Genomic DNA, 60,948 nt, shown 5'->3' on the forward strand with positions numbered 1-60,948 from the left:
CCATGTCTTTAGTAAGCCGGCTGCGCCCTCCATACGTGGTGAGGACTCTCACGAGAAAGACTGTACTGATGCCGTGCTGTAGTCTGTGCACACCACAGGGAAAGAACAGGATTCCCTCTCCTGTGAGTGCTGAGGGAGACTCCATGTCACAGGAAAGTGTTGGTGAAGATAACGCAGTACAGAGACTACAGCATCCCTCACCTGTGTTAATCATTGATCATCCATAAAGAAAATGTCAGGGGATTCTCCAGTTTCACATCCTGGACTGGCACGTCAGTCCTGAGAAAGGGTCTATAGAGGAGGTTTGGTCACCTTTGGTGTCTTTAGGGAGCCAGATGCTCTCGATTGATTTTTTGGATCTAGAGCTAGAGACTATTTTTAGCTTAATTGGAGCAAGGGTTCTGGTTTGGGTTTGGTTTTCATTTGTTTGGATATTTTTTTCTGTGCTTTGGTTTAAATTTTGTTGTTTGTTTTAAAATAATTTATTCTTGTTGTTTTAATAGTTGGCTAAGGCTCTACCCTGTATATACTGACTACCCTCTCTAAAGTTCCTATTTAGTATAATGAGTATTTTTATGAATAAAATCAATTTTCGACTACTCGGTTTTACAGCCTTTCTTGAGTCAGATGTGGGGTTGCTCTCCTGTGACTACAGAACTCCTGGGCAGAGATGGATTTCTGCACATTCCAGGAGCCTTGGTTACACAGCGGTTTCGCATCCAGGCAGGTCTGCACACGTCCACACAGGAGGGTAGTACCTTGGATGTGGATGGCCTGACCTACTCCTGTCTTTACTACCAAGACTTTCTGTTACAGTCATATTTAAGAGAATGTCATGAAGAAGGGATCTGGAAAGAAAGGAACTCCTCGTTCTGCACTACATTAGTTCTATCCTGGTGTCCAATCACAATTGCACATTGTGATCCCGGGATAGCAAACCACTGAAAGTTGCCTTTGAAATGCATGAGCAAAGGGTGCCCACAGCAGAGGGGAACTGCTGAGCTGCAAGTTTGTATTCTGGAGATGCCTTCCAACCTCTCACTCCTAAACCATGTATGTCACATGGGGAAGCTGTAGAGTAAGGGCCTGCTCCAACACTGTCATCTACTTACAGTAGGAATATTGGGAACAGAGTCAGAAGGATTCATTCAAAGCTCTGAAATGGTCCCACCCATTGGTTTATGTCACAAAACAGTTGATAAAATTCCATAAGGCTGTTTCATATAGGTTACTCAAAACATCATTTCATCTGCTAAATTTAAGAAGTGTGAGTTTATGGTTTAGAGAGATTGTTCGGTAGTTAAGGGCAGTTGGGTTTGGTTCACAGCTTCATAAGGGGGCTCACATCCTTTTGAATCTAAAATTCCAGGGGACCCAATACCTTCTGACCTCAGCACCAAGCATGCATGTAGAGCATATACATGTGTGAAAACATTCACACACAGGCATACATGTAAAAATAAATCTGAGTGTTACAAACTAACTTAATGCTACAAGGCAGATGAGAAACCTTGTCTACTTCTACTATTAAATAATATCTCCAGCTTTTTCTCAGGCTATCTCAGAATTTAGCATACTACATTTACATCAAATACCAAGGTTGCTGTTTTTTTTCTAATAAGACCCTAGAGTAAAAGCTTGATTATAAATATCCAACAGTATAAAAAGTATATAAAAAAAGTACAAGAAAAGGGACGGGAAGGGAGAAAAATGTATTGCTCAATAAAAACAATAAAAAGAAAAAAGGTACAGTTATCGTAAATGCTTCGTCTTTTTATTTAACGTTAGTTTGTAGAGTAGTTTCAATGCTATTTTTCAGTGTGAATTATGATAAAGAGTAGTACAGATCTGAGTCATCAGAACTTCGGTAATGCTGTAGCATTTGAAAATATTTTGCTATCTCTAGGGGAAGGACATGCTACTGAATTATGACAAATTGTCATGAGAAGAAATAGTTTACCCAGACATTTTAAAATGCGTAACCATTTCCTCTCCACAGAAAGACTAGATAACATGTGGTTTATCATACAACAGTCCCAACTCTGTCCCCGGAAATCCTCCTAATTTCATTTATTTGGTGGTGTTAAACAATTAAAAAGACTCTTTACAGCACCGTCCAGCTTTCCTATGAAATACTCAGCATCTTAAATATTCTGTACACTTTTTTCTTGCAATAAACTAAGCACTCTCTTAGAGTTGGTGGGTGGACAGATGGGTATCCAATTTAAAACTGCATTAGAAACTGTCTTTTGGTAGGATGGTAGGTATCCAAGTTAAAAATAGAAAGGTCAGTGTGTTATTTTGTAGTCTTTTCAAAGTTTAAATTGTTCTTTGTCCCCTTCTACATGATGCTCAGTCACCACTCCTGAGTGGAGATAGGAGAGGCTTCTCATGAGCTGCTTTCTACTGCTGCAGCAAGACTTGAAGACATATGTATCATTGAGAACTTCCCTAATTTGGCCCTTATACAGAATCCCACAACATATTTTCTGTCTTTTTGGGTAGGTAATATACAAAATGTAAAACCTTGAGTATTATTAGAGCTAGAAGTCATCTCTGTATCTGAAATGTCATCTCACTGGTTACTGTAGCAGGGAAACTGAATTGCAGAGCACTTGAACTGTGTTGGGATTTTGATGGGGATTGCATTGAATCTCTAGATGGCGTTTGGTAGGATTTCCATTTTTATTATGTTGATCATAACTATCCAAGAGCATGGGAAATCTTCCCATTTTCTGGTATCTTCTTCAATTTCTTCAAAGACTTACTCAAATAGGTCTTTCACTTCTTTGTTTAGTGATACCCCCAAGATATTTTATGTTATTTGTGGCTATTATGATGGGTAATGTTTCTCTGGTTTCTTTCTCAGCTTCTTTATCATTTGTATATAGGAGGGCTACTGATTTTTCTGAGTTGATCTTATATCCTGCAACATTACTGAAGGTTACCCACTGTAACAGCAGCAGAGATGGCTCAGTGGGTAGAGCACTGGCTGCTCTTGTAGAGGACCTGGGTTCAGTTCCCAAGCACTCCCATGGCAGTTCACACCCATCTGTAACCCTAGTGGCAGGGGATCTGAGGTCCTCTTCTGACCTTTAAGTGCACCAAGAACACAGTTCACAGATGCATGTAGGCAAAAGCTCTTTGGTATAAAAAAAAAGAGAGAGAGAAAACCAACTCTACAAATAAAGATAAATTTCTGTGGCATAAATTTGAATGAATTTATAAATGAATGGATGAATGAAATGGAGGAAACTCCCTAAGCACTAAGACTGGATGCTCAGACTGTCATTGATGTGTCTTTAATTCCATCGAATGTTTTCTAAAATGTAACAGAGGGTGAGAATAAAGGCACGAGGATTGCACCATGAATTTCCCGTGCTGGGGTGGAGAGGCTGCTGCAAGCTTTGTCGGTGACTATTTCAGGCTCCATTCGGGTACCATAGTCTCTAATCCGGAAGTCGTCCGCTGCCGGAAGTGACCCGCGGTTTGGAGCTCGCGGGGAAACTCGTCTAGCTGGCTGGCGCACTGGTGGGACTCCAGCTGCCATGAGCCTCTGGGTGGACAAATACCGGCCGTGCTCCCTCGGCCGGCTGGACTATCACGAGGAACAGGCGGCGCAGCTGAGCAACCTGGTGAGCAGACCAGGACGGCGGAGGCCGGCACGTTCTGCCGCTTCCTGAAAAGCCCGAGGATAAGGGAGTGAGAAGGCAGGCGCTGCAGGGCTAGCGGGGACCCAAAGTGACAAGTTCCCCGGAGTGCTGCTTCTGCTGCCCGGGGTCCCGTGAGCTTGGGGTGCGGACCTGGCGGAGGCTGCAAACCCCGGTTGTAGGAAGGGCTGGGGCCCATAGGCTCTCCTGCTGCAGGTAGCTAAATGGCGGGCTGATGGAGGGGACATTGCACTGCACCCTGTTCGTAGTTACTAGCCTCTTCGGAATCACAGCTAAGTCCTTTCTGAAAACGAGGACTTATTTTACCTAGTGCCTCTGACCTCCATATGAGAGTTTTTGGAAGAATCGGGAGGGAAGTGGAAGATATGTTTTAGTTGTCTTTTTTGTTGTTGTTCTTATAATGCGTGCAATAATATAAAAATCGAGCATTATACTTCATGTGTATGCACAGCGGTTTTTACAGTAGCTTCAACGTTAAGTTTCCTAGCCATAGTATGGGCACATTTTATCGATTCCTGTGGCTGCTTTTTATATTCTTAGGACAGGGGTTAGTATAGTATTCCTACGCCTTAATGAATTTACTTTTAAAGTCTACATCTTCTCATCGGATCAAGCCCTCATGCCCATAGTGCCCTTTAGTTTGATGTCATTCTCTTATTGCTGTCCCCTGAGCTGGATACGGCTGTCACCATCCAGGGGGGCGACATGGGACATGAAGCAAAGATTTCTATGTATGCCCTGGACAGGATACTAACAGAAATTGTGGGGGGCCAGCAGAGGGATACTGCGCTCATTGGGGTTGTTAAACAACGGGGGATGCTTACTGGAAACCATCCTCAACTTGGGACCTGATCACCCTTAGACAAGGAACCACTCCGGGTTACTTAGGTGGGGGGCCATGGACATGTGGAGGAAAAGCATGTGGCCCCTGTTACGACTCCACCTCCGCTACTAATGTCCAGGGGGCCACCCCGGGAGGCAGATGTAACCCCTTGGTCCTTGACTTTACCACACGAGGGAGAAAGGCATCCTGGGACGGACCCAAGTCCTGGGGATTACGCCTCTATCGACGACAGGGGCATGACCCGGTCACCATGTTCTCCCTAACTAGACAGGTAATGAGCGCTGGCCCTCAGCTATCTATTGGACCAAATCCAGTCTTACCCAATCAGAATCCTCCTTCCCGCTCAGTGCCAACATTTCCCCCAGCCTTACCCCGACATATCACGGAAAAACAGTCAGCTTATACCAGCACTCCTGATACTGATAGCCTGCCCCCCACGACTAGGGAAACCGAACAGCAGTCTCCACAGTACCAGCAGTCTTCCCAGCACCTCGGGACTGGGGACAGACTGCTCAATCTGATACAGGGAGCATATTTAATTCTCAATGCCACTGACCCCAATAAGACCCGAGAATGTTGGTTATGCTTAATTTCCAGACCCCCCTATTATGAAGGGATAGCGGTGGCAGGTACCTATGCTGTATACACCTCGCCACCCACACAGTGTACTGGTCTTCCCCAACACAAACTAACCCTGTCGGAGGTATCAGGAAAAGGACTCTGCATGGGAACAGTCCCAAGCTCTCATCAAACTTTATGCAATACTCTTCAGCCCGTTCCACCCGGTTATTACTTAACCGCACCAAGCGGTACCTACTGGGCTTGTAGCACTGGGCTCACTTCTTGTCTATCAACAACTGTACTAAACCTGACCTCTGATTATTGTGTTTTAGTTGAATTATGGCCTAAAGTTACATATCATGATCCTGACTATGTTTATAGTCATTTTGAAGGAAGACCTCGTTTTAAACGAGAACCAGTGTCCCTGACTTTAGCACTGCTACTGGGGGGGCTAACTGTGGGAGGCATAGCAGCAGGGGTAGGAACTGGGACTTCTGCCCTTATAGCCACCAGCCAATTCAAACAACTTCAAGCCGCAATACATACAGACATCAAGGCCCTAGAGGAATCAGTCAGTGCTCTTGAAAAGTCCCTGACCTCCTTATCAGAAGTTGTGCTGCAAAACCGTAGGGGGCTTGATATACTGTTTCTACAAGAGGGAGGCCTATGCGCTGCCCTAAAAGAGGAATGTTGCTTTTATGCAGACCATACTGGCTTAGTCAGAGACAATATGGCAAAACTGAGAGAAAGACTTAAGCAGAGACAGCAGCTATTTGAGTCAGAACAGGGATGGTTTGAAGGCTGGTTCAACAAGTCTCCTTGGTTTACTACTCTGGTCTCCTCCATCATGGGTCCCCTAATCATTATACTCTTAATCCTACTTTTCGGACCTTGTATCCTAAATCGTTTGGTCCAATTCATGAAGGACAGACTCTCGGTCATACAAGCCTTGGTTCTCACTCAGCAGTATCATCAGCTTAGACAATATGATCCAGAACATGTCAAGAGTGTTCGCTAGTTGAATAAATGATTTTATTCAAATTTACAAAAGGAAATGGGGGAATGTAAGACCCCTACTTAACAGCATTAATTTAACAGCAGCAATAACGCTATTTTACAAGGCTTAAAGTTTGAGCTAAGACAGGGGAGTTTAATTTAGAGATAAGGGCTTTGGTCAGCTTAGGGGCAGGGGCGCTGAGAAAGGCAAGATATCTCTGGTCAACCATCTGGACTTCCAGCAGGGGTGCTGAGCAAGGCAAGATATCTCTGGTCAACCATCTGGACTGCCAGCAGGGGCGCTGAGCAAGGCAAGATATCTCTGGTCAACCATCTGGACTGCCAGCAGGGGACTTGGGGTCCAAAAGAAGAATTGCACCCTAGATAGGCCAGGGCAGCATGTATATCTAATTTCTTGGAAACCGCAAATTGTACTCAGTTTGAACCCGAGCCTTATTTGAATTGCCCAATCAGAACCCTGTAACTATGCATCTTGCTTCTGTTCCTGCGCTTTTGCTTCCCTACCCTATAAAAAAATCCACTGTCACAACTGGAAGGTGCACTAGTCCCCCGAGCGACTACGCCCCAGGTACCTGTGTACCCGAATAAACCCTCTTGCTGATTGCATCCGCACGTGTGGCCTCGCTGATTCTTGGGGAGGGTCTCCCCAGACTGAAAGCAGCCCACCTTGGGGGTCTTTCAAGCCTATGGGCCCCAGCCCTTCCTACAACCGGGGTTTGCAGCCTCCGCCAGGTCCGCACCCCAAACTCACGGGACCCCGGGCAGCAGAAGCAGCACTCCGGGGAACTTGTCACTTTGGGTCCCCGCTAGCCCTGCAGCGCCCACCTTCTCACTCCCTTATCCTCGGGCTTTTCAGGAAGCGGCGGAACGTGCCGGCCTCCGCTGTCCCGGTCTGCTCACCAGGTTGCTCAGCTGCGCCGCATGTTCCTCATGATAGTCCAGCCGGCCGAGGGAGCACGGCCGGTATTTGTCCACCCAGAGGCTCATGGCAGCTGGAGTCCCACCGGTGCTCCAGCCAGCTAGAAGAGTTTCCCGCAAGCTCCAAACTGCGCGTCACTTCCGGCAGTGGACGACTTCCAGATTAGAGACTATGGTACCTGAATGGAGCCTGAAATAGTCACGGGCAAAGCTTGCAGCAGTAAAGGGGTTAAATCAGCTCCCTTTAGAGGGCGGGGTTTGCCTCAGGCTAATCCCTGCCAATAAAGAGTGCGCGAGAGGCGGCTTGGCCCTTTTTTCCTTGCTACCTGTGCTACGCTGGAACTTTGGTTCAGTAAGTTTAACAATAAACTGGTAAATATTCTTTGATATCTGCATTGCCTTTATTTTGTGCCGGTACATCTGGCGCCTCCCCCGTGGGGCCTTGCCGAGAACCGGCCCCGAATTGGAGTCTCTTGCACCCCGAGCCGCTGCAGCGGTCTCTCTGGGCGCGTGCTGAAACAGCTGAGATTCTCAGCGACTCGATTTTCCCTGCTGCTTGTTAGAGTATCAAGCAGTTAGTTTGATTCGACAGAGCCTTTTTAACAGCGCCTAAGACTCTGTTCCGAGCCGCCCCGGCCAGATTTCCCCTGCACAACCGCCCGCCGGCGCGCGCGCTGCCTGTGTCTGCTCCCCCTCCCACCCCCACCGCCGCCAGCGCTCAGGTCACGTGACAGCGGCCTGAGAGCCCCGGCAAAAAATACTTATCAGTTTGGTGTCTGTTTCAATTTTGTTTTTGAGTCCTTTTATTTCAGATTTAGGACACGTGGATTCAACTGGGCTCTTTCGCCACCACTGGCAGGAACCAGTTATTACAGGTAAGAGAACTTTTTCTTTTCTAAATAATGTCTGACAACGTGACCTCAGCCTATTTCAATAGTTCTTTTGAATGCACCATTTGGGAGATCTTACAAGAGGTGTCTACCACACCACATATATGGATATTCCTGGGATTCTTAATTTTCCTTAGCACTATTTGGTTTGATAATAGGAAAATGATCAAATCTCTTAAGGCAGAGGTTGAACGTTTAAAAACTATTGAGAATGACAACAATCTTCTCAAGAATCAGTTTGAAGTTCTCCAGGAAGAAAACAAATCTTTGTTTAACATGACTCGGTTAACTGAGCAAAATCTAAAAAAAGTACAGGTTGATGTTAAGGAGAAATTCATTACTATGGAAGAAGGAACAGCTGAATTGGATCGTAAGTTTCAGCAGTCCCTTTCTGATGTTAAGGAGAAATTCATTACTATGGAAGAAGGAACAGCTGAATTAGATCGTAAGTTTCAGCAGTCCCTTTCTGTAGGAACTGAAACGTTAACTGAGAGAATCAAAACTGCTAAATGTGACAATCAAATTTTGTCTAAAGCGTATGACAGATTGGCGGAAAGATTGTCAATACAAAAAGGCACGGTTTATGCCATAAAAATTATGTCCAAAGATGACAAGTTATCTCTACTGGACAAATTCCATACTCTAGAATCCTCAATGAAGGCTTTAGAACATAATTCTGGGCAGGAGATTCAGACATTACAAAAAGCAATGGTAAATAGAATTAAAAAGATTGAGGAATTTCTAAATTCTGAAGAAGAAGAGCAAAGGGTAGAAAGGCAAATTTTAACTACATCTGTGGATAAATCCCTCCGGGACAATTTTCACAAAGCTCTACCTACAGCTCTACATGCCTTTCCTGTAATAACAACAGAAAAGGTGGTTGGTTCCAGAAACCCTAGGGTCATCAAGGAAGATACATGGGAGCCTGTCCGTATGAATGATCTCAAAGAAATTAAACAGGCCATCATGTCTTTTGGGATGCACTCCCCTTTTGTTAAAGAGATGCTAAAATCTTGGGCCACAACAAGCAAAGCAACCCCCTTGGACTGGCTCCAGCTGAGCTCCGCGGTCCTTGAGAGTGGACCGCACTTAAAATGGAAATGCTTATTCAGGCAAGAAGCTAGACTTTTAGAACAGCAGAAAAAGGCGAAGGGAATTGACGTTTCCCTAGATAAAATTCTAGGTGAAGGGCTCTTTTCAGACCCTCAGGAACAAGCTAATTTGGATAAAAACATACTTTCTATGTGTACTACAGCAGCCTTAAGGGCTTGGGACAGAGTACAAGACCCAGGACAGAGAATGGAATCATTTGTCACAGTTAAACAGGGTCAGAGAGAACCCTTTAGTGACTTTTTACAAAGATTAACTAAAGCTGTACAAATGGGGATACCTGACCCAGAAGCAAGACGTATAATAATTGAGTCTTTGGCCTATGAAAATGCTAATGTGGAATGCAAAAGGATCTTGAGGCCTTTAATGTTCAGATCAGCGTCCTTGAAAGAATGGGTCTTGCATACACTAGATGTTGACACATTTGACTATGGCACTGAAGCATGGGTAGAAGAAGCAATTTCCAATGGTAAAAGGAGACACCAGAATACCAAATGTTTTAATTGTGGCAAAATGGGTCATATGAAAAGGAATTGTAAACAATGGGTTTTCAGAAATAATAATAATGCGTCTTCTAGAAATAACAGGAATAGAAGGAATCAGCCTTCAGGTTTATGTAGAAGATATGGAAAGGGCAGACATTGGACGAATGAATGCAGGTCTACAAGAGATAGACAAGGCAACCTGATACAGACGGGAAACGTGAGAGGGGGGGCCTCTCAGGCCCCCATGGCAAACATGGTTCAGACATTCCCAGTTTCTGCAGAGAACATGCCTCGTCAGGACAATTAGAAAGCCACATGCCTACTGTTACAAGCAATAGTAATCAGAAAGATGAGTTACGTGTGTTTTGGCAAACTTCTATAAATGATCAAAGACCTAAGCTGAGAGTGTGTGTAAATGGCATTTTTATTACTGGCCTACTGGACACAGGTGCTGATGTAAGTATCATTACCCCAGAATCTTGGCATCCATATTGGCCTCTTCAGAATGTAAATGTTCAGCTCCTGGGAATTGGAACCCTATCTCGAGTAAGGCAGAGCACGAGATGGGTTGAATGTATAGGGCCTGAGGGACAAATAGGAAAATTAAGGCCTTATGTAGCCAATATTGCAATGAATTTATGGGGTCGTGACCTATTACAACAATGGAATACTCAAATTAACATTCCTGCTACTTCTAGAGCCCATATTTCTGAAAGGAATATTAAAAATTATTACAAAAGGACAAAACCGGCCATTAGGGCTGTACAGGAACAAGCAATTGATGTCCCTTCAGAAATACCAACAGCCTTGCCTCTAAAATGGTTGACTGAGAAACCAATATGGACAAAGCAATGGCCTTTAGCTGAGGAAAAGCTACAGGCTTTAGAACAGCTGGTACAAGAGCAACTAGATGCTGGACATATAGAAGAATCTACCAGCCCTTGGAATTCTCCTGTATTTGTGGTTAAGAAAAAATCAGGTAAATGGAGAATGGTGACAGATCTCAGGGCCATCAACAAGGTTATTCAACCTATGGGCCCTCTACAATCTGGAATTCCGTTGCCCTCTTTATTACCAAAAGGATGGCCTCTCATAGTTATTGATTTGAAGGATTGTTTTTTCACTATACCTTTGCAAAAAGAAGATAGAGAAAAATTTGCCTTCACAGTGCCTACTTATAACAATTCTCAACCTTCGAGGAGGTACCACTGGACCGTCCTCCCCCAGGGTATGTTAAATAGCCCCTCCCTGTGCCAATATTTTGTGAACCAACCATTGCAAATAATACGCAAGAAATTTCCCAAATCTATTGTATACCATTACATGGACGACATATTGTTATCTGATTCAAACATAGATACCTTGAACAGGCTGTTTAAAGAAATACAGATACTGTTACCTAAATGGGGATTGCAAATTGCTCCTAAAAAGATTCAGAAGGGAGATTCTGTTAATTATTTAGGTTATAGAATAGGTTTGCAAAAAATTAAGACACAGAAGGCACAAATTCGGAGAGATCGCTTACGGACTCTTAATGACTTTCAAAGACTGTTAGGAGACATTTCCAGTTTACGACCAACTATTGGGATAACACCTGATCTAATAATTCATTTGAACAAGACCTTGGATGGTGATAAAGATTTAAACAGTCCCAGAGAATTAACAGCTGAAGCAGAAAAGGAACTGACAATGATTGAGGAGAAATTACAACAGGCACATGTGGACAGAGTGAATCCAGAGCTCGATTGTATTCTCGTCATATTACCATCGAAAATTTCTCCTACAGGAATTTTAATGCAGAGAGATGATATTATCTTGGAATGGATCTTTTTACCACATAAACCAAGTAAGAAACTGAAAACTTATGTGGAAAAAGTCTCTGAGTTAATTATAAAAGGCAAGCTGAGACTTCGTCAACTAGCAAGCATAGACCCAGCAGAAATTATAGTGCCTTTCACTGCTGATGAACTAAAGAAATTATGGGAAGATAATGAACCATGGCAAAGAGCTTGTGCTAATTTTTTGGGAGACATTAATAACAACTATCCAAAAAGCAAGCGGCTCAACTTCATAAAGAGAACTTCTTGGATCCTTCCTCGAATAGTCCGTGATGCTCCAATAACTGGAGCCCGTACATTCTATACTGATGCCAATAAATCAGGGAAGGCAGGTTACAAATCAGAAGACTTGGGTAAGGTGGAACAAAGTCCTTATGATTCTGTCCAGAAGGCAAAATTATATGCCATTCTTATGGTACTAAGAGATTTTAAAGAACCTATTAATATAGTTACTGATTCACAATATGCAGAAAGAGTTATTTTACATATTGAAACTGCTGAATTTATACCTGATGATACAGAACTAACCTCATTGTTTATCCAGGTTCAAGATTTGATCAGGAACAGGCTTTGCCCTATGTACATAACACACATCCAATCCCATACGGGTCTGCCAAGTCCTCTAGCACAAGGTAATGCATAAATTGATCAATTATTGATTGGTAGTGTGCTTCAAGCCTCTGAATTTCATAAAAAACATCATGTTAATAGCAAAGGTTTGAAGAAAGAGTTTTCTATTACATGGCAACAAGCTAAGGAGATTGTGAAGAAATGCCCTACCTGCTCTTTCTATAACCAAACGCCACTGCCAGCAGGAGTTAATCCAAAGGGCACTCATAGAAATTAAATCTGGCAGATGGATGTGTTCCACTTTGCAGAATTTGGCAAATTGAAATATGTTCATCACACCATCGACACTTATTCAGGCTTTCAGTGGGCAACTGCTTTAAGTTCAAAAAAGCTGATTCAGTAATCACTCATTTATTAGAAGTCATGGCTATCATGGGTATACCTACACAAATAAAGACAGATAATGGTCCTGCTTATGTCTCTAGGAAGATGAAACGGTTTTTTGATCATTACAATATCAAGCATGTTACAGGTATACCATACAATCCTACAGGTCAAGCAGTCATAGAAAGATCAAATCGAACTATAAAGGATATGTTGAACAAACAGAAAGGGGTGGAAAACACCCCTAGAAATAGGTTACATAATGCTTTGTTAACCTTGAATTTTCTCAACGCTAACGAGAAGGGAACGACGGCTGCAGAAAGACATTGGATAATGGAAAAGTCTGCTGAACTAAATCAACCAGTTTATTTTAAGGATGTACTGACCTCACAATGGAAGCCAGGAGATGTGCTGCGTTGGGGAAGGGGTTTTGCTCTTATCTCCACAGGTGAGGAAAAATTATGGATACCGTCAAAATTAATAAAGGTTCGGTTTGAGGAAGAGAAGTCACTTGGAAAAGATAAATAACAATTCATTCACAAGGATGACCGACATACAGATGGTAAGGTTTACTAATAGGATGGGGGCAGGGTTCTTTTCTTATCTCCACAGGAAAATATTCACCTCCAAAGAATTTGAGGGACCCTGAATATTTAATTACTGATGGATGGAAAATAGATACGACCCATTAAACATCAACAATAAAATTCTATACGTATCGTAAGTATTGGTTTTATATATATTTATCTATATTTATATGTTTTATTGAACACTTCTTTATAAATGTGTAGAGCTGGTTTTGGAATTGGACTATGGCTCAGTCCTTCTTCAATTCCAAACCTGTTGATAAGAGATATTTCAAAGTTTCTGTCTCAGGTCAGGAGCCATGAAATGGGACAGAATAAGAATAATTTTATACTTGATAAACTTTCTTTGCCTTCCCTCACATCTGTGTCTTTCTTTATATGTCAGTATAAGTCCTTGTTGTTAATGTTTAAATTTCCCATAACAAGCAACATATTTTCCTACAGTAATTTTTGAAGTTTCCAGGATGAAGATGGGGCCCCACAACATCAACTCAATCTGGTTTTTATGACGTCATGAATTTTTTTTAAGCACTAATTTTGGATCTGTTTTTTGGTACCAATTTGCAAGAGACAATTTCATATGATGCACATTTTTGACGACGCTCTGGCCGGACCTTCTCGAAACACACAGAGACTAGTTATAGTCTTCTTAAGTCAAAGGTTAATTTGGGAATTTTACCATCGTTTGCTTTCACAGGGGCCCCTAAGAAGAACGTCGCCCCCATGTCAGCTAAAAGCAATCTAAGAGGACGACGTCCCCTCTCCCAACAGAGTTTGCCCACAGGGTTAGGGACATCTTTTAGTGGTTGGTTTAGGGGTGAGGGGACGGGGAGATATTGTATGGAATTAGGGATATATATAAAAAAAAAAAAAAAGAGGGGGATTAACTGGGTTGATGGGATGATTGGTATTTGTGACTTACTGTTTTTAGAAAATTATGTTGGTACTGTTTTTTGTATATTGATATATTGAATATTGAATGTGAATGTTCCTACCTCTATTTTGGTATAAGAGTATGCTTATATTGTATGGATACATCTATCATATCACATTGTACATTTCTACCTCTGGTCCTATTTATGTAATAACATTGTTTACATTTGATAAGTAATGACATTGTTTACAAGTGAAGATCATTGTCTTCATACATTGCACAATTGTTTATTCCCTTAGTTTTCAAATTAGATAGGTATTGAGAATTACATGTTTGTCATATTATTTTTAGGTTAATCAGGTCTTTTAGATACATAGAGATTATTTTCAGTATAGATAGTATAATCTTCAGCTTCTTTGAAGAGCTGTAGAAAATGGCCTTTAATCTAACCTAGAATTCTGTGCCATCGAGACACAATTTACTCCTGGCAACACCACTCTACTCCCGAGAGAACGTTGAGCACCAAAGACACTCCACTGGGAGCTTGTCTTCCTGGCAGAACTGGCCTTTGGGTTAAGAAAAACCCATACCTCAACTACTGACTAAGATATAAACAGGATTGTCTTATCTTGCCAAGACAGGGTAGGATAATCCTAAGAAAGTTCCTTGCATTTGAGAATGGTATGTCAGTTATGTTAGGCCTTAGCCAAAGTTGGTTGACTCAACATTGCAAACGAGATTTTGGGTGATTGCCCAGGCAGTCAGTTGTCTCTGTCATTTGTTGCACATTTTGGATATCTCTTTTTTGTTAAGTAATATTTACTCCCTTCTCAGATCTTTGATGGAGTTGAAGATTATTTAATTGTAGTTACTCTTTAGCAAAACTTTTGCTCTCAATATTGTTTGTTATATTTATCATTTGTTATTATTGTTATAGTTATATTTGGTTTAGTTGTGTCTTATTTAGACAAAAGGGGGAGATAAAGGGGTTAAATCAGCTCCCTTTAGAGGGCGGGGTTTGCCTCAGGCTAATCCCTGCCAATAAAGAGTGCGCGAGAGGCGGCTCGGCCCTTTTGTTCCTCGCTACCTGTGCTACGCTGGAACTTTGGTTCAGTAAGTTTAACAATAAACTGGTAAATATTCTTTGATATCTGCATTGCCTTTATTTTGTGCCGGTACACAGCAGCCTCTCCACCCCAGCACGGGAAATTCATGGTGCAATCCTCGTCCCTTTATTCTCACCCTCTGTTACATTTTAGAAAACATTCGATGGAATTAAACACACATCAATGACAGTCTGAGCATCCAGTCTTAGTGCTTAGGGAGTTTCCTCCATTTCATTCATCCATTCATTTATAAATTCATTCAAATTTATGCCACAGAAATTTATCTTTATTTGTAGAGTTGGTTTTCTCTCTCTCTTTTTTTTTATACCAAAGAGCTTTTGCCTACATGCATCTGTGAACTGTGTTCTTGGTGCACTTAAAGGTCAGAAGAGGACCTCAGATCCCCTGCCACTAGGGTTACAGATGGGTGTGAACTGCCATGGGAGTGCTTGGGAACTGAACCCAGGTCCTCTACAAGAGCAGCCAGTGCTCTTACCCACTGAGCCATCTCTGCCGCTGTTACAGTGGGTAACCTTCAGTAATGTTGCAGGATATAAGATCAACTCAGAAAAATCAGTAGCCCTCCTATATACAAATGATAAAGAAGCTGAGAAAGAAACCAGAGAAACATTACCCTTCATAATAGCCACAAATAACATAAAATATCTTGGGGGTATCACTAAACAAAGAAGTGAAAGACCTATTTGAGTAAGTCTTTGAAGAAATTGAAGAAGATACCAGAAAATGGGAAGATTTCCCATGCTCTTGGATAGTTATGATCAACATAATAAAAATGGAAATCCTACCAAACGCCATCTAGAGATTCAATGCAATCCCCATCAAAATCCCAACCCAGTTCAAGTGCTCTGCAATTCAGTTTCCCTGCTACAGTAACCAGTGAGATGACATTTCAGATACAGAGATGACTTCTAGCTCTAATAATACTCAAGGTTTTACATTTTGTATATTACCTACCCAAAAAGACAGAAAATATGTTGTGGGTTCTGTATAAGGGCAAATTAGGGAAGTTCTCAATGATACATATGTCTTCAAGTCTTGCTGCATCAGTAGAAAGCAGCTCATGAGAAGCCTCTCCTATCTCCACTCAGGAGTGGTGACTGAGCATCATGTAGAAGGGGACAAAGAACAATTTAAACTTTGAAAAGACTACAAAATAACACACTGACCTTTCTATTTTTAACTTGGATACCTACCATCCTACCAAAAGACAGTTTCTAATGCAGTTTTAAATTGGATACCCATCTGTCCACCCACCAACTCTAAGAGAGTGCTTAGTTTATTGCAAGAAAAAAGTGGACAGAATATTTAAGATGCTGAGTATTTCATAGGAAAGCTGGACAGTGCTGTAAAGAGTCTTTTTACTTGTTTAACACCACCAAATAAATGAAATTAGGAGGATTTCCACGGACAGAGTTGGGACTGTTGTATGATAAAAGACATGTTATCTAGTCTTTCTGTGGAGAGGCAGTGGTTACGCATTTTAAAATGTCTGGGAAAACTATTTCTTCTCATGACAATTTGTCATAATTCAGTAGCATGTCCTTCCCCTAGAGATAGCGAAATATTTTGAAATAATACAGCATTACCGAAGTTCTGATGACTCAGATCTGTACTACTCTTTATCATAATTCACACTATAAAATAGCATTGAAACTACTCTACAAACTAACGCTAAATAAAAAGACGAAGCATTTACGATAACTGTACCTTTTTTCTTTTTATTGTTTTTATTGAGCAATACATTTTTCTCCCTCCCCGTCCCTTTTCTTGTACTTTTTTTATACTTTTTATACTGTTGGATATTTATAATCAAGCTTTTACTCTAGGGTCTTATTAGAAAAAAAAACAGCAACCTTGGTATTTGATGTAAATGTAGTATGCTAAATTCTGAGATAGCCTGAGAAAAAGCTGGAGATATTATTTAATAGTAGAAGTAGACAAGGTTTCTCATCTGCCTTGTAGCATTAAGTTAGTTTGTAACACTCAGATTTATTTTTACATGTATGCCTGTGTGTGAATGTTTTCATACATGTATATGCTCTACATGCATGCTTGGTGCTGAGGTCAGAAGGTATTGGGTCCCCTGGAATTTTAGATTCAAAAGGATGTGAGCCCCCTTATGAAGCTGGGAACCAAACCCAAGTGCCCTTAACTACCGAACAATCTCTCTAAACCATAAACTCACACTTCTTAAACTTAGCAGATGAAATGATGTTTTGAGTAACCTATATGAAACAGCCTTATGGAATTTTATCAACTGTTTTGTGACATAAACCAATGGGTGGGACCATTTCAGAGCTTTGAATGAATCCTTCTGACTCTGTTCCCAATATTCCTACTGTAAGTAGATGACAGTGTTGGAGCAGGCCCTTACTCTACAGCTTCCCCATGTGACATACATGGTTTAGGAGTGAGAGGTTGGAAGGCATCTCCAGAATACAAACTTGCAGCTCAGCAGTTCCCCTCTGCTGTGGGCACCCTTTGCTCATGCATTTCAAAGGCAACTTTCAGTGGTTTGCTTTCCCGGGATCACAATGTGCAATTGTGATTGGACACCAGGATAGAACTAATGTAGTGCAGAACGAGGAGTTCCTTTCTTTCCAGATCCCTTCTTCATGACATTCTCTTAAATATGACTGTAACAGAAAGTCTTGGTAGTAAAGACAGGAGTAGGTCAGGCCATCCACATCCAAGGTACTACCCTCCTGTGTGGACGTGTGCAGACCTACCTGGATGCGAAACCGCTGTGTAACCAAGGCTCCTGGAATGTGCAGAAATCCATCTCTGCCCATGAGTTCTGTAGTCACAGGAGAGCAACCCCACATCTGACTCAAGAAAGGCTGTAAAACCGAGTAGTCGAAAATTCATTTTATTCATAAAAATACTCATTATACTAAATAGGAACTTTAGAAAGGGTAGTCAGTATATACAGGGTAGAGCCTTAGCCAACTATTAAAACAACAAGAATAAATTATTTAAAAACAAACAACGAAATTTAAACCAAAGCACAGAAAAAAATATCCAAACAAATGAAAACCAAACCCAAACCAGAACCCTTGCTCCAATTAAGCTAAAAATAGTCTCTAGCTCTAGATCCAAAAAATCAATCGAGAGCATCTGGCTCCCTAAAGACACCAAAGGTGACCAAACCTCCTCTATAGACCCTTTCTCAGGACTGACGTGCCAGTCGAGGATGTGAAACTGGAGAATCCCCTGACATTTTCATTATGGATGATCAATGACTAACACAGGTGAGGGATGCTGTAGTCTCTGTACTGCGTTATCTTCACCAACACTTTCCTGTGACATGGACTCTCCCTCAGCACTCACAGGAGAGGGAATCCTGTTCTTTCCCTGTGGTGTGCACAGACTACAGCACGGCATCAGTACAGTCTTTCTCCTGAGAGTCCTCACCACATATGGAGGGCGCAGCCCGCTTACTAAAGACATGGAGAGTAAACTGACAGAGGAAGCCTTGCTCAGCAGCACATCCTCCCCATGCTGCTGTGCGCCACTCAGGGTCCACCTGCTGACCGATGTCAAGATTTGGAGTCATTCTTGGTGGGTCCTCTGAATGTCAGGCTTCTTTCTGATGATTTCCTTTCTCCAGGAATAGTGGGTCAATAGAACATGAATCAGATTGGCGATGGATCCCCTGCAGTAGGTGGAGATTTTCCTCACTGTTTATTTCACAGCTACAAGGAGGGGTCTGCTTCTCAGTAGGTGTTGCTGCTCGAGTGGAGAATGTGTGAAGCTTCCTTCAGCCTCCTCAGTTCTCCAAAGCGGAGCTGTCAGAGAAGGAAAGGCAATCAGATGCATAGGAAGCCTCATTGGACCACAGCCTAGACAAAACCAGGGACTGTCCACACGTGGGAAACAAACATCAAGGAAGAAAACCCACCCCATGAATGCCAAGGTTGCAGGGGACAGGAGTCAATGGTGGCTCATTGGCCTGGCACACTCAGGGCTCCTGCTGCAGCAGGTCTGTCTGCAGGAGGCTCTCATCCTGGACTGTAGCCAGATCATGCTGGAGGTTTTCATCTTAGGGGAGGAAATGGCTGGAACACAGGTCTGTTAAGGACCTGCCCTGTCAGCTTTTGAGCTCTCACCAGCTCTACTCAACTGGGAAATCCAGCATTACATTTGAGCTGGGCTCATTCACTCCTTGCTTCTTCAAGGATAAGACAGCACCTGAGTTTCTTTTTTCTCCACCTTTAAAACTGCTAGAAAGTGAGCTGAGAAATACACACTGTGGTGAACTAGAAAAACAGCCCATTACTCCAATAGTTTAGATACATTCTTTTGAAAAAAAAAAACAGCAGTATAGCAATGTCTGGGTCACAGGCCTTGAACAGATGCCAGGAAACTGTGAGCAACCTGGGAAATTAACTGTATGAGGCCCTGAAGAGGAGCAAACACAACACTGCAGTGAAGGCTGGGCTTATTCCTTCAGCACAGAAACTTCCTTGGATTCAACATGTCAAACTCTAAATGTGATTTTAATTCCAGAGAAACCTTACAGGAAACAGATGCAAACTGCAGAGAACCCATAATCAATAAGAAGGTGCTGTATGCTAATCTGCCCAAGTGTAGGATTTTATCTCTAAAGCTGATACTCCTGGAGGAAAATAAAGTGGCAGGAGGAGACAGCGTCTTCCACAAATAACACTGCCTCTATTAGGTCTGGGACTACAATAGGAAGGATCAATGCACTCAGAACACACGAGAGCACTCAGAATTGAAGAAGTGCACACAATTGAGAAAGATTAAGGATAACACATATTGCTTCCTGTGCAGACATTTCTGTTGACTGAGCCAGCCCAATACTCTCAGATGTTCTTTCCCTGGCTTTGACTGAAAAGTCATGCAAATGGCCAGGAACCCAAATAGGACAGAGATTCAGGTACTGGGGAACTACTTGATATAACTCCCTCTTCGTGGCCTGGGATCCTACCTCATCTGGGAGACAGCGAAGGGATTCTGCAGCTTTTCAGCCATTTCTATATGTTTGGTGACCAGACCCCTCAGCTTCAGCAGGAATTGTCGTCTTTCTACCAATATATCCTGTTTCTGTTCATTAGAAGATTATGTTCTTAGTGGAGGGTTGAACACTCACATGCACACACACACACACACACACACACACACACACTCACTCCTCAACGCACACTTCTGGATATACATGTACAAGAACATACACATTCAGCAAAATAACAAGAATTAATCATTTGATATTTCTCTGTATCAATGGTCTCATTTCCTTAATAAAAATACACAGAATGACAGAATGGATGTAGAAACAGGATCCCATTTTCTTCTGCATACAAGAAACAAACTTCAACATCAATTATAGATATTACCTCTGGGTAAAGAATTGGAAAAAAAAATCTTCCAAGCAAATGTACCTAAAAGACAAGCTGGTGTAGCTATTTTAATACCTAACATAATCGACCTCAAACCAAAATTAATCAAAAGACATGGGGAAGGACACACCACAAAGATAACATTTTATTTTTTTTTAAATTTTTCGAGACAGGGTTTTTCCATAGCTTTGGAGCTTGTCCTGGAACTAGCTCTTGTAGACTAGGCTGGCCTTGAGCACAAGGAGATCTGCTTCCCTCTGTTTTTCAAGAGCTGGGATTAAAAGTCTGCACCACCACCACCTGGCCATCATTTCAATTCTTAACATGTATGCCCTAAGTAAATTTTTAAGATAAACATTACTATAGCTTCTATAGCTTAAAACACATATTGATTTCCACATGCTAATATGGAAATTATTACCAATAATAATCTCAGTCTCACCAATGTGCATATCATCAGTGTGCAGGTCATGCAGACAAAAATTAATAAACTCTGGATTAACTGAAGTTTTTTTTATTTATTTATTATGTATACGATATTCTGTGTGTATGCCTGCAGGCCAGAAGAGGGCACCAGACCCCATTACACATGGTTGTGAGCCACCATGTGGTTGCTGGGAATTGAACTCAGGACCTTTGGAAGCACTCGGGAGGCAGAGGCAGGCGGATCTCTGTGAGTTCGAGACCAGCCTAATCTACAAGAGCTCGTTCGAGGACAGGCTCCAAAACCACAGAGAAACCATCTCTCGAAAAAACCAAAAAAAAAAAAAAAAAACCAAAAAAAAACAACAAAAAGAAAGCACAAACGTATAATCTACTGACCTTGGACATTTGGTTCAAGCATCAATTATCTAAGTATTTAGACTAAGTTTGAGCTTGTGATGCAAACCCTTAATCCTAGCTACTCAGAGACTGAGACAGATGGACTGAACATTAAAGTCTGGACTGAACTCCACTGTGAGTTCAAAGCTCATCTTTGGAACGTAGTGTGATCATATCTCAAGACTTTAAAAGGATTTGGTGATATATCTCATTGTTATAATGTGTAACAAACATGAGCAAAGCCCAGGTTTAATATTATTTTAATAATTAGATCAAATAACCATGGGAGAACTGCTATTTTCTGAAGGGAAATTAAGGAGGAGTGGACCCGGGTTCCGGGGAAGAGGGGTTGAATGACTGGGAGGAGGGAAGGAGATTCAACGGATGAAACATGAGAGAAGATAAAAAATGTAGACAATAACCACCCCTTTGACATTTACACGGGTATTTTTTCCTTCAAAGATGTTTTCAGCCATTGATCTCACAAGATGCTAAATCCTTAGAAAGTCTTGGAATAATCACAGAAATCAACAATTGGACAGGATGTTAGTGAGCTACTGGAAAAGTGGGTGGATGATCACGTGTGTGTGAGGTGTGTGTGTGTGTGTGTATTACTACTGATGGTGGACAGCCTGCCCACATTGCTGCAGCCTACCTTATCCAACTCATCACATAGCTCACAGAACTTCTCATCGGTCTTTTCATAGAGATTCTTCACCTTCTCACAGGCCACTTGCATTGAAATCTGCTCCCTCCATAGCTTTCGGTTCTCCTCTCTCAACATGCTCACTTTTTTCTTCAACTGAGTTCGCTCATTCAGGAACTGGTTGTGGAGGATGCTGAAACATCACAAAAACACATTGAGACCTACCTAGCCTCCATCTCCCACATCACCCATGCAAACTCCCATGTCCCCAGACAGCCCTAGACCAGAGCCCACAGTCACCATGCCAGGATACCCTAGTGGCTGTCAAATGTCAGAGAATGGCCAAATTACAGAAAGACTCAGACTGCTTTTGAAAACTGTTACAATAAAAGAAATGCATGTACTTCTGAGAGCAGGGTTTGCCTCCTACCACATGTACTTAACTGTCCATGGTATTGTGAGAGCATCAGCAGGTTGAGAGGTAGAAGACAAACATTCTCTGAGGGAGGACAGCAGACCCAATTGAAATATATTCTATCTATGGGTAGAATGGGATCACCTCTGTAAACCCCTAACAGAGCCCCCAAGACCCACAAATGCCTGACATCTTTATCATGGTACAAATAGATTTTCTATCGAGAGGCTCCTGAGCCTGGCAGGACAATATTATGATGGGCTCACAGACACTTCAGTCTTAGCAAAACTAGTCCAGTAGGTCCAAGTCAAGAGCATAAGACAGACTGCTTTTTATAGGGAGACAGGCCAAAAGGAAAGTCCTCACTTTGGTTCAAAGGCAAAAACATGGCAAAAGCAGTCACTGCCAAGGAATAGAGTCCCAGTGAAGTCAGTCACTCACCTGTCAGAGACAGTTTCCTCAGTCAGCTCCTTGCACTTGTACAAGGCCTCTCTCATCTCCATGGGGAATTTCTGTAGATCCAACATCACTTTCTTATGCTCCATATTCACCATCTCCAACTCAAAATTTAGCCTGTATTAGGGCATAGCCCCAGAGCAAAGAACCCCGTGAATTCTGGACTTAATCATCCTATGATTTCAGGCTGTGCCCTAAACACCCCAGCACAGTCAATGTCACATTCTGATAGCTATGAACGAGGACAACCTGGTGCTGTTTAAACTTGCTGACGTGGCCCCAGACCAGCAATCAGGGGTGCAAAGGGAGTGATCCAGAGCTGCATGAGTTCCATTAATGGGCCTGGAATAGAATAGTTAAGTCCTCGGGAGCCTGTGTCACAAGTCTGATCCCACCAGAAATCTATGATAATGTTGTTCCCGTCTTCAGAACGGGGATTTTTGATCCTAGGTTCCTATTGTTACTTGGATGTCTAAAGCACAAAATCAGTGTTTCCAGCGAGCAGACCGGACTTAAGGATAGATATATAAGTCTCCAGTGGATTCCAATGGGCTGCCAAGGTGAGCACACGGGCCAGGAGCACCATCACTGGTCATAGTGGAGTTCCCTGACCCTAAGGGAACTTAGTGGGATCACCTGGAAACTGTGTCACAGAAAGAACCACATGCCACAGACCCCAACTGCTAGGACACACACACACACACACACACACACACACACACACAAACACACACACTCATACACGGAGGATGCCAAATAAATGGAGGCAGGCAGAATTGTCTCAGAATATAAGAAATCAGACTAGAGAGGAGTAGTGATGAAGTTCAGACCTCAAGTCACATACTGAGATGCACCAAGACGACTAGGCCCCTGCAGCTGCTCCCAGAAGCAGCCAGTACTCAAGCACCTGCTGGTTAAGCACAAAGACTCACCATAAACTCAGAGCACCTAGCATTGTCCACAAGCCAACACCTGTTAAGGCCTCATGAAATGTATGCTGAGAGCTCGCAACTATTGCCCCATCCCCAGATTGATCCAGGCCACAGGCTCTGCTTTTTATTTGGAGGAATCACACAGCCTGTGTCCTGATATCACTCCTTCCCAGGGTTCAGCTTTGCCTCTCAGATGCCCTCAGGAACTAGACAAAATGGCTACCTGTTGTTCAAATCCTTGTTGGTATAATTACCCAGAATTCCACGAAGTTCATTCCTTTCTTGGGTCATCATCTGAAGCTGCAGGGTCAGTGTATCCACCTTGTTCATCCGCTGCTCCTGCCCAGTAACAGAGTTTGGGGTTGATGTTTTTCCAGCACTCCCTGCAGGTAGATAAATATTAGTGAATTTATGCAGTAGTATGGCACAGGACCAGGAGAGATCATGTTGAGTTCGAAGAAGAGGCCAAGGAAGAGTGAATGCATGGAACACAGTGAAGGATCAGGACAACTCCTCAAACTGGGAGCCCATAAGCCATGCCTCTGTCTCCACTCACTGTGGCTAGCTTGTGTATCAGCCCCTCTTGCTGCCCCACTGGCCCTGAAAGGCATATGTCACCCAGCCATGCTGCTTTGGAAATATCAACTCATTTCTGATGTGATACAGAAAATTCCTGGATTCTCCAGTGCTTAGAGACTCTCAGTCTCTTAGTGTGGCCTGGAATAGAAGTAACTGTATGTCTGAGACCCTGGTGCATAGATGGGGAATTTCCCATGGGATACTCACAGAACCTAAAGAAATCACTGATGATGAGTTGTAGCAACAACCTACTCTCACACCCCATTAGTCTGTGCCTCCTGCTGGTCTTTGCCACTCAAAATAAAATTAAGGAACTCACAGAACAGCAGCTGTAACCTTGACAACTCCTGGATCTCTGCCAAACTAACTAGCAGCAATCCTTCACTATGGGTCTGCACTTTAGTAACCCAGAGAAGCAACATAGAACCATCTCTTCCAAGATCCAGCTACTAAACCCCATTTCTGTAAGGTCCAACTCAACCCACAACCTCCTCCTTCGAAAGTCAGATCTCTCTGCCAACCAGTGTGCTCAATCTTGCCATTGTGTCTTCTGGTGAACCCTATATGCACATAATTGATGTGGGAGTGATTTCTTATTAATAAAAAAACTGCCTAGACCCATTTGATAGGCCAACCCTTAGGTAGGCGGAGAAAACAGAACAGAATGCTGGGAGAAAGAAGCTGAATCAGGAGTCGCCATGATTCTCCCCTCCAGGCAGACACAGGTTAAGGTCATTCTTGGTAAGCCAGTTCGTGGGCTACACAGATTAATAGAAATGGGTTAGATCTATATGTAAGAGCTAGCCAATAAGAAACTGAAACTAAAGGGTCAGGCAGTGTTTAAAAGAATACAGTTTCTGTGTAATTATTTCGGGTAAAGCTAGCCGTGCTGGCAGCCGGGTCCCCGGGACGCTGACCCGCCTCTCCTATTTCAACACATAATGAGTGCCCCAAGAACACAACACTGTTGATTTCAAAAAAAAGATGCCAACGACTCTTTAGGATACAGCAGAATGTCCAGAGAACGGACTGTTAGGGTCTCTGCCAACTGCCATCACTTATCTCATAACTGTCTCTTCCCAAGTTCACCAAAAGCCAAGCTGGCTTTTCCAGGTGCCTTCCCTGAGACGCAGGGGTAGCTCGTCAGCAGCTCTCTGATAGTTAGACTCTAATTAATTGTAATTTAATACTTCATAATTTATGAAGGTCAAGACTCATTTTCTAAACATTCCCAAGGAATGGCTCTTCACCTCCTAATCAAAAAGATGGGAAGTGAAGGATACTAAGAAATCAGCTCATGTTGATGTGGAATGAAGTTCAGTTTCATGAAGTGAATGAGTACCTCAGGAAATATCCACAAGGCTGTTACAATGTGTGGGGGTGATGGGGATTGTGGGTGACCCGTCAGACCAAAGATAAGTCACATGGGTAATGATGAAAATTTCCGCCAAACTTCAGCAGAGTACATTCCATCCATCATGATGTTAGCAAAGGTGAGATCACCTAGTGACAGGACAGGCTGGAGACAGCTAAGGGCATCCACAGGTGAGCCCTCACTCACCAAGAACAGACACTTGCAGGGAGAGTGATGGCTCATTCCTGCACTCAAGTTAAAGTCAAGTTAAAGATGACTGGCTATTGAGATTCAGGAACTCAGAAACCTTAGGGGTCACTGACATGCAGCAATACCCAATGGTTCCTACCCTGCATTTGGATGTGAGGTAAAATTTGAGATCCTCCAGCTTTGGTCAGAGGATTTTACTCTCCCTGTTATTAGTGACCCCCAATCAAAAGAAATCCAGTGTGGGTGAAGCTCAGTGCTGTAACTGAAACCTCATTCATCCCTCTCTCCTTCCTTCCACTCAGAGTCAAAACAGCGGGCACTAGCACAGCAACTGCAGGGTTGACCATTACTGGCTCTCTGCCAATCTAAGCATCAGAAACCCTAAACTCCAGGTCTACTCTTTAGTAACAGAGAGAAGCAGGATAGATTCATTACCTCTACGAAGCTCTAAGATCCTCTGACTCGCTATGAAAAACCAAGCTGAGGCCCTCCACCATCAAGAAACTCTCCACTCCCTCCCCAGGACTCACTGCGTTTTCCCCAGAACCATTTATGTCTTGATGAGCGACACTGAGGTTGAAGGCCATCTTCCTTCTGCCTCCCTCTAGTCTCGTTACGCTCTCCCTTCTGTCTCCCAAGGAGCCTGCTCAGTCTTGCCAACATGGCTACGTCCAAAACCAGTAGGCAATGAGCAGATGCCCCACAGGCAGTTGGTGTTGCCACAACACTGATGACATCACAGAGAATCAGGGCTCTCCAGGATACAACAGAATGTCCAGGGAGGGGTCTGCTTCTGTCCATGGTACAGCCATTACCTCTGACTCATTTCCTCACTCCAAAATGACCTTAAACCAAGCAGCCATATCAGGAGCCTCTCTGGGGTCAAAAAGGAAGAAGGAAGCTCTTATACAGGTAGTAATAAAAAATTTCCCCTGGAGAATCAGCAGAGCTCATTCAGGCTATAAGGTTGTGAGTGAAGATGTAATTCACTCTTGACGTGTCTGGTTGGAGTCACATGAGGCCAGAAGATACCTCAGATATTTAGAAATAACAGTCCTAGAAACAATATGATGGTCCAGACCTTGAATCAATATATTGAGGCAAGAGCAGTGACAAGTAATAGGTCTGTCGGGGCTGTGAAGGGGCACCCTAAGTTGGAAACACACATGCACATGCACACACATACAGATAGAAGAGGCACACAATCATGGGATAGAATATGATGTACATCACTGCTATGGTCCTTCTATCAGCAAACAAAGCCAAATTCCTTGGCCAAGAGCCAGGTGTTATGATATATGTGCTTGTTAATGGCTTTCGGTACAATACCCATTGGGAGATCATGAGAAGGACAGGCATTTGGAGAGGCTTGGGGTTATTAAATCAAAGAGTTTGCTTATAGCCTAACCTCAATTTCCTATTTCTGACAGTTCTTGTAAAGAGGATCCAGCCCATCGTTAGGCTGAAATTCATTTTCTCCAGATCTCTGGACTTTCTCAACAGAAGCATGTTCCTTAGAACTTAGGGCTGATGAGGTCTGTCAGGTGATCTGTGCCATTTCAGATATGGAAGCCCTAAGCAGGTGAATGTGATTAGCAACTTTTTTTTTTTATAAATAGGGTCTTGTAGAGACCAACAAGTTGAGAACCAAACATCTGGCAAAACTGGTATGAAAAGTTTTATGAACATACAGAGTGGTGCTGTGGTAAAGAAGCAGAAGTGAGAAGTGAGATAGAGAGAGAGAGAGAGAGAGAGAGAGAGAGAGAGAGAGAGAGAGAGAGAGAATATATGGTTTGCAAATCAATCTGAGATGTGACAAGATCTAGAAAACAAGGTATAATGGATTATCTGCAAATTCCAGCAACTAAGAAAGAGGCCTCTGTAGGGGAAACCCAGCCCAAGGGGGTGTGTTAGCCTTGGGCTAATATTTAGGTATAAATCTGGCGGGCGTGAGCCCCGCTGGTCCCTTTTTGTACTTCCTGTTCATCACTGGATCCCTAGTGTTGTAAGCTATTCCCTCATTAAAGTTTACTATTTCATATTAAGCTAGCCTGGTTATTACGCCACTCAAATAATTGTGAGATATCACACTTCCATAAACACACTTCTCCAAATCAGGAGATATTCTTATCCACCCCAGCCAAATATGCACAAAACCATTCTGCATGTGCCTGCCTCTAATCTCACCAGTCTCCCACACAAATAGGCTTCACTCTCTTCCAAATGACCTGACTGCACCTATGACCCACAATGTTTTCTCTCGACCCACCCATGGAATCTGGAAGGTGCTCAGGAAATGAACTGAGAGATAAGACTTTGCCTACCTGATACTCAAAATGCAGCCTTGAGATTCTCAATCTCTGGATGATAGCCCTAAACCATCCCTCTACAGGAAAGGGAGTCTTGCTGTCAGCTAGTTTTTCTTCTTCCCTTTACATTCTTCAGAAATCTAGGGGACAGCCTCCTCAAGCCTATTCACAGTGGCACATGGTACAGCTTGGCTTCATAACCCTCAAGTCTCACCTCAAGATGTCAAAAGAAAATTGACAGATTTCACAAACACTCATATGGTTGGAGATGCCGAGGTTATCTATTGTTCACTCTAGCACCTTGCAGGGCCAGAATGTGTTCCCCAGACTAAGCATGTTATCTTCTCTGATATCATCCCAGGACACACAAATCTGGCTGGAAGGAGCCAAGCTTCCTTCCTTGCCACAGCCTCATAAGGCCCATAATATTGTGAGGTAAGTTCACGTATTATCTCTGCATGGACATTTGCCTATCAAAGAAAACTCATGTACCCAAAACAACTTCTGCTATCTCTGGTTCCAACAGAATCTTGTTCTAATTCTGCATTCCTTAGCAAATGCAACTTGTGTCTTCTATTGCTTAAAGCTTCCCTTTTTCCCATAGTACACACCATTGAGAGTTTGCCTAAATCATCAAGAATTGACTACTACAGCATTCATCATCCATTCACTTTACTTTAAAATTATTGAAAGCCGTGCGATGGTGGCGCACGCCTTTAATCCCAGCACTCGGGAGGCAGAGGTAGGGGGATCTCTGTGAGTTCGAGACCAGCCTGGTCTGCAGAGCTAGTTCCAGGACAGGCTCCAAAGCCACAGAGAAACCCTGTCTCGAAAAACCAAAAAAAAATAAAAATAAAAATTAAAATTAAAATAAAATTATTGAGGGATGTGCCCTAAAAACAACAAGTCTTTTTGTTTCCTGCACCTCTATTTTCTAAAAAGCTTTCAGAGATCTCACTAACAGACTTACCTGCCCACTCCTCTATCAGTCAAAAGGGTCCTTAAGGGTTATATGCATATTTACCATTAAGTCTGCAAATGCTTCATTCTTGATGCTTGCAGCCCTCAACTTGGGCTGAACTTAAGACATACTTCCAGGAATACAATTATCTCAGAGAAGAATTTAAAACAAAACTATGCATATAAAACTAAATTACAACAATATTTCAAATAAAAATGTGAACCTTGTATAAATGATGTAACATGTACATATACATGAGCATCTTTCCACATAGTTAGGAACCAGAAATACTTGGAGTGCGTGTACAAAAGTATAAATGTTCACTTATCAGGTGGTTAATGAATGCTGCTCCCATTAGAAATGATAACCTCTGCTGACAGTACAGAGCAACCACTGACCATGGAATATTCTGCAAGGCATAATTCAAAGTACAAATGATGCATCACTGGGGCACATTACTCAGATATTTTAGTAAAATTTTTACTGTATGATTGCTCTTGGAGAGTACCCAGGTTGCAGTACACTCAGGCAAATGGGGGCTCACAGCCCTCTGTGACTCCAGTTGCAGAAGATATTATGACCTCTTGTGACCCCTTTGGGCAGTGCAAACATGTGCAGCAGAGACATACATTCAGGCAAATCACCCACACATGTAAAATGAAAGTGAAGAGAGTTTTTAATTGACCTGGATATTATAACCTTCCTGACACACTCATGTACTATTCTAATGTGTAGGTCCATGTGTTATGCATTTTCTGGTAACATGTTTGCTCTTGATGATGTGTAAGACAGGCTCTCCATATGTATTCCTGGCTGTCCTGGAACTCACCATGTAGACTGTGCTGGCCTAAAAATATCCAAATGCTTCTGCATCCCTCATGTTGGGATTACAACTGTGAATCACCATTCACGCTCCACCTTTTTGGGTAACTTCATTTTATTGCTTTTGTTTTGTCAATGAGACAGAATCTCACTTGATAGCCAAACTATCCTAATTTCACTATGTTGACTAGGTTGACTTTGAACTCTCAGAGATCTACATGTCTATACCTACCGAGTTCTGGAATTTAAGGCATGAATCATTATGCATGACATGACTTTCCATGTGTTTTTAATAGATGGAGGATGTTGTTGGAGGCTGCTTGTTCAGTCCTGACTGCCCAGACTATAAAATAATCACTCAGAAACTATATTATTTGTAATACTCTTTGGCCAATAGCTTAAGTGTATTTCTGGCTCATTCTTATATCTTAAATTAACCCATCTCCATTAATCTGTATATGGCCAAGTGATGGTGGCTTACCAGTATGGTCCTGTCTGGTGTCTGTCTCCAGTTGGACTACATGGCTTCTTCCTGACTCAGCCTTCTTTCCACCAGCATTCAGTTTAGTTCTGCCTGCCTACCTTTATTCTGTCTTATCACAGGCCAAAACGGCTTCTTTATTCATTAACCAATAAAAGCACGACACAGACAGAAGGACTTCCCACACCAGGAGCAGAAGCTATATTCATAGGAATTTGTGGAAATGCTAAAAAAGAATCGAGGCAGTATGTAATTCTTCCTAACAAAGGAAAAAAAGAAGACAATTAAAAGCACAAGTGAATCAACTGGGCCAGGCCCCTTATCTGGGTCTGCAAAAAAAATGCTTCTAGTCTAATATCAAAAATCTAAATTGCACCGACAGTGACTTTATCATACTTTTCTTTCACAAGATAAAACTTTACATCAGATTTTAATGTTATTGAGCTATGACCTTTTACAGAGACAGGTTTGAAATTCTTTGAGAATTTATCCACGCACACAGTGACTTTGTTCATATTTGCCTTTATTCCTTTTCAATGGTTCCTGGTGCACTCTCTTAATTCCAACATTCCTAACCCCATCCTTATTTTTGTTTTAAATAACCTACCTAGGGTAACACTCCATGCCCATATGTAAGAGCCATCACTAAGTTTGCTCAAATGACCTGGCATTAGCACCTTAAATTAAACTCACCCTTCCTCCTCCAAAAGTCATCATCTGCCACCAGTTTCTCAGTAGTGTGTGTGTGGGGGGGGGGGTATGAGCACTTTTCTCTTCCATGCCTTATTGACTGCCTTGACTATGGAGTTCATGATACAGTAGTCCTGTACTGTTTTATTTCAAGCTTTCTAATATGCTACAAGCATTTCAGAGGTAATCAAATTTTACATTATAATACAAATAAGTGTTGACAAGAAATCTGAAGAAACTATTAATGTTCTTAATTTGACTGATTATTTTCCCACATTTATGAGCTATAATTAAAATAATCAAGGCAGTACTATATCATAATCTGAGTGTTGCTCTGTATACTTAAAAAGGTTTGAGATAATTTCTTATATGATAATATCTGAAACACACAGCCAGAAACTGAATGTAACAAAAGACCACTGGAAACTGAACTGAACCTACATCTACATCTTGATATTCCAGATAACCATGATTTCATTTGTTGCTTGAAAGCTGATCAGCCAGATATCTGGGACATGATTTTGAGTTTACCTCAGTTCCTCTCTTACAGATTATCAGAGAGATTTACATTTTTATTGTGATTATTCCTAGTACTTGAACTGGCATTGTGGAGACCATTCATTTTGGAGGGATATCTTGCTTAGCCTAGATATAGTGGAATGGGCCTCAGTCCTGCCTTAAACTGATGTGTCAGACTTTTTGTCTCCACTTGGGAAGCCTTACACCCTCTGAGGAGTTTATGGAGCTGGGGTGAAAGGAAGGTGGGGAGAGCAGGAAGAGGTGAGGGAGCGGGAACTGGGATATTATGATAAAATAAGGAAAGATTGTTCTAAAAATAAATTTTATAAAAAATAAAAAATAAAGTAGGTGATGTATCTAGTTGGAGGAAACATCATAGGGAACATACTTGAATGGATATATGTTGTCATATATCTCTTCTCCTGCATGACTATGGATTATAACCTCTGAAATTGTGATAAAATAAATATTACCACCCTCTAAAAATATTCTATACAGTGTGGGCTTGATTTCTCAAAGAAGGATACACATTGTACTACTTCCTATACTCCCATGATGACATGTAATGAATATCAGTAAAGATTAACAAATAGAGGCTTTGCTCACATATTGTCAGGGTTCCTCCTGTATTTAATTTTCCTTATTCTGACTTTTCTTGATTAGCGTTCTGGAGTGAACCACCTCATCTGAACCTTTCAACTGCAGGTACCTCTACATTTCATTTCATCAACTTGCTGCATCTCCTCTTTCCTGATAGGATTACAAACTAATCATTAAATGGGGTGTCTTTGGGCTAGTGAGTTCAATGCTAAAACCCTTTCTATGCTATGATATGCCCAAAACACAAACAAGATCAGTTCAATACATTCTAGGATTGTCGATGAGATGGCATCAGACATTCGTAGGAACTACTATAAGTCTTAAATCCTCTGTTTCCTCCTTACTTTTCTCAAAATATGTCCATAAAAAATGGGGGTTGGTTTTTAGTTCACTATTAGAGTGCTTGTATAGCAAGCCCAAGACCTTGGGTTTGTTCCTCAGCTCTGAAAAAATGGCCTAATATTTATCTTCAGAATATCTAGCATGTTACATATATCTGAACCAGAAACTCTTACCTCCTCATGACAATAATCTGCATCACCATGATAGAATTCATCCTGCTTTGTCAAAACTTTCTGTATCACCTAATGTATCCAGGGTTCTTTGCTCCTTTTCTAGTGTCCTACATAAAACCTGGAGAATTTTTGTAGAAATCTTTTGGGGAGCCTAAAATGCCAGGGCTGCCTGAATGGCCAGTATTTCTTCCACCTAACCTCACATATCAGTCTTAATTAAAAGCAGGACCACTGAGAAACAATTGGATTGGAACTAAATGTGAGGGCTATTTCTGGGATAAATGGCCCAGATTCAAGGGGCTAGAGATGCTGGAAAAAAAATTGTGAGTTCTTCACCCATACCTAGTTCTCTGACCTATATGGGAAAAAGGAGTCTGTCCTGCCTTCATTGGAAACAATAAAATATAAAAACTGTATATAGGGGGTGAGTTTCTGACCCTGCGGCGCCAGCACGGGACAGGGAACTCAGGGGTTCCTCAGCCCCCTGTCCTTCTTGGGCTCTCTGCAGGGCCTCTACTCCCTACATACTGCCTCTTTCTTCCTATCCCACCCAGCTTGCATCCGGAGCCCTCCCCACTTCGGCCCCACTGTCCTCTTTTGACACATAACATCACCCTGGGCACTGGGTCCGAGTCCTAAGGGCACCCAAGCGGGAGGGAGTTCCTTTTTATCTATAGCCTGCCTGCACCAAGCAGGGTAGGTGCGTTGTTTGCAAGCTGCCCAACCAGCACGGACACCTGATCTCTCGGTGCCAGAAGAACCAACATTAGGGTGAGTTTCTGACCCCGTGGCGCCAGCCCGGGACAGGGAACTCAGAAGTTCCTCAACCCCCTGTCCTTCTTGGGCTCTCTGCAGAGCCTGTACTCCCTGCATACTGCCTCTTTCTTCCTATCCCACCCAGCTTGCATCCGGAGCCCTCTCCACTTCGGCCCCACTGCCCTTTTTCGACACATAACATCACACAGCCAAGCCTGTCTGGGCACTGGGTCCGAATCCTCGAAGCAGCCAAGCAGGAGGGAATTCCTTTGTTTCTATGGCCTGCCTGCACCAAGCACAGTAGGTGCTTTGTTTCCATCTGCACAACCAGCATGGAGACCTGATCTGGGGGCCAGGAAAGTCATCACCGGGGAGAGCCATCACTGGGAAGGTACCAACCCCGCAACAGACAAAGGTCTGATCTCCAAAATATATAGAGAACTCAAGAATCTAGATTTTAAAATGCTAATTAACCCAATTAAAAAATGGGGCACTGAACTGAACAGAGAATTCTCAAAAGAGGAAGTTCAAATGGCCAAAAGACACTTAAGATCATGCTCAACCTCCTTAGCAATCAGGGAAATGCCAATCAAACAATTTTGAGATATCATCTTACACCTGTCAGAATGGCTAAAATCAAAAACTCCAATGATAGCCTTTGCTGGAGAGGCTGTGGAGGAAGGGGTACCCTCAACCATTGATGGTGGGAATGCAATCTTGTGCAACCACTGTGGAAATCAGTGTTTTGGTTTCTCAGGAAATTCGGGATCGACCTACTCCTGGAAACAGCAATACCACTCTTGGGAATATACGCAAGAGATGCCCTATTATATGACAAGAGCATTTCTTCAACTATGTTCATAGCAGTATTATTTGTAATACCCAGAACTTGGAAACAACCTAGATGCCCTTCAATGGAAGAATGGATGAAGAAAGTGTGGAATATCTACACATTAGAGTACTACGCTGCAGTAAAGAACAATGACTTCTCGAATTTTGCATGCAAATGGATGGAAATAGAAAACACTATACTGAGTGAGGTATCCCAGACCCAAAAGGATGAACATGGGATGTACTCACTCATAATTGGTTTCTAGCCATAAATAAGGGTCACGGAGTCTACAATTGGTGATCCTAAAGAAGCTAAGTAAGAAGATGAACCCAAGGAAAAACATATAGTTATCCTCTTGGCTATGGGAAGTAGACAAAATTGCCGGGGAGAAAATTGGGATCTTGGGGGTGGGTTGGGATGGGGGTAATGGGAGATGGGGAGAGAAAAGCGAGAAGGGGAGGACGGGGGGACCTTGGGGAAAAAGGAGGATTGGGATAAAGGAAGGTTGGATAGGGGAGCACGGAAGCACAATCCTTAGTTAAGGGAGCCACCTTAGGGTTGGCAAGAGACTTGAACCTAGAGTGGCTCCCAGGAGCCCAAGGCAATGTCCCCAGTTAGTTCCTGGGGCAGCGGAGGATAAGGAACCTGAAATGACCCTATCCTATAGCCATACTGATGAATATCTTGCATATCACCATAGAACCTTCATCTGGTGATGGAAGGAGATAGACACAGAGTACTGGACTGAGCTCCCAAGTTCCCAATGAGGAGCAGAAGGAGGGAGAACATGAGCAAGGATGTCAGGACCACGAGGGGTGCACCCACCCACTGAGACAGTGGGGTGATCTATTGGGAGCTCACCAAGTCCAGCTGGACTGTGACTGAAAAAGCATGGGATAAAACCAGACTCTCTGAACATGGCAAACAATGAGGGCTGATGAGAAGCCAAGGACAATGGCACGGGGTTTTGATCCTACTCACTGTTCTGGCTTTGTGGAAGCCTAGAGAGTTTGGATGTTCACCTTGCTTGATATGGACAGAGGGGGGTGGATCTTGGACTTTCCACAGGGCAGGGAACCATGACTGCTCTTTGGACTGGACAGGGAGGGGGAAAAGAGTGGAGGAGGGAGAGGAGACTGGGAGGAGGGGGAGGGAAATGGGAGGTGGGAGGAGGCGGAAACTTTTTTTTCCTTTTCTCAATAAAAAAAAGTTAAAAGAGCAAAAAAAAAAAGAAAAAAAAAGAATATGACATTTCTAATTCTACATAACTGAAAGAGTTTGCTAAACAATGCATTTTGGGTGATTTAATATGCATTTTTCTAAGTCAGTAACAAACAGAGCCCTCAGATGTAAGCCTTGCCATAGATTTGCATTTACTGTCTTTATATGAGGATATGAGCTAGTCTATAGAGGAAATGGGCATCAGTAAGTTAGAACATTCCTATGTCACAATGGAATTTCCAGTGATGAATATCATCAGTTAACTGAGGGTATATGTCCAAAAAAATGAGCAGGCAAGAACAAAATGGAGGTAAATTCACACTTTGTAAACAATATAAATTAATAACTCTCATAAGAAGTACAAGCAAGCAAATGTCAGTCAAAATAAACTCCATAGACTAGACTATAAGAAACAGAGAAGTAAAGATGTGCAACATAAATATATAACCTTTGCAGAAGAAATTGAGCATAGTCTCTGAGCAGAGACATACTTACTGTAGAATCAGCCCTCTCTTCTGTCTCAGGGAAAATGATGTGTCCTTGTAGCTCCTGGATTCTTTCTTGAGGAACTTGCTTTAAAATTATCAACAGACACCATTCACCTGCTACACGCACACTCACCATCTACAGAAACACAGAAATTAAGAGAGTATTCGCTCCTGGCTTGGTTCCACAGATACTCATAAAAACAAGAGAGATTAAAATGAGTTTCTCCCTTGCTGAGTTCAAGTGGTCTGCTCAGCAGTGAAGTTACATTTGTTGTGCTCAACCAAGGCAAAGCAAAAATGTGGTAAGGAAAGCTGAACTCAAATGTAGATCAGAATTCTATAAAGCTAATCATGAACTTCACTTTCTTTTCACTGGCCAGGTTCACAAAGATGGAGTTGCTACTTAGATGGAAGCTGTGGAATGGGATAAAGCACAATTGGAAGCGATTTCGAGTCAAAATGCGGTCATTCATGATGGAAATTTTGAGAGAACTATACCTATTTTTGGATTCTTTTAATGGAAGCATTAGAGTTCAAAATGTATCAGCACTAGACAGTGTTCATTAACCATGAAGCTCGGGAGTGGAGATAGGAGAGGCTTCTCATGAGCTGCTTTCTACTGCTGCAGCAAGACTTGAAGACATATGTATCATTGAGAACTTCCCTAATTTGGCCCTTATACAGAATCCCACAACATATTTTCTGTCTTTTTGGGTAGGTAATATACAAAATGTAAAACCTTGAGTATTATTAGAGCTAGAAGTCATCTCTGTATCTGAAATGTCATCTCACTGGTTACTGTAGCAGAGAAACTGAATTGCAGAGCACTTGGACTATGTTGGGATTTTGATGGGGATTGCATTGAATCTCTAGATGGCGTTTGGTAGGATTGCCATTTGTTTAGTGATACCCCCAAGATATTTTATGTTATTTGTGGCTATTATGAAGGGTAATGTTTCTCTGGTTTCTTTCTCAGCTTCTTTATCATTTGTATATAGGAGGGCTACTGATTTTTCTGAGTTATATCCTGCAACATTACTGAATGTTACCCACTGTAACAGCGGCAGAGATGGCTCAGTGGGTAAGAGCACTGGCTGCTCTTGTAGAGGACCTGGGTTCAGTTCCCAAGCACTCCCATGGCAGTTCACACCCATCTGTAACCCTAGTGGCAGGGGATCTGAGGTCCTCTTCTGACCTCTAAGTGCACCAAGAACACAGTTCACAGATGCATGTAGGCAAAAGCTCTTTGGCATAAAAAAAAAAAATAAGAGAAAACCAACTCTACAAGTAAAGAAAAATCCGTGGCCAAAATTTCAATGTATTTATAAATGAATGGATGCATGAAATCGAGGAAACTTCCTAAGCACTCAGATTGGATGCTCAGACTGTCATTGATGTGTCTTTAATTCCATCGAATGTTTTCTAAAATGTAACAGAGGGTGAGAATAAAAGGTCGAGGATTGCACCATGAATTTCCCATGCTGGGGTGGAGAGGCTGCTGCGCGCTTTGCCGGTGACTATTTCAGGCTCCATTCGGGTACCATAGTCTCTAATCCATAAGTCGTCCGCTGCTGGAAGTGACCCGCGGTTTGGAGCTCGCGGGAAACTCGTCTAGCTGGCTGGCGCAGTGGTGGGACTCCAGCTGCCATGAGCCTCTGGGTGGACAAATACCAGCCCAGCTCCCTCGACCGGCCTGACTATCACGAGGAACAGGCGGCGCAGCTGAGCAACCTGGTGAGCAGACCGGGACGGCGGAGGCCGGCACGTTCTGCCGCTTCCTGAAAAGCCCTAGGATAAGGGAGTGTGAAGACAGGCGCTGCAGGGCTAGCGGGGACCCAAAGTGACAAGTTCCCCGGAGTGCTGCTTCTGCCAACAGGGGTCCTGTGAGCTTGGGGTGCGGACCTGGCGGAGGCTGCAAACCCCGGTTGTAGGAAGGGCTGGGGCCGACAGGCTCTCCTGCTGCAGGTAGCTAGATGGCGGGCTGATGGAGGGGACAGTGCCCTGCACCCTGTTCGTAGTTACTAGCCTCTTCGGAATCACAGCTAAGTCCTTTCTGAAAACGAGGACTTATTTTACCTAGTGCCTCTATCCTCCATATGAGAGTTTTTGGAAGAATTGGGAGGGAAGTGGAAGATATGTTTTAGTTGTCTTTTTTGTTGTTCTTATAATGCGTGCAATAATATAAAAATCGAGCATTATACTTCATGTGTATGCACAGCGGTTTTTACAGTAGCTTCAACGTTAAGTTTCCTAGCCATAGGATGGGCACATTTTATTGATTCCTGTGGCTACTTGTTTATATTCTTAGGACAGGGGTTAGTATAGTATTCCTACGCCTTAATGAATTTACTTTTAAAGTCTACATCTTCTCATCGGATCAAGCCCCCATGCCCATAGTGCCCTTTAGTTTGATGTCATTCTCTTATTGCTGTTTGATAACACACTCTTTCCCATAGCATCCCTTATGTGCAGTCTTCCTGTATCCCCCACGTGAACTTGCAAGGGAATCAGTGTACCCCCTTCTTAGCAAGAAAATCATTTTGGGAACCCAGGCAAGACAAACATCTGTCTCAGTTACAGAGATCAGTTCCACATTCCCATCAGCCCTCATTTTTGAAAGTGCCTTTCAGAGAGCTTGCTGAGGGAGTCCCTGCCTTTAAGCATTTAGTGTTGTGCCTTGCATGTTCTGTGTTGTTCGTGCAAGTTAGATTAAATTAGTGCCCAGAGAAAGCAAACATGAGAGTTTGATGAATTTTCTATTGGAGTCGGATAGTAAACAAAATACCTTAGTACTTTAGAAGTAGTTTAACCTGGAGCACCTGGGTTCGACGAAGTAAAATGCCTTGTTCTTTCTTCGCTAGGTGCAGTTTGGTGACTTTCCTCACCTCCTACTATATGGGCCATCAGGTGCTTGAAAAAATACAACAATTATGTGTATCCTACGAGAACTTTATGGTGTCGTGGTGAAAAAATTGAGATTTGAGCTCAATCTATCACAGTAAGCATCTCTTGTCAGGGCTCGGCAGATGTTTCTGGCAAGGATTTTCTTTTCTTTTTTTTAAATACTTTTTTTATTTTATCGAGCTATACAGTTTTCTCTGCTCCTCTCCAAGCTTCTTCCTTCCCCTTCATCCCTCTCCTATGGTCCCCATGCTTACAATTTATTCAGGAGATCTTGTCTTTTTCTACTTCCCATGTAGATTAGATTCATCTGTGTCTCTCTTAGGGTCCACATTGTTGTCTAGATTCTCTAGGATTGTGAATTGTAGTCTGGGTTTCCTTGCTGTATATCTAAAAGTCATTTATGAGTGAGTACGTATATTTGTCTTTCTGGGCCAGGGTTACCTCAATCAATATGATATTTTCTAGATCGATCCATTTGCCTGCAAATTTCAAGATGTCATTATGTTTTTCTGCTGGTAGTACTCCATTGTGTCAATGAACCACATTTTCCTCATCCATTCTTCAGTCAAGGGGCATTTAGGTTATTCCCAGGTTCTGGCTATGACAAACAATGCTGCTATGAACATAGTTGAGCATATGTCCTTGTGGCATGATTGAGCATTTTTTGGATATATTCCCAAAAGCGGTATTACTGGGTCTTGAGAAAGGTTGTTTCCTAATTTTCTGAGAAATCGCCACACTGATATCCAAAGGGGCTGTACCACCTTTCATTCCCACCAGCAATGCAGGAGTGTTCCCTTTTCTCCACAACCTCTCCAGCATAAGTTGTCATCAGTGTTTTTGATCTTGGCCATTCTTACAGGTATAAGATGGAATCTCAGAGTTGTTTTGATTTGCATTTCTCTGATGACTAAGGATGTTGACCATTTCCTTAAGTATCCTTCAGCCATTTTAGAGTCTTCTGTTGAGAGTTCTCAATTTAGGTCTATACTCCATTTTTTTTATTAGATTATTTGTTCTTTTGATGAGCCATTTCTTGTGGTTTTTATTTATTTTGGAGCTTAGACATCTATCTGATGTGGGGTTAGTGAAGATCTTTTCCCATTCTGTAGGCTGTCGTTTTGTCTTGTTGACCATGTGCTTTGCTTTACAGAAGCTTTTCAGTTTTAGGAGGTCCCATTTATTAATTGTTTCTCTCAGTGTTTGTGCTCCTGGGGTTATATTTAAGAAGTGGTCTCCTGTGACAATGCATTCAAGTGTACTACCCAGTTGAGATATTTGATACATTTGGACTTGAGTTTTGTGCAGGTTTTGTGGTGATAGATATGGGTCTATTTTCATTCTTATATAAGTTGATATCCAGTTTTGCCAGCGCCATTTCTTAAGTATGCTTTCTTTTTTCCATTTGATATATTTTGCTTCTTAGTCAAAAATCATGTTTTTGTAGGTGTGTGAATTAATGTCCATGTCTTTGATTCGGGTTTATTGGTCTGCCTGTCTATTTTTATGGCAACACCAGGCTGTTTTTACTACTGTAGCTTTGTAGTAGAGTTTGAAGTCAGGGATTGTGATGCCTCCAGAAGTTCTTTTATTGTACAGGATTGTTTTGGGTCTCCTGGGTTTTTTGCTTTTCCGTATGAAGTTGAGTACTGTTCTTTCGAGGTCTGTGAACAATTTTGCTGGGATTTTGATGGGCATTGTATTGAATCTGTAGATTGCTTTTGGTAAGATTACTATTTTTACTATGTTAATTCTACCTACCCAAGAACAGGGAAGATCTTTCCACTTTATGGTGTCTTTTTCAAGTTCTTTATTCAAAAATTTAAAGTTTTTATCTAACAAGTCTTCCTTAGAGTTATCCCGAGATATTTTATGCTATATGTGGCTATTGTGAATGGTGATGTTTGATTCTCTGATTTCTTTCTCGACCCATTTATCTGTATAAAGGAGGGCTATTGATTTTTTTGAGTTAATCTTGTATCCTGCTACATTACTGAAATGTTTATGAGTTGTAGAAGTTCAATGGTAGAATTTTTGGGGTCACTTATGTAAGCTATCATATTATCAGCAAATAGTGAGAGTTTGAGTTCTTTTCCAGTTTGTATCGCCTTGATCTCCTTTTTTTTGGGTCTTATTACTCTAGCTAGAACCTCAAGAACTATGTTGGATAGATATGGAGAGACTGGAAAACCTTGTCTTTTCCCTGATTTCAGTGGGATTGTTGGGAGTTTCTCTCCATTTAGTTTGATGATGGCTGTTTGCTTGCTGTATATTGCCTTTTATGTTTAGGTATGTCCTTTGTATTTTTTTTGAAAGCTATTTCAGCATCAAATGAGATGACCATGTGTTTTTTATTTTATTTATTTTTCTTTTTTTATTGATAAAAGGAGGATAAAGAAAAGAAAAAAAAAACAAATTTCCACCTCCTCCCACCAGCCTCCCATTTCCCTCCCCCTCCTCCCACTCTTCTCCCCCTCCTCCCACTCTTCTCCCCTTCCTCCCACCCCTCTCCCCTTCCCCCCACTCCTCTCCCCCTCCCTTTCCAGTCCAAAGAGCTGTCAGGGTTCCCTGCCCTGTGGTAAGTCCTAGGTCCTCCCCCCTCCATCCATATCTAGGAAGGTGAACATCCAGACTGGCTAGGCTCCCACCAAGCCAGCACATTGCTTAGGATCAAAACCACGTGCCAATGTCCTTGGCGTCTCATCAGCCCTCATTGTTCGCCATGTTCCGAGAGTCCAGTTTTAACCCATGCTTTTTCTGGTAACAGTCCAGCTGGCCTTGGTGAGCTCCCAGTAGATCATCTCCACTGTCTCAGTGGGTGGGTGTACTCCTCGTGGTCCCGACATCTTTGCTCATGTTCTAACTCTTTCTGCTCCTCATTGGGACCTTGGGAGCTCAGTCCTTTGCTCCAGTGTGGGTCTCTGTCTCTATCTCCATCCATCGCCAGATGCGAGTTCTAGGATGATATGCAATATATTCGTCAGTATTGCTCTAGGGTAGGGTCATTTCAGGTTCCCGATCCTCAGCTGCACAGGGAACTAACTGGGGACCTCAGCTTGGGCACCTGGGAGCCCCTCTAGAGTCAAGTCTCCTGCCCACCCTAAAGTGGGTCCCTTAACTAAGAATTGTGGTTCCGTGCTCCCCTATCCAACCTTCCTTTATCCCGATCCTCCTGTTTCCCCAAGTCCCCCCTCCTTCCCTTCTACCTTTTCTCTCCCCATCTCCCCTAACCCTCATCCCACCTCACCCCCAAGATCCCACTTATCTCCCAGGCAATTTTGTCTACTTCCCTTATCCAAGAGGATAACTATATGTTTTTCCTTGGGTTCACCTTCTTACTTAGCTTCTTTAGATTCGCCTATAGTAGACTCTGTGAGCCCTATTTATGGCTAGAAACCAATTATGAGCAAGCAGGGTGGGCCCTTTGTCTGCGAGCGAACCAAGCAGCACGGAGTTGCGATCAGGGCACCTAGTGAGACATCATTGTGGTGAGTGAGTGCTGCGGCACCAGGGAACAGCCCGCCTACACTTCCTGATCAACCTACAGGGCTACACTGCCCGGTACCTCCTCGCTATTCCTATCCCATCCAGCTTACATCCAGATCCCCCCACCCCCTGTTTCTCTCCCCCCTCTCTTCTTGGGGCAGAGCGCCTCCATGCTCAGCCTGCCTGGGCGCTGGGACTGAACCAGAAGGTGAGTGCAAAGGGGAAGGTAGTAGCTCCTTTGTCTCCATAACCTGCCTGCAGCAAGCAGGGTGGGCCCTTTGTTTGCGAGCTAACCAAGCAGCAAGGAGATCCAAACTGGACTCCAGGAGAAACATCACGGGGGAGTGACATCACTGGGAAGGTACATCAGTTGGCAAGAAGACCTGATCCTGTAAAAGAAGATCCATAGGAGAATATTGGGAGGAAGAGATGGGGAGACGCCAATGCAAGAATTCACCCAACAATCTGAAAAACAACACGAAACCACCAGAAGCCAGCGACCTCACAACAGGAGGACATGAACACCTTAATCAAGAAGAAGGAGAAAAAGCTGACTTCATGACAGGGATTGACACCCTTAAACAGCATATAAAAAACGCCCTTATAGAAATGGAGGAGAAGTATAACAGAAAGTTCGAGGAATTGAGTAAATCAGTGAATGATACCCTAGGAAAGCAAGGAAAAACAATCAAGCAGATAATGGAAACAGTTCATGATTTGAAAAATGAAATGGAGGCAAAGAAGAAAACACAAACAGAGGGCCGGCTGGACATGGAAAATCTAGGTAAACGAATAGAGACTACAGAAACAAGCATAACCAGCAGAATACAAGAGATAGAAGAAAGAATCTCAGAGTCTGAGGATAACATAGAGAAAATAAACGCACTGATCAAAGAAAACAGCAAGTCCAACAAACTCTCATCACAAAACATTCAGGAAATATGGGACACAATAAAAAGACCAAACCTAAGAATAATTGGAGTAGAAGAAGGAGAAGAAGTGCAGCTCAACGGTCCAGAAAATATACTTAACAAAATTATAGAAGAAAACTTTCCCAACCTGAAGAAGGATGTACCTATGAAGGTTCAAGAGGCATACAGAACCCCAAATAGGCTGGATCAAAAAAAAACATCCCCTCGCCATATAATAATCAAAACACAAAATATACAGAATAAAGAAAGAATATTAAGAGCCGCAAAGGAAAAAGGCCAACTTACTTATAAAGGTAAACCTATCAGACTTACACCTGACTTCTCTATGGAAACCATGAAAGCCAGAAGGTCCTGGATAGATGTACTGCAAAAACTAAGAGACCATGGATGCAAGCCCAGACTACTTTATCCAGCCAAGCTTTCGTTCACCATAAATGGAGAAAACAAAATTTTCCACGATAAAAACAAATTTAAGCAATACGTAGCCACAAATCCAGCCTTACATGTGTTTTTTATTTTTCAGTTTGTTTATGTAGTGAATTCCGTTGACAGATTTTTGTATGTTGAACCATCCCTGCATATCTGGGATGAAGCTGATTTGAATATGGTGGATGATGGTTCTGATGTGTTCTTGGATTCGATTTGCCAGTATTTTATTGAGTATTTTTGCATCAATGTTCATGAGTGAGTTTGGTCTGTAATTCTCTTTCTTAGTATTGTCTTTCTGTGGTTTGCATATCAGGGTAATTGTAGCCTCATAAAAAGAACTTTGCAATGTTCCTTCTGTTTCTATGGTGTGGAGTTATTTGTGGCATATTGGTAATATTTCTTTGAAAATCTTGTAGAATTCTGAGCTGAAACCATCTGGTCCTGGACCTTTTTTGGTTAGGAGACTTTTGATGACCGTTTTTAAATTTCTTTAGCAGTTATAGGTCTGTTTAATTTGCTTATCTGGTCTTGGTTTAATTTTGGTAAGTGATTATTTATCCAGTAAGTTGTCCACTTCCTTTAAGTTTTCTAATTTTGTGGAATACAGGTTTTTGAAATATGACCTAATGATTCTCTGGATTTCCTCCATGTCTGTTGTTATGTCCCTCCTTTCATTTCTGATTTTGATAATTTGGATATTTTCTCTCTGGCTTGTGGTTAGTTTGGGTAAAGGTTTGTCTGTTTTGTTTATTTTTCTCGAAGAACCAACTCTTTTTTTTTTTACTTTTTTTTATTGAAAAAAAATTTCCACCTCCTCCCAGCCTCCCATTCCTCCCCCCCACTTCCCACTCCTCTCCCCCTCCCCCTCCCCCCACTCCTCTCCCCCTCCCTCTCCAGTCTGAAAAGCAGTCAGGGTTCCCTGCCCTGTGGAAAGTCCAAGGTCCGCCCCCCTGCATCCATGTCTAGGAAGGTGAACATCCAAACTGGCTAGGCTCCCACAAAGCCTTGTGCCATTGTCCTTGGCTTTGCATCCACCCTCATTGTTTGTCACGTTCAGAGAGTCCAGTTTTATCCCATGCTTTTTCAGTCACAGTCCAGCTGGCCTTGGTGAGCTCCCAATAGATCAGCCCCACTGTCTCCGTGGGTGGGTGCACCTCTGGTGGTCCTGACTTCTTTGCTCATGTTCTCCCTCCTTCTGCTCCACATTGGGACATTGGGAGCTCAGTCCTGTGCTCCAGTGTGGGTCTCTGTCTCTATCTCCTCCCATCGCCATATGAAGGTTCTATGGTGATATGCAAGATATTCATCAGTATGGCTATAGGATAGGGTCGTTTCAGGTTCCCTATCCTCAGCTGCCCCAGGAACTAACTGGGGACCTCACCTTGGGCACCTGGGAGCCCCTCTAGGTCCAAGTCTCTTGCCAACCCTAAGATGGCTCCCTTAATTAAGATTTGTGCTTCCCTGCTCCATTATCCAAACCTTCCTTTATCGCAATCATCCCGTTTCCACAAGTTCCCCCATCTTCCCCTTCTCACTTTTCTCTCCCCTTCTCCCCTTACCCTCCTCCCACCCCACCCCTAAGATCTCATTTTTTTCCCCGGCAATCTTGTCTACTTCCTATAACCAGGAGGATAGCTATATGTTTTTCTTTGGGTTCACCTTCTTATTTAGCTTCTTTAGGATATCAAATTATAGACTCACTGACCTTTATTTATGGCTAGAACCCAATTATGAGTGAGTACATCCCATGTTCATCTTTTTGGATCTGGGTTACCTCACTCAGTATAGTGTTTTCTATTTCCATCCATTTGCATGCAAAATTCGAGAAGTCATTGTTTTTTACCACAGCGTAGTACTCTAATGTGTAGATATTCCACACTTTTTTCATCCATTCTTCCATTGAAGGACATCTAGGTTGTTTCTAGGTTCTGGCTATTACAGATAATACTGCTATGAACATAGTTGAACAAATGCCCTTGTCATATGATCGGGCATCTCTTGGGTATATTCCCAAGAGTGGCATTGCTGGGTCCAGGGGTAGGTTGTATCCCAAATTTCCTGAGAAACCGCCAAACTGCTTTCCAAAGTGGTTGCACAAGTTTGCATTCCCACCAGCAATGGATAAGGATACCCCTTCCTCAACAACCTCTCCAGCAAAGGCTATCATTGGTGGTTTTGGTTTTAGACAGTCTGACAGGTGTAAGATGATATCTCAAAAATTGTTTTAATTTGCATTTCCCTGATCGCTAAGGAGGTTGAGCATGACCTTAAGTCTCTTTTGGCCATTTGAACTTCTTCTATTGAGAATTCTCTGTTCAGATCAGTGCCCCATTTTTTAATTGGGTTAATTAGCATTTTAAAGTCTAGTTTCTGGAGTTCTCTATATATTTTGGAGATCAGACCTTTGTCTGTTGCGGGGTTGGTGAAGATCTTCTCCCAGTCAGTAGGTTGCCTTAGTGAAAGTGTCCTTTGCTTCTCAGTTTTATTAGGTCCGATTTATTCAATGTTGCCCTTAATGTCTGTGCTGCTGGGGTTATACCTAGGAAGCGATCGCCTGTGCTCATATGTTGTAGGGTACTTCCCACTTTCTCTTCTATCAGGTTCAGTGTGTTCAGATTGATATTGAGGTCTTTGATCCATTTGGACTTGAGTTTTGTGCATGGTGATAGATATGGGTCTATTTTCATTGTTTTACAGGTTTACATCCAGTTATGCCAGCACCATTTGTTGAAGATGCTTTCTTCCTTCCATTGTATACTTTTAGCTCCTTTATTGAAAATGAGGTGTTCATAGGGTTTTGTGTTAAAATCCAGGTCTTCTATACGATTCCATTGGTCGTCTTCTCTGTTTTTATGCCAATACCACACTGTTTTCATTACTGTGGCTCTGTAATAGAGTTGAAGTCAGGGATGGTAATGCCTCCAGAAGTCCCTTTATTATATAAGATTGTTTTGGCTATCCTGGGGTTTTTGTTTTTCCATATAAAGTTGAGTATTGTCATCTCAAGATCTGTGAAGAATTTTGATGGGACCTTAATGGGCATTGCATTGAATCTATAAATTGCCTTTGGTAGAATTGCCATTTTTACTATGTTGATCCTCCCAATCCAAGAGCAAGGGAGATCCTTCCATTTTCTGGTATCCTCTTCAATTTCTTTCTTCAATGCCTTAAAGTTCTTGTTAAATAGATCTTTCACTTCCTTGGTTAGAGTTACCCCAAGATATTTTATGCTGTTTGTGGCTTTCGTGAATGGTGATGCTTGTCTGATTTCCTTCTCTGCTTCCATATCTTTTGTGTATAGGAGGGCGACTGATTTTTTGGAGTTGATCTTGTATCCTACCACATTACTAAAGGGTTTGTCAGCTGTAGGAATTCTTTGGTGGAGTTTTTTGTGGTCGCTTATGTACACTATCATATCATCTGCAAATAATGAAAGTTTAACCTCTTCCTTCCCAATTCGAATCACCTTATGTTGTCTTATTGCTATTGCTAGGACTTCAAGCACTATATTGAAGAGGTATGGAGAGAGTGGACAGCCTTGCCATGTTCCTGATTTTAGTGGGATGGCTTTGCATTTCTCTCCGTTTAGGTTGATGTTAGCTGTCGGTTTGCTGTAAATAGCTTTTATTGTATTTAGGTATGACCCTTGTATCCCTAATCTCTCCAATACTTTTATCATAAAGGGATGTTGAATTTTGTCAAAAGCTTTTTCAGCATCTAATGAAATGATCATATGGTTTTTTCTTTCAGTTTATTTATATGATGGATTACATTGATAGATTTTCGTATGTTGAACCAGCCCTGCATCTCTGGGATGAAGCCTACTTGATCATAATGGATAATTTTTCTAATGTGTTTGGATACGTTTTGCCAGTATTTGTTGAGGAATTTTGCGTTGATGTTCATGAGTGAGATTGGCCTGTAATTCTCTTTCTTGGTTGAGTCTTTGTGCGATTTTGGTATCAGAGTGACTGTGGCTTCATAAAAGGAATTTGGCAATGACTCTTCTGTTTCTATATTGTGAAGTACGTTAAGGAGTATAGGGATTAGGACTTCTAGGAAGTTCTGGTAGAATTCCGCATTGAAACCATCTGGTCCTGGGCTTTTATTGGTAGGGAGGTTTTTGATAACAGCTTCTAATTCTTCGCGACTAACAGGTCTATTTAGATTGTTCGCCTGTTCCTGGTTTAACTTTGGTATATGGTATTTATCTAAAAACGTGTCCATTTCTTTGACATTTTCCAGTTTTGTGGCATACAGGCTTTTGTAGTAAGATCTGATGATTCTTTGAATTTCCACTGCGTCTGTGGTTATGTCCCCCTTTTCATTTCTGATCTTATTAATTTGCATAATCTCTCCCTGCCGTTTGATTAGTTTGGATAGGGGTTTGTCAATCTTGTTGATTTTCTCCAGGAACCAGCTTTTTGTTTCATTGATTCTTTGGATTGTTTTCTGTGTTTCTATTTTGTTGATTTCCGCCCTCAGTTTGATTATTTCAGTCTTCTACTCCTCCTAGGTGAGTCTGCTTCTTTTTTTTCTAGAGCTTTCAGGTGGGCTGTTAAGTCTCCAATGTGTGCTTTCTCTGTTTTCTTTAGGTTGGCACTTAGTGCTATGAACTTTCCTCTTAGGACTGATTTCATAGTGTCCCATAAGTTTGAGTATGTTGTTTCTTTATTTTCATTGAATTCAGGGAAGACTTTAATTTCTTTATTTCTGCCTTGATCCAGGTGTGGTTCAGTAGTTGACTGTTCAGTTTCCATGAGTTTGTAGGCTTTCTGGGGGTAGCATTGTTGTTGAATTCTAACTTTCATCCATGGTGATCTGATAAGACGCAGGAGGTTACAAATATTTTTTTTGTACCTGGAAGTTTGCTTTGTTACCGACTATGTGGTCAATTTTCGAGAAGGTTCCATGAGCTGCAGAGAAGAAGGTATATTCTTTCCTATTTGGGTGGAATGTTCTATAGATGTCTGTTAAGTCCATTTGATTCATTACCTCCATTAATTCTCTTATTTCCCTGTTAGGTTTCTGTCTGATTGACCTGTCCATTGGTGAGAGAGGAGTGTTGAAGTCTCCTATTATTAGTGTGTGCGGTTTGATGGCAGCCTTGAGTTTTAGTAATGTTTCTTTTACTTACGTGGGTGCTTTTATAATAGGGGCATAGATATTCAGGATTGAGACTTCATCCTGATGAATTGTTCCTGTTATGAGTATAAAATGTCCCTCTCCATCTTTTCTGATTGATTTAAGTTTGAAGTCAACTTTGTTAGAAATTAGTATGGCCACACCTGCTTGTTTCTTGGGTCCATTTGCTTGATAAGCCTTTTCCTAGCCCTTTACTCTGAGTAGGTGCCTGTCTTTGTGGTTGAGGTGTGTTTCTTGTAAACAGCAGAATGTTGGATCCTGTTTTCCTATCCAATCTCTTAGCCTGTGCCTTTTTATAGGTGAGTTGAGTCCATTGACATTAAGTGATATTAATGACCAGTGGTTCTTAACTCCGGTCACATTTTTAGTCATAGAGTTTGTGTGTTTCCCTTCTTTGATTCGTGTTGGTGAAGGGTCTCTAGATGTTTGTGTTATTGTGGTCATTGTTGGACTCCTTGGTTTGTGATTTTCCTTCTATTACTTTCTGTAAGGCTGGATTTGTGGCTACGTATTGTTTAAATTTGTTTTTATCCTGGAAAATGTTATTTTCTCCATTTATAGTGAACGAAAGCTTGGCTGGATATAGTAGTCTGAGCTTGCATCCATGTTCTCTTAGTTTCTGCAGTACATCTATCCAGGACCTTCTGGCTTTCATGGTTTCCATAGAGAAGTCAGGTGTAAGTCTGATAGGTTTACCTTTATATATAACTTGACCATTTTCCTTTGCAGTTCTTAATATTCTTTCTTTATTCTGTATGTTTTGTGTTGTGATTATTATACGGCTTTCTGTATGCTTCTTGAACCTTCAAAGGAATATCTTTCTTTAGGTTGGGAAAGTTTTCTTCTATAATTTTATTAAATATGTTTTCTGCACCATTGAGCTGTACTTCTCCTTCTTCTATCCCAATTATTCTTAGGTTTGGTCTTTTTATTGTTTCCCAGATTTCCTGAATGTTTTGTGATATGAATTTGTTGGTTTTGCTGTTTTCTTTGATCAGTGTGTTTATTTTCTCTATGGTATCTTCAGTGTCTGACATTCTTTCTTCTATCTCTTGTAATCTGTTGGTAGTACTTGTCTCTGTAGTTCCTGTTCATTTACCCAGATTTTCCATCTCCATCCTTCCCTCGGTTTGTGTTTTCTTCATTACTTCCATTTCAATCTTCAAGTCTGAACCGCTTCCCTTACCTGTTTGATTGCTTTTTCTTGTTTCTCTTGGTTTTCTTGGGTATCTTTGAGCGATTTATTCATTTCCTCTACCTTTATGTTTGTAATCTCTAATTGTTTATGGCAGTTTTTCACCTCCTGTTTAAGGTCTTCTATTATTTTCATATAGTTCACTTTTGAGTCAATTTCTTCTAATTCTTCTGGAGTAGGGTGTGAAATTCTTATTTCGGGATCCCTGGATTCTGGTGATGTCATGTTGCCTTTCAGGTTGTTGGAGGAATTCTTGTTTGGCGCCTTCCCATCTCTTCCTTCAAATGAATCCAGGAGAGGCCTGGTGTCTTGGTCCAGTCTTTGCTGTGACTGACTCTCTGGGTGTATGTCTTCAGTGTAGAAGCAGGAACAGTTCCCGTCCAGATGGAACTCCTCAGCACCAAAACAAGGATGCCTGGTAGTCCAATGATCTGGGGACAAAAGGAAGAACAGAACGGGGCAGGCAGGGCGGTATCCAGAAGAGCACAGGACACCCTGCCGCACAAGCTGAAGGTGCGCATGCTCCCTTTCCAGGGGTTCTTGAGGCCTGCCCCGTAGGTAGGCGCTCACCGCTCTGGGTGGGTAGCCTTAGTCTAGGAGAATAAAACTGTTCCTGAGCAAAGAATCTTGCAGAAAACCCAGATTTGGGGAGAGGGGTGTGTGTAAGAAAGACAGCCCTGCAGAAGGAGCTGAAGGAGGGGTGTTGTGCTCTCTTCCGGAACAATCCGCCCCTGGATAGCACACACTTACCCGTCCAGATGGGACTCCTCAGCACCTAAACAGGGCCGCCTGGTAGCCCAATGATCCGGGGACAAAAGGATGAACGGAGCAGGCAGGGTGGTATCCAGAAGAGCTCAGGAGACCCTGGCGCACAAGCTGGAGGTGCGCGAGCTCCCTTTCCAGGGATTCTTGAGGCCTGCCCTGTAGGTAGGCGCTCACTGCTCTGGGTGGGTAGCCTTAGTGTAGGAGCAGAAAACTGTTCCTGAGCAAAGGACCTTGCAAAAAACCCAGACATGGCGGGGGGGGGTCATGTGTAAGCTCAACTCCTTGTTTTATTGATTGTTGTATTTTTTTCTTTGTTTTCTTTTGTTGATTTTTGCTCTTAATTTGATTATTTTTTGCCATCTAGTTCTCTTAGGTCAGTTTGCTTCTTTTTCTTCTAAAGTTTTCAAATGTTCTTTTAATTCACTAGTGCCCGAACCTGCAGAGGTCTCTGGTTCCTGCCCACTACATTGGAGGTCCCAGATTCATACCCCGACCCTCAGAGTTCCTGGCTCAGGACCAGTTTCTGGGAGGTCCCATCTTCACACCTGGACCTGCAGGTGTTCTGGTTCAGGTTTACTCCATCGAAGATCTCAGACTTACTCCCAGTCCTGCAGAGGTCACTGATTCCTGCCTATCTCCTCGTAGGTCCCAGACTCATTTCCTGAACGCGTAGAGGTCTCTGGCTCTGGCACACTCCTTCAGCATTTGCTCTGGTTGCTCTGCTGTACCTGCTCCTGTGGAGTTCACTGTCTCAGGTCTGCTCTGGCCTAGGTTGCTGGCTCCGTCCTGCTCCTGTAGAGTTCGCCATCCCAGTTCCACGCTCTAGCCCAGGTTGCTGACTCAGTCCTGTGCTTATGAAGTTAGCTGTCTCAGGTCTCCCTGGCAAGGATTTTTAGTACTGATCAGATATGCACCCCTCCCCAACACTGGCTGCCTATGACTTAAGAAATAGTGTGTGTGTGTGTGTGTGTGTGTGTGTGTGTGTGTGTAGTATGCATAAATCAGTTCATCAGATGAAACAGACATTCACGGTGTCGTCAAAGTGAAAATCCACAAAAGTATTTTGCTGCAGAACATGCATACTTTAAGTTGATACATGGCCGTCATCTCACACCAGTTGTCTAAAAGGGATTGCAGAGACACATTTTTGAGCGGAAGGAGTAAAACAGGTGTGCATGAGATTTCCTCTTTCTATGTTATTATTTGCCGTGGAACGTGAATATATTTTTCCTTTATTTCTGTGTTAACATGGAAGACTGTTCAGGTAGTCAGTGGTGATTGGTTATACATGAGAAAAAGGAGATAGCCAGTAAGAAAATGTTGAGCAGATTCTTGTTTCATTCACAGACTCCATCTAAAAAAAATTGAAATCAGCACCGTTGCCAGTAACTACCACCTGGAAGTTAATCCTAGGTAAACTGCTACTAAATATTTTTAGAAAAGTAGTAGGAATTACATTTTTAGCAAAAACAAAAAAAAAATAGTTTACACTCCTTGTGCTCCAGCTTAGAGTTATTTTTTGAAATATTGCTGTACGTTTGGAAGCTTGGTCCACAGAGCAGATTAAAGTAAAGCTGGTTGCTTGACCCACAGCCTGTGCTGTCACTGAAGTCTGCTCGCTCTGCAGAGCTCACAGTTTGCAGTTCCTTGCATGAGTTCTGTTGAGCTATCCTGACTCTTTCAGTGTTGGTGAGCATAAACAAAGCTGTCTAAAAAGTCAATCCTGTCTGGAATAAGTATCAGATACTGAGTGTGGCCACCATCCTTCCTTGGTATATTTTTTGTTTTGCTGAGTTCCAGGGATGCATCTGCCTCTGTTTCTCCAGCTCTGAGTTTTATGAGCATCTTTTTACATGGTTTCTGCAGCTGAACTCAGGTCTTCATGCTCCAAAGTTAGATTATCATGTTTGTCCATTACATTTATGGTTACGTGAAAAGTAATTATTTTCTTAGAACTGTGAATTCAGTGTGATTATTTTCTATTGACCATCTTTAACCAAACATAAAAAAAATAATAGGTTTTTTTGTAGTGTTTGAAGGCAGGAGGCCAGAGAGGGTTTTTCTATGTTTGGGGCTTAGGTGTTTCTGTGTTTTTTCTTCAGAAAGTCGGGACCCATATTTCCTACCACTCTACATTCTTGTCCTTGTCTCTCCTGTTCTGCTCACTCTGCTCCCACTGCTGGGCTCTGCATGGAGCAATCCTCTTAGCAGGAAGTGTCTTTGTTCCAGAACCACCTACTTGCTCCATTCCCACTGTGTCAGGGTCCCATGTTCTCAGCCACAGATTGGGCCCTGAGGGGCCTGCTCCTGCTTATGGCTTCTGCATTCACACTGGCTGTGATCCTGTGTGTCCTGTGGGCAGTCTGTGGTTTCACATTCTCACAGCTTGGACAAGTGTTGTGGATTCCTCTTTTGACTCCCACTCAGGCATGATGTGTCTTTGTCTTTGTTCTTTTTATGGAAATGGGAATGGAGTTTGACTTACACATTGAGGTTGTTTGGATTCACCCCCTGCCTACTCACAGTTCCTGAACCTATAAGGCTGACTGGTCCTCGAGTGCAGCCAGATACAATTTTCCTGTATGTCTTCCCAGATTCTCCTGTTGACTGTACTCATTGGCTATGACTCTTGCATCAGAGATTTCCAAAGTATTAACAAATTCTTTGAGTTTATAGCATAGATCAGCACATCCTTGTCTTGCAACTTTGTTATGATAAAAGCTGAGATGAAATGAGAAGTCCTAATTTAACTTATTTTGACCAGGGTTTCTTAGTCTTGTTAGATTATAACATTTTAAAAAATATGATTCTGCCCTTTGCGGAGGTGAAAGTAGAATATCAGCCATCTATTTAGGATGTCACACCTATTAATGAGGACACAGGAGAGGCAGATGGTGACTTAACGCTTGAGTGCCCTCCAGTTGAAGCTGGTTTGTTTCTTTTTGACCCAGTGGTACTATTGACAAAGGTGGACAAACTCACAAAGCATGCTCAGCATGCCTTGCGCAGAACCATGGAGAAGTACATGTCCACCTGCAGGCTGATCTTGTGTTGCAATTCCACATCTAAGGTGATCCCTCCGATCTGCAGTAGGTGCCTGGCAATTCGTGTGCCTGCTCCCAGCATTGATGACGTAAGTCATGTTAAGCTTTCCAGAAATATCTTAGCTCAAGTTTTGTTTTCTAAAACAAGATGAAGCGCATCAGACAGACTGAAAGGTCAACCAATAGTAGGTGTACAGAGTGATGTGTTTACTGGTAAATACAAATAGAAAACATGTTCTCTTGCATCTATCTTTTAACAAATGAGTGTTATGAATTCAGTGCCTAAGGACTGATGAAGTATTTAATGTCTTCTACCTAAAGCTGATTTAGTTTGTCATAGGGGAAATGGGAGCATAGGGGACATAGAGAACGTGAGAATCCCTGGTTCCTTTGTGGGAGTCAGTGCACCGTTTTCCCTTTCGTCTTAACAGCTGTCAATAACATGTACTAGTTTCCCAGTAGACAGCGCTCACTCATAATAGACAGTGAAGACTGTGTACAGCAGCAGCACATGGCGTCCTGTAGGAGGCAGCAGCACTGTGAAAGGCTCCACAGCGATGCGGACAGACGTTAGACATTGGCTCATGTGCTTTCCTCCTTGTTGATTTGTCTGCCAGATTTGCAGTGTGTTATCCAGTGTCTGCAAGAAGGAGGGTCTGGCTCTTCCTTCGGAACTGGCTCACAGGCTGGCAGAGAAGTCCTGCAGGAACCTCAGGAAAGCCTTACTGATGTGTGAAGCTTGCAGAGTGCAGCAGTGAGTGGGGCCGTCACACAGGGAGCATCTGGAATATGACGATGTGTGGTTAATGTATTTTCTCTGGTGTCATAGATACCCTTTTACTGAAGACCAAGAAATCCCCGAGACAGACTGGGAGGTGTGTCTGAGGGAGACTGCAAATGCTATAGTCAGTCAGCAGACTCCACAGAGGTAACAACATGGGGGAGGCACACGATATTTACAATAATTCCCGAGCTTTAGTGTGGGAGGTCCTTCTGTCTATATGTTGCTTTTATTGGTTAATGAATGAAGAAATTGGCCGGCCTGATAGGGCAGAGGAGAACTAGGTGGGAAAACTAAATGGAATGCTGGGAGAAAGAAGGGCAGAGGAGAACTAGGTGGGGAAAACTAAATGGAATGCTGGGAGAAAGAAGGGCAGATTGGAGAACTAGGTGGGAAAACTAAATGGAATGCTGGGAGAAAGAAGGGCAGAGGAGAACTAGGTGGGGAAAACTAAATGGAATGCTGGGAGAAAGAAGGGCAGAAGAGAAGTAGGTGGGAAGAATTAAATGGAATGCTGGGAAAAAGGGGCAGATTGGAGAGAATCCAGGTAGCCCCTGGAGCCAGAGGGAACTTTTCCCGGTGAGTCACAGCCTCGAGACGACACACAGATTAGTAGAAATGGGTTAAATTAATATGTGAGAGTTAGCTAGTCAGAAGCTAGAGCTAATGGGCCAAGCAGTGATTTGATTAATGCATCTACTGTGTGATTATTTCGGGGCTAAGTGGCAGGGAACTAACTAGCGGCCTCCTGGCAACAGAGCCTCATTTGAAAGGGGAAAAAATTGCATGTAAGACCTGAAATATAGTGAACCTAAATAGTTAGTGCGTACAGTTTATGCTTTTCTTCAATATGTTAGCGTGTAAAATTGAACTTTATTCATCTCTTTTTCCCCCACAGAAAGTAGCTTAGTTTTATTGCACAGCATAAAGAGCCTAGTGTGTTCAGGCTGAAAGAACAATTGTCATTATTGTAATTGCTTTGTCATTGATGCGGAATGTGCTAGAAAGACCCTGAGCTTCCAGCTTGAGAGCTAACTTAGCCAAATGTTTCTCTCTTGGAGATACTGTTTGTTGTCCTGCCAAGGGCACTTGTGCTTTGGTGCCGAGATCAAAGAGATTGTACGTTGTGGGTCCAGAACTACAAGACACTGCTCATGCCCAAGGACAGGATCTGTGGTGAGAAATACGAAGTACTTAGAAAGTATCGTTGTGCCATACTCCAAAGCTGTTTCCTTTCACGTCTGTGGGTTTCTAACTCAGTAGTGGACAGGACTGAAATGTCTCAGCCACTAGTTGTTTCTTTTTTTTTTATTGATAAAAGAAGAATAAAGAAAAAAACAAATTTCCACCTCCTCCCAGACTCCCCTTTCCCTCCCCCTCCTCCCACTCTTCTCCCCCTCCTCCCACTCTTCTCCCCCTCCTCCCACCCCTCTCCCCTTCAGCTTAACTAAGACAGGCTCCATAGCTCTGAATAAACATGACAGTTTTGAGGTCCCCTGCTGTTGCAGTGTGGCATTTCCTCAGCCTCACTGAAGCGCAGCCTCATCCTTGCCTGTCACAGCTGAAAAGCAACCCGCCTCGAGCCCTAGGGGGAGTAGATCATTTTTAGGGTGCAGAATAGACTTGAGTGCAGCCATGAGAGCCTGAGCGTCCGTGGTTTAGATGAACACAGTGGTGAGAGGAGTGTGTGTTTCTAGGTAGCTATCTGATGAGTTAGGGTTCAGGAGATTCTTCTGTCAGTTAGTGCAGGTGGTTAGTGAGACCTTGTGCTGCTGCTGTGCTGAACTCTGTGTGTGACAGAGAGAGGAGTTTGAACCTGTGCTTTTAAGAGAGAACTTCTAAATCCCTGTCTGGATTCACCTGCAGTGGAGCATCTGCAGTAGCTTATTCAGAACCCTGGACAGTTGTTTTTTTCTTGGTAATGCATTGTAGAAAGACAAAGACAGTTGTTTTCTGAGTTTAGGGAATATCGTTATTTATTCTTGTTCTGACATGCAGTATGTGCATTTCCGTCCCACCCTCCTCAAAATGCCATGAGGGGAGCCTGAGTTAGGGACTCGGGTTTGCACTCGTATTGGCTTATCCTGGTTGTGGTTATCTCTGCCTGTCCCTTCGGTGAAGGTCAGCTTTGTGTCCCTGCTGTAGTTTATAGACTAGGTTCATACTTCATGCTGACATTACCTCATCTCTTGTGTGATTGACTGGAGACAGGCCAGTCTTTTCACAGCCTCTCTGTAGATACTTTAAGCATAAAATTCTAAGCTGCATAAAAAGAGTACTTGATTCATTAGTAGAGTGAGTGTATTTAGTTTCTGGTGTGAACGAGCTCTAGTTCAACATTTCAAGTTCTTAATTTCTTTTTTTTCTTCTTAATTTTTATTATTCTGCTTATTTGTGTGTGTGTGTGTGTATGTGTCCATGTTTGTGTTTATACGCGTGTACTTGCTCATAAGCGCACACAGCCATAAGTGTGTCTCTCTAGAGATCAGAGGACGGCTTCCAGGAATCATTTTGGCCCTTCACCATGGGTTCTTGGCAATCAGACTCAGGTTATTAGATTTGTAATACAAGCAGATTACCTCTCAAACCATCTCTTAGGCCCCTGAAGTCTAGATTTCTCTTCAGTACTATTGTGAGTGATACAATGAGGAGCCCTCATTATAAATAGCTACTGTTAAAATGAATGGAAAAAAACTTTCAAAAACTGAACTGGTCCTTGGCCTTGGTGGATTATCCTAGGAAGCTGAGGCAGAAAGAGTGCTACCAGTTCAAAGCTGGCATGAGCTACATGAGGCCCAGGCGAGTTGGGCTACAGAATGAGACTGTTTGAGAAGACACTGAAGTGGGTGTACTGGGGCTGTCTCTCATTGGTACAGCACAAGTCAGGCAGGTTCTGTCTAGAGCTGGGTGATAAATCAAGTAAGAAACTTGACCTTACCAGCTGGGTCATTAAAATTGTTCCTTTTTTATCATAAAGTGCAAATCCTTCTTTTTTTTAGGCTCCTTGAAGTCCGCGGGAGGCTCTATGAGCTTCTCACTCACTGTATTCCTCCTGAGATGATAATGAAGGTAAGTGGCCCTGTTTGACATCTTGAACATTCCTAGCTATAACCTGACACCAGTCCTGTGATCACGGCGCTTTTGTAATGCTAAGGTACATCATCATCAGTTTTAGCATTTCAGTAATTCTACAGATGTATTCTTCCTGTGTGCCAGGCACCCTTAGGGGACCACAGAAGATGGCAGGGAAGACCTCAGTTGTGATGCTGTGTTCATGCGAGTGACACGGGAGACAAGTGAAGAATATTTCATAATGCTTTGAGTCTTTAAAGAAAGGAAGGTGAAATAATAATAATAAAGACCCGAGTTATGCACAGCCATGGTCGGCTGCTCAGGGAAAGGTTTTTTCCAGCTGACACTCAGCACTAAGGATGGAACTGTATAAGTGGATGGGAAACTGGTGTTCCAGGAAAGACATGGTGTACGTGGAGAAATGAGGCCGAGGATGTAGGTCCAGTCTAGACTTTGTAGGATCACTCTGCTGGTCGCTTAGCTAAATTTACTGATGTCAGGCATTAGGGAATTTGCAGTTTGATTCTATTGAAATTGCACAGTAATGTGAACAAACTCACATGATACAGAATACAAGGTCGTCCTTCCTATATAGGTGTTATTAATGCTTTGAATAAACTTGTTCCTTTCACCTAGTAACAAGTGCTGTGTGCATGTGTGTGTATGTGTGTGCGTGTGTGTGTGTTTAGTAGTGTGTAATCTGTTCACTGTACTGAGTCTCATTCAACAGCATAGGCTAAATGACCCTCTCAGTTTTTTGAAGATGGCCTTTATTGGTGCAACTTTGAATTGTTATTAACGTAATGAATACGGCAGTAACTCTCTTGGTTCTTAGGTCTTTGTACCCTTGTGCAAATGCACACAGCTGCTCTCAACTTATGAGGGTTTTTTCTTTTTTTTCTTTTTTTTTCTGATAATCCCATAATAAGTTGAACATGTCATGCAAATGATGTAGACAGATCTGGTGGCCACTTGGATGAGGTAGAAGGATCTCTTGAGCACATCAGCCTGGGCCATAGTGAGACCTTGTCAGAAAGAACAAAAGAGCATTTAGTGTATCCTACTTACCCATCAGACAGCACAGGTCAGTGATAATGTGCTGCAGATATGGTCTGTCGCATTCAGGATCATGTGACTGACTTCTTTGCTCATGTTCTCCCTCCTTCTGTTCCTCATTGGGACTTTGGGAGCTCAGTCCAGTGCTCCAGTGTGGGTCTCTGTCTCTATCTCCTTCCATCACCAGATGAAGGTTTTATGGTGATATGCAAGATATTCATCAGTATTGCTATAGGATAGGGTCATTTCAGGTTCCCTATCCTCAGCTGCCCCAGAACTAACTGGGGACCTCGGCTTGGGCTCCTGGGAGCCACTCTAGGTTCAAGTCTCTTGCCAAAACTAAGGTGACTCCCTTAACTAAAGATTGTGCTTCCGTGCTCCCCAATCCAACCTTCCTTTATCCCAATCATCCTTTTTCCCCAATTTCCCCCCATCCTCCCCTTCTCCCTTTTCTCACCCCATGTCCCATTACCCCCATCCCAACCCACTCCCAAGATCCCAATTTTCTCCTCGGCAATTTTGTCTACTTTCCATAGCCAAGAGGATAACTATATGTTTTTCCTTGGGTTCACCTTATTATTTAGCTTCTTTAGATTCAGCAATTGTAGACCCCGTGACGCTTATTTATGGCTAGAAACCAATTATGAGTGAATACATCCCATGTTCATCTTTTTGAATCTGGGTTACTTCACTCAGTATAGAGTTTTCTATTTCCATCCATTTGCATGCAAAATTCGAGAAGTCATTGTTTTTTACCGCAGCGTAGTACTCTAATGTGTAGATATTCCACACTTTCTTCATCCATTCTTCTATTGAAGGGCATCTAGGTTGTTTCCAGGTTCTGGCTATTACAAATAATACTGCTATGAACATAGTTGTAGAAATGCTTTTGTCATATGATAGGGCATCTCTTGGGTATATTCCCACGAGTGGTTTTGCTGGGTCCAGGGGTAGGTTGATCCCGAATTTCCTGAGAAACCGCCAAACTGCTTTCCAAAGTGGTTGCACAAGATTGCTTTCCCACCAGCAATGGATGAGTGTACCCCTTCCTCCACAGCCTCTCCAGCAAAGGCTATCATTGGTGTTTTTGGTTTTAGACAATCTGACAGGTGTAAGATGATATCTCAAAGTTGTTTTGATTTGCATTTCCCTGATCGCTAAGGAGCATGACCTTAAGTGTCTTTTGGCCATTTGAAATTCCTCTGTTGAGAATTCTCTGTTCAGTTTAGGGCCCCATTTTTTAATTGGGTTAATTAGCATTTTAAAGTCTAATTTCCTGAGTTCTCTATATATTTTGGAGATCAGAATTTGTCTGTTGCGGGGTTGGTGAAGATCTTCTCCCAGTCAGTAGGTTGCCTTTTTGTCTTGGTGACAGTGTCCTTTGCTTTACAGAAGCTTCTCAGTTTTAGTAGGTCCCATTTATTCAATGTTGCCTTTAATGTCTGTGCTGTTGGGGTTACACATAGCAAGCGATCTCCTGTGCCCATTTGTTGTAGGGTACTTCCCACTTTCTCTTCTATCATGTTCAATGTGTTCTGACTGATAGTGAGGTCTTTGATCCATTTGGACTTGAGTTTTGTGCATGGTGATAGATATGGTCTATTTTCATTCTTCTACAGGTTTACATCCAGTTATGCCAGCACCATTTGTTGAAAATGCATTCTTTCTTCCATTGTATACTTTTGGCTCCTTTATCAAAAATGAGGTGTTCATAGGATTGTGGGTTAATATTCGGGTCTTCTATACGATTCCATTGGTCGACTTCTCTGTTTTTATGCCAGTACCATATTGTTTTCATCACTGTAGCTCTGTAATAGAGTTTGAAGTCAGGGATGGTATTGCCTCCAGACAATCCTTTATTGTATAGGATTGTTTTGGCTATCCTGGGTTTTTGTTTTTCCATATAAAGTTGATTATTGTCCTCTCAAGATCTGTGAAGAATTTTGATGGGACCTTGATGGGGATTGCATTGAATCTATAAATTGCCTTTGGTAGAATTGCCATTTTTACTATGTTGATCCTCCCAATCCAAGAGCAAGGGAGGTCCTTCCATTTTCTGGTATACTCCTCAATTTCTTTCTTCAATGCCTTAAAGTTCTTGTCAAATAGATCTTTCACTTCCTTGGTTAGAGTTACCCCAAGATATTTTATGCTGTTTGTGACTATCATGAAAGTTGAAGCTTCTCTGATTTCCCTCTCAGCTTCCATATCCTTTGTGTATAGGAGGGCGAGTGATTTTTTGAAGTTGATCTTGTATCCTGCCACATTACTAAAGGTGTTTATCAGCTGTAA

The 60,948-nt window shown here is 42.5% G+C and overlaps 1 protein-coding gene and 1 pseudogene across 1 annotated transcript in view; both read left to right on the forward strand.

The window, feature by feature from the left end:
- Positions 1-82, forward strand: part of LOC142837116 (disks large homolog 5-like) — a 4,494-nt gene extending 4,412 nt beyond the window's left edge. The window contains exon 4 of the mRNA XM_075952094.1: positions 13-82. Within this exon, the coding sequence (XP_075808209.1) occupies positions 13-82 (70 nt within the window). The remainder of the gene's footprint in view (positions 1-12) is intronic.
- Positions 83-37,494: 37,412 nt separating this feature from the next.
- On the forward strand, positions 37,495-57,819 carry LOC142840125 (replication factor C subunit 3-like; annotated as a pseudogene).
- Positions 57,820-60,948: the final 3,129 nt, after the last annotated feature.

Source organism: Microtus pennsylvanicus, chromosome 1, assembly GCF_037038515.1.
Source record: "Microtus pennsylvanicus isolate mMicPen1 chromosome 1, mMicPen1.hap1, whole genome shotgun sequence".
In the NCBI taxonomy this organism is placed as follows: domain Eukaryota; kingdom Metazoa; phylum Chordata; class Mammalia; order Rodentia; family Cricetidae; genus Microtus; species Microtus pennsylvanicus.